A 72,089-nucleotide genomic window follows, 5' to 3' on the forward strand; every position below is an offset into this window, starting at 1 on the left:
ATGAACCATTTACAAGTTGTTATGAGAATAGAATTCTATTTTAATTCACAGTTTAATTCAAGCACAAATTAAACTGGAATTTCTTATTGTCGTTTCTCAATAAACGGGTAGTGTGGAAATGAATGGAAGCAAGAACTCTCACTTTTTCAAAGAAAATGAGATTCTTGGTGTTGTGATAGTGCTTGGAAATGGTTGATTTAGAGACTTGGTTGTGGATGTTGTCATCCATGTGATTCTCGATATGGGCCTTAAATGATCTACCTGTTTTGCCTATGTAAGATTTCTCATAGGAGCAAGAGATCTCATAGACATTAGGGCCAAGCATGGGATCAAATTTATCTCTAGAAGACCGAAAGAGTTTTCTGAGGGTGGTTTTGGATTTGAAGGAGGTTTGGATGTTTTTTCTCAAGATCTTGGAGATATGGTTAGTAATGCCTTGGATGTAAGGAAGGGTTATTTTGGCGAAGGGATGAGACGAAGGATTACGTTTGGGTTTAAGATGGAGGGCAGAGTGAAACACTTTTTTAATTCAGAAGGAAGAATAACCAAACCCCAAACCACCCTTAGGCAACTCTTTATGTCTTCCAAAGATGAATTTGGTCCCATGTTTGGCGTTGGTGTCTATGAGATCCTTTGCTATTGTGGGAAGTCTTACATAGGCCAACCATGTAGATCCTTTAAGGCTTGTATCAAGGAGCACATGGTTGACAAGATCCATAACCGAGTCTCCAAATTAGCCATTGTTGAGCATTCTCACAACACCAAACATCTCATTTTCTCTAACTCAAGTGAGAATTATCGCTTGCACTCCTTTCCACACTACCTGTTTAATCAGGGAAGCCATCGAAATTGAAAAGAGTCTTAACAATTTTAACCTTAAAGATGGTTCTAAGATTAGCCAATCTTAACATCCCACTATCCACTATCTTTCTCTCAAGTATTCCTAAGTAATTCATTAACCCCCCGACTAGCACCCCTTTCCCCTCGTTTTTTCTTTTTAGTCATTTGCCTCCATTTTCCTGTTTCTTCCTTTCTCACTTTAAATTGCATTAATAATAATTTTATCTTAGTTAATATTTATTATTATTATTATTATATATTTTTTCATAAAACAATTTAGTTATTAGTAATAATATTAGTATAAAATAATAGTTATTTTTAATCATATTCACCTCTTCTCATTAATATATTTTTTCTTATATTCAATATTTTAAACTATTTTAATATCAACTACTTTTATATGTATAATATATTTTTCATCGTTATATTATAATAATTAATAATTAATAATTATTATTTTGTATATTTCTTTATATCGCTTTTCAACCAATTTGGTATTAATAAGGTATTAATAAGTAATGATAATTATAATTATTAATTATTTTTTAATAATAATAATAATAATAATAATTTTTATTAATAATATAATAATAGTATTTTTTTCCAATTTTCATATTTATTATTATTGTTATTTTAATTTTCTTATTAGTAATTTTAATATTAATAATTTAATAGTTATGATTGTAATTGTTTTAATAGTTTTTTTCTATTAATCAATTAATAATTATTATTTTAGGTATCAATTTTGACTCTTTTCTAACAATATTAATAATGTAATTAGTCTTATTAGTCATTTTAATATTACTAGTTTAATATTTTAATTGTTATAATTATAATTTTTAATATTTTAATTTTAATTATTTGATATTAATCAATAATTATATTATTTTAATATCGTTCCCAATAACATAATAATTTTTTAAAGTTATGTCTGTATATAACAACAAACATAACCTAAAATAAAAAACTAATTAATTTTTTTATATATATATTTAGGCTCTGTGATCCATAATGAATTAAGCGAAGACTTTTAGTAGAAATCACATAAGATAAATTTTTGGTCAACGCGTTTCAAACCAACAAGTGTGGTTCATCATTAGGACCGGATGAAGAGGCAGACCATGGCAAAGGCTTAAATAAAGAACAATGTAGAGACATAATTTCAAGTAATGACTATATTTGAACAATAATATTTAAAATATGATATCAATTAAAAAAAAAGTAGGAAAGTAAAAAATTATAAAAATGAGTCAAGATCCTAATCAAGACCAGATTATTTAATAAATAAAATGAAACAAAAATATACACAAGTCAAAAGAACTATATATATATATTCAAAGAAAAGTAATCAACAAAAAAAAAATGGGTCAACAATAAAATATGGGGTTGAGGCTCATTAAACAAATAACAAAAAATACTAAAAGGAGTTAAGAACGAATAGGATGATAAAATACATAGAAACAAGAAGGATCAAGAAAATAAACTTTAATGAAGAATTAATCAACAACAAATAGTATAAAAATGATGCCAATACCTACATAGATAAACAAACAACCAAAATAAATCCCAAAAATAAGCCTAAAAAACTAGGAGGACACGACAGGGACCCAACTTCTACTAATATTCCAACCATCATCTCTATTCAAATTATTGGGTCTTTTTTCAATTTCTAGGGCCTCCCTCAATTTATGATGATGGAAATGACTAACCCTAGCAATGGCTTCGACCTCCTCAATGCAAATGTGATTCTTAGATTTATCTGCATGCTCTTCCAAAGCAGAGGAGTGGGTCCTGCCATGCTTGATGTCAACGGCAAGCTCACGAATCCTTTGATTAATCGAGTCACTAGTCTCACCAATGTAGGGAGGCCCACAAGAGCATGGGATAACGTAAACACCCTTCATATTCTTTCGGTCCACTAGGTCTTTTACAGATCTAAGGGAACTCTAGATGGTATTTAAAGGCCTAAACGTTGAAGCCACCCTATGCTTCCTTAGGATCCTCACAATCTTGTAGTGGTCCCTTGGATAAAAGGAAGGTGAATACCATAAAATCAATCCTTAGTATCTTTCTTAGCACTAGGACCTTTTTCAGCTCTAAGGAAAGCCTTAGTACATTGGTGTCTACTATACTCATTATTAAAGAAAACACTTAGGAGATGTGATTTCTCTTCATTGAGATGGTTGTCATTAGAAACTCTTAAAGCTCTAGCCGCTAAAGTGTTGATAACACCAAGCTTTTGAGCTGGGAAATGATGAGAATTAGCATGAAGACATTGTTTCGTATGAGTTTTCTTACAAAATACCTGACGAGAAAAAGAGTCATCATGATTCCTTGAGAGGAGGACGTCAAGGAAGGGCAGACTACCATTACATTCAAATTCCATGGTGAACTTTATGGAACTGGGTTGATTGTTAAGATGGAGGAAAAATAGTTCCAACTCTTCTTTACCATGGGACCAGATGACACAAGTGTCATCCATAAACCTCTTCCACATCTTATGTAGAAGACGAGAAGAAGCTAAGGCCTTTGATTCAAAATCCTCTATGAATAGATTAGCTACCATAGGGGAGAGGGTGATCCAGGTGGATACTGGTGGCCACCTGCCAAGTCCACCTGGACCCCCACCATTGTCTTTCTCAGCATTTTCAGTTTCCTTAATTGTAGCACAACTTACTATCTTTAGCAGTTTTTCGGGTCCTGAACTTCCGGAGCCGTTTTGAGGCCCTAAACGACGTTTTTTGGGGAATCCAGGGGCAACATGGGTCCATGTAATGGACTGATGTTGCACGTTCCAACAATGATAGTGCTCGGATAGATCTTTCTAATGAGCTATTGTACGCGTCAAACGGAGATCATATGCCAAAGTTACGACCCCGGGAAGTTGATGTATCAATTTACCCCAAACAGGGCCCACAGTTTGGCGTTTCATCTCCTAGGGTTAGGTTTTGGAATGTTAAGGCTTTTCCATTGTTTCTCAACAATAAATAGGCCTTCGAGCCTCATTGTAACACAGTTCAGAGGCATGTAGCCATCACATCTCTTCTCAGAGATAAGCTACCATCGCCCTAGCTGGTTTATTTCCATTTCTGGTTGTAAGCATATTTCAGTATTTTCCATTAATGAAATGAAGTATTATTTCCGCTGCATATTTGTGTATATGGTTATCTCTGTAATTTGTTGCGTTCCTGTTTAAATCCGGATCAGTGGTATCAGAGCGGTCTGCTTTTTCTCTGTTTTTCTTTGCATGTCCCCAACAAGGTCGGGATATAAGGAGTTAGGGCTTGAATTGGTTGAACCTTTGCAAGACCAGCCTCGCAAATCCCGACGGTCTCCCATGGCGGACGAGAAGAAAGACGAGGGGGCAGGAGATCCCATCAAAATCTTGCTCGAAGAAGCCCTCGAGCGACAACGGAACGCGATGATGGACAACTTTGCCCAGATCCTTCAGCGGCTACCAAGAAGCGACGCATCGGCTTCCAGCAGCTACTCTGGAAATGCCACACCCTTTAAGGTACAAGTTAATTTTGAAATCCCCATATTCGAGGGTCAAATAGACGCAGATGCCGTAGATAAATGGTTAAATCTGCTAGAGGGTTATTTTTCTGTACATGAATTTTCGAGTTGGGAAAAGATTGTTTTTGCTCTTCTCAAAGCAGCCCCCCACGTCAAGGACTGGTGGGAAACCTACTGCGAGCAGAAGGATGAAAGTACTGGCTCACTACTTTCAGCCGCACCCACCTGGGATTCGTTCCGGGATGCCATCAAGGAGCAGTACTACCCTGTCGGAAGCTATGAGGATGAATACATAAAGTGGACCACGGTGCGGCAGGGAAGGGACCAAGACGTGCCGGAGTTCACCAATCTTTTCCATACCCTTGGCACAAAGTTGGGTATCAAGGGTTCGGAGCAACATTTGATACTCAAATACCATGGCTGCCTGCACAAGTACATCCAGGAAGAAATACAATTCCTAAACATCCCCTCGCTCGGCGCAGCATACCGATATGCCGTCAAGGTCGAGCAGAAGTTTAAACAAAAGAAGCGAGACTTTGGATCTGCGAATCCAAAGCAGGGGAAAGGTGCCCCTAAACCACAGAACAAAGGACAAAGCCAAGGCGGGACAGCCCAAGACAACCAGCCGAAGCTGCAAGCAAAGAACAGCGTTGCGAAGCCAAGAAAGGACACTGAAAAATGGTGCGAGTTCCATAAGAGCTCCACTCACAACACAAGTGAGTGTCGGGCCAAGCAGTCACTGGTGGCTGAGCTAAAGGTTTCAGAATCAGATGCATGTTCCGACTCTGAGTCAGAACCCGATAAGGGGTATGAAAAAGGGAAGCAGATCATTGATGCGGATCCCAGCGCCACTGTTGCTACCGCAAAGATCCAAAAAAATGAACTCGAAGATCCAGAGGAGGAGGAGCGTCTCTTCCACTCCCAGATGTGGGTAAAGGGCTCCCCGATACAGTTCATTGTTGATAGTGGGAGTCAAAAGAACCTCATTTCGGCAGAGGTTGTGAAGCGGTTGGGTTTAACGACCACAGCACATCCACAACCATACACCATTGGGTGGCTTCACCAAGGACGAGATCTTCGCGTGAGCCAGTAGTGTCGCCTTCCATACAACATCAAGCCCTTCACGGATGAGGTATTGTGTGACATTGCTCCCCTTGAAGTTTGTGATGTATTACTAGGACAACCATACTTGTGGAAGCGACATGCTGTGTATGAATCAAGGCCCTGTGCTGTTATTATTACATTGGGAAATAAGTTGTTCAGGATACCAGAGGTAGCACCACCTGCCGCCATCTCTTTGATTACTGCAAAACAATGCAGTAAGATCATTTCCAAAACCAGGAAATTTGTTTTCCTGATGATACGCCCTCAAGGAAAGAAGAAGACAGTGGCCGCGGCCTCCAAACGGGGTCCCTCTGTATGACAACTACAGATGGACAAGATTGTGGAGGAGTACGAGGACATCTTCACCTCCCCGGCAGGGGTTCCTCTACACTGTCAAGTCAAGCACTCCATCGATCTGACCCCAGGTGCCCCACTACCCAATGGACCAATTTATCGGCGCTTCGTCCTGGAGAACAATGAAATCAAGAGGCAGATTCAGGAGCTCCTGCAGAAAGGTCACATTCGTCCGAGTTCATCGCCCTATGGGAGCCCGATCGTGTTGGTACAGAAGAAGGATGGGACGTGGAGACTCTGTATTGACTATCGGGCGCTGAACAAGATCACTGTCCGTAATAGTTACCCGATCCCGCGGATTGATGACCTACTAGACCAACTAAAGGGGGCGAAATATTTTAGCAAGATCGATCTGAAGTCAGGATATCACCATGTACCAATCGAACCCTCCGATGTGTGGAAGACTACCTTCAAATCCAAGGAGGGCCTCTTCGAATGGTTGGTCATGCCTTTCGGATTGACGAATGCTCCTGCAACCTTTATGAGGCTAATGGATGACATCTTACGGCCATTCACCAACTCCTTTGTAGTAGTATACTTGGATGACATTCTGATCTTCAGCCAGAGTTGGGAAGAGCACCTCCACCACATCCGACAGGTTCTCCAAACACTGCGGCAACACAAGCTATGTGCCAATTTGGAGAAATGCATTTTTGGCATGACCCAGGTTCAGTATCTGGGATACATCATTGATGAACAGGGGGTGAATGTCGATCCAGCCAAGGTCCAAGTCATTCGGGATTGGCCCTCTCCAACCACTCTAACAGAGCTCCGCAGCTTTCTAGGTCTGGCCAACTTCTACCGCAGGTTTGTGTTGGGGTTTTCTCATATTTCTTGGCCCTTGAGTCAAGTCACCAAGGGAGGGGCGAAAGTAAAATTCTTCTGGTTTGAATCTCAACAGAAGGCATTTAGGGAGTTGAAGGATCGCCTCTGCACGGCACCAGTGCTCGCGTTACCAGATTTACAACAACCATTTGAGGTCGAGACAGATGCCTCTGACTATGTTATTGGGGCAGTTCTTACTCAACATGGACATCCAGTGGCATATCACAGTGAAACACTTTCAGACACAGTCTGGAAGTACCCCACTTATGATAAAGAGATGTATTCCATTGTACAGGCCTGCCGACAATGGAAGCATTACATTTTGGGGAAGGAAACGGTCATCCACACAGACCACCGACCCTTGCAGTTCATACAGACCCAAGGGAAATTGCAGAATGATCGCCATCAGAAGTGGTCTACATACCTGCAACAATTTCACTTGAATATCAAGTATAAAAAGGGCAGCACCAATAATGTTGCAGATTGCCTCAGTCGACCACCGATCATGGCGCTAACCACCGTGCTCAACTCTTGTGGGCACGAGACTTCTGATTGGCCACTTCTCTACAAAAGCGACCCAGAATTTGGCCACACATACCAGACACTCTTGGAGGGTCGGCATGTTGTAGATTTTCACCTCCAGGATGCCCTATTATGCCAGCTCGGTCACCTTTGTGTTCCTTCAAGCGAGCGTGCCAAGATGATTTGGGAAGCACACTACAGTCGGGCTGCTGTGCATTTCAGGGTCGAGAAAACAGTGGTAGTACTGCAAAATTATTTCTATTGGCCGAATCTTCGACAGGATGTTGGGAAGTACATCCGATCATGTACTGTCTGTGCCATTGCCAAACCGACCATTAAGAAGCACGGCCTCTATACCCCGTTGCCTACCCCTAGCCGACCTTGGGAATCCATCTCCATGGATTACATGTCAGGCCTTCCTTCCACTAAGCATGGAAATGACTGTGTTTTTGTGGTCGTCGACAGGTTCTCGAAGATGACAATTGTGGTGGCCTGCAAGAAGAATATCACAGCAGAAGCCATTGCTAAACTCTTCTTTGAACGAGTGTGGGTGCACTTTGGGATCCCACAGTCTATCATCTCAGATCGGGACAGTCGGTTTCTCAGCACATTTTGGTCCAGTCTCTGGTCAATGCTGGACACCAAACTCACGAAGTCCACAACCTTCCATCCTCAAACTGATGGCCAGACAGAGGTTGTCAATAGGATGATTGTGCACATTCTGCGCATGTATAACTCAAAGCATCCACACACATGGGACGAGAGCCTCCCCTATGTTCAACACAGCTACAACTGAGCTCTTCACAGCTCCACTGGCCATAGCCCTTTCCAGGTGGGTTTGGGATTCCAGCCACTATGCCCCATTGATGTGGCCATGCCACTTGCAGCTACTCAAATGAATTCAGCTCATGTCCAGTCCGAAACAGATAAGGCCACCAGCTTCATTAAGCGCATCCAACATATTCGCCAGCAGGTCCATGAAATTCTTGAGAAATCAAATGCCAAGTACAAGTAGCGACATGATCAACATCGGGTGCCACACAAGTTTCAGGTGGGCGACAAAGTCTGGTTGCATTTGCAAAAGGAACGCCTTACTGGAGCCTATCGGAAAATGAGACCACTCTGATATGGTCCTTACACCATTACTAAGGCTATGGGAGACAATGAATTTGAGCTCAGCATTCCCCCATTCCTTGGCCTGCACCCAGTGTTCAATGTGGACCGCCTTCGGCCATACTTTCCACCATTGCTAGACACATCCGACATTGCAGAACAGCTCAAACCCACAGAATTAAATCCATATTGCATGGAACAAGCTGCAACTGATCTGATCATGGACACACAGATCAAGAACACTCGCCAACAGAATATCCAATTGTATCGAGTTGTCAAAGCAGGCCAACTCCTTCAGCAGGGCAAGTGGCTCACCAGGGAACAAGTTCAGCAGAAGTTTCCTCATCTCATGGAGGAGCTCAACGCAATGGGGACCATTGCTTCCTAAGGGGGGAGGAATAATCCAGGTGGATATTGGTGGCCACCTTCCAAGTCCACCTGGACCCCCACCATTGTCTTTCTCAACATTTTCAGTTTCCTTAATTGTAGCACAACTTACTATTTTTAGCAGTTTTTCGGGTCCTGAACTTCCGGAGCCGTTTTGAGGCTCTAAACGACTTTTTTTGGGGAATCCGGGGGCAACATGGGTCCATGGAATGGACCGATGTTGCCCGTTCCAACAATGATAGTGCTCGGATAGATATTTCTAATGAGCTATTGTACGCGTCAAACGGAGATCATATGCCAAAGTTACGACCCCGGGAAGTTGATGTATCAATTTACCCCAAACGGGGCCCACAGTTTGGCGTTTCATCTCCTAGGGTTAGGTTTTGGAATGTTAAGGGTTTTCCATTGTTTCTCAACAATAAATAGGCCTTCGAGCCTCATTGTAACACAGTTCAGAGGCATGTAGCTATCACATCTCTTCTCAGAGATAAGCTACCATCGCCCTAGCTGGTTTATTTCCATTTCTAGTTGTAAGCATATTTTAGTATTTCCCATTAATGAAATGAAGTATTATTTCCGTTGCATCTTTGTGTATATGGTTATCTCTGTAATTTGTTGCGTTCCTGTTTAAATCCGGATCAGAGGGGGGAACCCATGGCGACACTGCAAGTTTGTTCATAGAATTCCCCATCGAATGAAAAGAATGTAGAAGTAAGACAAATACCAATTAAATAAGTTGTATCGGGGTCTGTGATGCGCCTGATGACTTTGATGGCCTCGTTGATAGGGATATTAGTGTAGAGGGAGACCACCTCAAAGCTCACAAGCTTGTCATCTGGATCAAGCTTGAAACTCTTTAACTCATTAACAAATGATGCAGAGTCCTTGACAAAGGATTCTGTATGGCCAACAAGGGGCTTAAGCTTCTGGGCTAAATATTTAGCAAGAAAATAAGTTATCCCTCCTATCGTGTTGACAATGGGTCCCAGAGGAGCCTCTTCCTTATGAATCTTTGGCAGACCATAGATTCTGGAGATAAGAGGGCAACTTTCAATAATCTTATGACTGAATGAGTTGACCAAGCTACTAGCCTTTATAGTAAGAGCCACACTTTTCAAAATCTTCTTTAGGGGATCCTTGTTGAGTTTCCTGTAGCTCCCACTATTATGGAGGTGGTCCAACAACTTTTTGCGGCAATCATCTTTATCAAGAATAACCACCTTTGATTGCTACTGAAACACTTTGCTTAAAATAAATTATTATGTGGTTGGGTATAAATATATTAGATTTGTTTTTGTTAATTATTATACCTGTGGACATGGTATTAGTTTTGATTTTGACTTCATATTAATTTGTCTTTGACCAAAATTTTCTGCCACTTAATTCAATTTTTATTTTATTTATTTTATTATATAAATTTATTTATTTGTAAGGGGATTGGTTGAGCCCTTATAAATTATAGTTTTTCTTCCATATTTTCAATTTAAGAAATTTTAAAGAGGAAAAAAGTACTTAAAAAAAAATCCAATTTTTTTTAGTTTTGTTACTTTTTAATTTGACTTATATATTTTTTTTGTATTTTTCTATGGTTTTTTTCTCTATTTTCAATTCCAATTCCATTTATAGTAGTTTTTTTTGTTTCTTGTTCATTTTTAATTTGACTTTGTTTCTATAGTTTTCTTTCCCTAGAAGCAACAACTATTTTTCTTTCCTGTTTTGTATTCCACTGGAAACACTACCATGCATCCTCCCCTTCTTTGTGGCAACATTCACTAGTGTTTCATTTTCCATTTTTTGTTTAGATTCCATTTCCTTCTATGCTTTGTTGTTGTTTACGATAAGAATAAAACGCAGTCAGAAAATCCATGCACAGCCGAGAGGGATTGACAAATTGAAGAAGATGACTAAATAATGTTAATTCATTCACATGCCATCACATAGGACATTGTAGATTTATGTAATACACAATGGACGCATTAATGAATGGAATATTTGTTGGATTCACCACTTTCTTGCCCAAAATTGGCAATCAGTGTAATAATAAATCCAAGGGAGCCTGCAATTTCTCATTCTTTAAAGCTAAAGAACAATCTATAAGAAAACGAAGCAAGATTTTTTCCACAACGAGGCAAGATTTACATGTGGTTTCTTCAAATGTAGCTCCACCCACCTTTCGTGGCTCTTCTTCTAGTGAAGAATTTAACAAAGGGCATGAAGCAGAGGAGGGGAGTGGGGAAATTAACACGGAGAGATAATTGGTATTCAATTTATTTAATTGAAGACCTAAACCCTAAGATTCCCATGCCTTTCCAACTCTTATGTCATGAGATTGTTCTCCGGTAAGATTCCGAAGGAAATTGGAAATCCTTCAAGGAATATTGCCCCCACAGACTTTCATCTCTTGGTAAATTGTTATTATTTTTGATATACATAAAGATTAGTTTTTATGGACTTGGAGTAATTTAGAGGATAATTATTATTATTTATAGTAAGAAGGGAGATTTAACGAGAACTAATGGCTTCAATATTTCTCTTATCATGGCTGATAGTTCAAGGCATAGGGATCCTGTGCTTGAATCCCACAGGCCGCATCCGAAGGACCTAAATCTCGACCTGTGAGGTCACCTCAAGCTTGTGCAGTGAGCTTCCTGAAAATTGTCTCTGAGAGTTTGTTGTTCGTGTAGCTCAATAAGAATGGTTGGGAACAAGCCTCCAAGTTCAAGCCCCCATTGTACTTTAGAAGTATTTTTGAAGAGGAATCATTTAAATTGTGTATATGCCTTTATTTATATTAATGTCTAGGTTTCCTTTTTAATATCATTATTTGTTTATGTAGTTGAGCATATTGGTATTTGATTTTCTAATCCATTCCACTCAATAAAAGTTTTTATTGTTGATCATATTGATATTTTTTCTACTCCATTTTACCCATTTAAAATTTAATGTTTTATATAATGTTTTTCGCTTAATATTATAGTATAGGATCAGTATGTATTGCAGAAATTAAGATTTTCTTTATAGTTAAAGTTAGAATATTAGAATTGGATAATGGAAATTATAAGTTGAGAGATAACGACCATGAAAATGGCATTAATATGATTGAAAATCGATTACATTTACAGATGGGGGCAACCAAGTTCTAGGGTTCAACAAAGAAGGAAATAGTGGTCAACAGGTAACCATGGAAGCGCAGGGAGGAGGGAGCTCCACTCCCTCCTACAATAATGTGGTTTCAAATAGAGGAAAAGTAAGGAATAGGAACAAGCCTACACACTCCTTGGAGGACAAGACAAAAATTCCTGAAACCCAGAAGGCGAAAGGCAAAAAAACCCATGTAGAGCAAGGGACCCACGAGAAAGACCGACAGGAGGATAAAGCAGAAGACAGAGGTCAAGGCACAGAGAACAGAACCAAGATGGGACCCTACAAACCCAAGACCACCACTAAACCGTGGGTAATACTGAATGATCCTGCTCTACAAGTGCACAGGGATCATATGACAAACTATGCTATAATATGCAAGTTTATGGGAATCTTGCCAACAAAGAAAGCGCTATACACTTGGATAAAATATAACTGGAAACCAAAAGGGGAGTTAAATATACATCTGGGATCCAAAGGTTTCTTTAAAGTGGTGTTCATGAACAAGGAGGACAGAGATAGGATTTTTGAAGGAGGACCATACTTCTATGCGGCTACTGGTCTCTATATGTGCCAATGGACGATGAACTTTGTGCCGGAGCGAGAAACTTTCACATCGGTACCGGTATGGATTAGACTCTACTCCTTACCCTTAGATTATTGGATGATAGAGTCTTTAAAAGCTATAGGCAATAAATTAGGTCATTTCTTAAAGATCTCAAAAGCAACACTACGTGGAAAGTATACCTCCTAAGCCCGTATATGTGTGGAGATGGACCTATCAGGAGCTCTTCCAGATGAGGTCATTCTAGAAGTCTATGATGATGAATGGGTCCAGGCAGTTTACTATGAGAACATCTCGTTCAGATGTCGCAAATGTCATGAGCATGGACACCTATTCAAATATTGCCCTCTTAACTAAATGGAGGAACACCTAAACACCAGTAAAGGGAAAAACCACACCGGTTTTACCAAAGTGGGAGGAAAAGGGAAAGGGGGGGAAGGAAGACACAAAAGAACCCTAATGATAAAAAAAACAATAAGTCACAATAGTTTTGAGATCTTAGAAGAAAGAGAAGAAGATGAGGGAAATCAAATGCAAACAGAGAATCAGGAGGAAAGAGGGAAAGGAAAAGAGACAATTATGGAGTTCACATAAGAACAAAATGAACACACAACAGACCCCTTGAGTACCATGGAAACAGAAAAAGATCACGAAATGACTCAAAGTGAAAGTGGTACAAAGGATCAGGACTTACAAGAGATCCTGGAAAGGGATAATCTGGAGCTCGAAAAGTTTCTAGAACAAGGAGGAAGCCTTGGTATTAACTCCATACCTCAAGAGGAAGTTGACAAGGTTCAACAGATATTCCTTAGTAAGTCACACCAAATAGCGGCAGGAGTTGAAAGAGGACATGATAATCAGGGAAACAAAGGAGTTTCCTCAACATGATTAATAATAGGAAAATTTGCAACAAACCCAGGTAGGAAGAGAGGAAGAAAGAGACAGAAAGAATTGATGTCAGAATTTGGCAAACTCATGATTGACTCAGGAAGGATGAAATATCTGTCTAGATACTCCTTCAAAACCCCACCTCAATGAAGATCACAACCTGGAACATTAGAGGACTTGGGAGCAGAAGGAAATAGAGGAATCTAAGCAATAGGATCAAAGAGGGGAAACCTCACATAGTGTTCATACATGAAACGAAATGCTTTGTGGAGAAGATCAGAGAAAAACACAACAAATGGTTAAATAGATATGATTATCTTGAGGTCAAGGCAAATAAATCGGCTGGTGGCATTCTCACTCTGTGGGATCCTCAGAAATTTGGTTTACAAGATGCGGAGGCGTCCAGACACCACCTTTCTTTGATCATCCAACCTGTGGGTGACAGGCAGTGTTATATGATAACCAATGTCTATGGTCCTCAACTAGTGGAGGACAAACTTCGGCTCCTTACTACACTGGAGGATATGAAAAAGAGATACCTAGCTATACCCTGGATTCTAGGGGGAGATTTTAACATGATAAAATCTCTCACGGAGAAAAAAGGGGGATCTAGAACACTTGGTAGAGACTCAGAAGCCTTCCAAAAATTCCTCACCAATATGAAACTGGTGGATATGGACATAAACAATGGAATTCTCACATGGAATAACAAAAGGGGGGGCTCTAACCAAGTAGCCTCAAAATTAGATAGATTTATTATCTCACAGGAACTTCTTCTCATGGGAAGAATCCTAGCAGTGTTCATACTACCTTTTGGTGGTTCTGACCATTGGCCTATCCAATTGGAAGCTTCACTAATTGGTAAACCTAGGAACAACCCCTTCAGGTTTGAGAATGTATGGCTCACACACCCAGATTTCCTCAAAAACATTGAAAAATGGTGGAAAGAAGAGATACACTTTCAAGGCAGAAAGATGTTCCTTCTTCATTGCAGGCTTAAACACATCAAAGGCAGACTCAAAGAGTGGAATAAAAATGTATTTGGCAACATCTTCAAAGCTAAAGGAGAAGTGGAAAACAAGCTAAAGGAAATCAACCAAATTCTTATCACAGAAGGCTACACAAAGGAAAGGAAAGAGCTTGCAGATTCACTCCAGCATGAATGGGAGAATAGATGTCTACAAGAGGAAATATTCTGGAGACAGAAATCCATGGTCCAATGGATTAAGGAAGGGGAAAGAAACACCAAATTCTTTCACAAATCCACTATAGATCATAGAAACTACAATAGAATTGTGAAACTCACAGACCAACATGGAGTTGAAAGAAACACACATGAGGAGATGGAAGAGGTTCTAGTCTAGAATTTTCAGAGAATTGTTGAGGAGACCACTGTTGATAGATCACAGTTTATGAAATGATTTACGTAGTACATTCCTAAATTGGTCTCCATTGAAGACAATTACAATCTCAACAGACCAATAACAGAGGAAGAGCTTGAGGAGGTCATCACAGAGATGCACAATGGGAAAGCGCCAGGCCTTGATGGCTTCAATGTAGACTTTTTCAAAACATGCTGGAGAATTGTAAAGCATAATATTCTGGAGGTGGTGGAAGACTCGTGAAGATCCAAAATAGTCTTGAGGGTGCTTAATGAATCTTTCATAGCCTTAATCCCCAAACAGGAAAAGGCCACTTCTCTAGACAAATTCAGACCTATAGCCTTATGCAATGTGGTGTACAAAATAATATCTAAAGTAATTGCCAACCATCTCAAACCACTTCTCCCTACCCTGGTGTCAGAGGAGCAAATGGATTATGTGGAAGGAAGACAGATTCTTTACAACATAATTCAACCTCATTATAGGTTTTGACCCTGTACAGAAATTACCTGCATACGAATTCTTAAACAAAGAAAATAAACAATGCGAGAGCATAACCCATAAAACACATATGCACAGAGATTTTTCCCTAGATCCCAAAACCGGGACTACCAGCTTGATTTTTAATTATGTTCCTTTCAATGTTACAATACATATTTATAAATGCCGAAGCATTCAATACCATGGACCGAAAACCATCGCGTCCAAAAAACATGTGCGAAAATCATGCACAGAAACATAGGTGGGTCCGCCCAACCTAACATATGGTCCAAAACCAAAATTTTCCGGGGCGTTGCCCCAGACCCCATAAAGTGGGGTTACAGGTGCCCTTCAAACCCCCTATTAACTACATGGAAAGAATATAACACAACCCAACACTCATGAAGTGGTTCATTCTCTCATTACTAATAAGTAGGTAGGGATGATAATTCAACTGTACATAGCAAAAACCTATGGCAAACTTAGCTGGACTTACATAAGAGCAATGCTAAAAGCTTATGGCTTTGACTACAACTGGATTGGATGGGTCATGGCTCTAGTTACCACTGCCAGTTGTTCTATTCTTCTCAATGGCTCTCCCTCTAGAACCTTCAAGCCTACAAGAGGTCTCAGGCAAGGTGATCCTCTTTCCCCATTCCTTTTCATTCCCATGATGGAAGGATTGGGAAAAGCTTCAAGAGCTGCTAAGGTGGAAGAAAGAATTCAAGGTTTGAGACTCACTCGAGGTGGAGACATGGTGACACATCAACAATTTGTGGATGATACTATGCTTCAAGGCACACCCACAATCAAAGAAGCCAAAGCTTTCAAGAAAATTTTGCATGAGTTTGCGATGGCAATGGGCACTGAGGTAAGTCTTACTAAATCAAAAATCTTCTTTTTCAATACTGATATTTATATTCAAAGAAATATTTCCATAATTTTGGGCTTTCAAAGAGATTCATTTCCCTCGAAGTATCTGGGAGTTCCCCTCACTGATAAACCGTTGCACAAGGACATCTAGGAGCTTGTTCTAAATAAATTGAAAGAAAAAGTTAGTAACTGGACAAACACAGCCATAAATCCAGCAGGAAGGCTGACTCTCACTAAGGCTATCCTCCAAACCATCCCTATTTATATGTTATCAGTCATTCCGACAACCTCTGGAGTCAGTACTCAAATAAGAAACATTCAAAGAGACTTTCTCTGGGTGAAAGGAGAAGAAAAGAAGAAATGGGCCCTGGTGGCGTGGGAAAGGGTATGCAAACCTAAATCCCATGGGGGCCTTGGTCTACATGACCTAGATATTCTAAACGGAGTTCTGGGAGCTAAAGTTTGGAGGAGATGGCTAAAGGAAATACAATCCCCCTAGGCGAAACTTTGGGAACAAAAGTATGCAATGAATTGGCAGGATATGAACCTCATAAGAATGACAGGACAAGTAAAAGGTTGGCAAGTTTGGAACAGGGCCTAGGAGAATGGGGCCCTAGTCCAGAAACATAGTTTTTGGGAGATCAGAAGCAGAAATTTGGCCTAGTTCTGGGAGGACAATTGGCAGCAGGAGGGTAATCTCAGTAGTGAGAATCTAGCTAGTATCCAAACAGATACCATCAGCAAAGGATTAAGGAGGGTAAGGGACTTCTGGGATCAATCAAGGAACAATGGAAAATGGAGAATTTGGAAACTTCCAGTTTACAATGAGATGAGCAAGCTCAATACTCAAGCTATTGCCCTGAAAGGTCTGCTGGAAAAAAAGGAAAATCTTATTCTCAACCTCGGATGATCAATTAAGATGGGGAAAGAACAAGGCAGGTCTCTTCACCCTTAGAGAGGCCAAAAGAATTGCCACAGGGTTTAACCTTCCAAGCACTAACAAAACATGGAAAGAACTCTAGGATAACCCTCATTGGATGAAGATTAAACTGTCCAAGTGGTTGGTTCATCAAGGCAAGATTTTGACATGGGACAATCTAAGAAAAGCAGGCTTTGTTGGCCCCTCAGGATGCCACCTGTGTGGATGACAGGAAGAAACCACAAATCATCTCCTCAACAGATGCTCCTTCACTTCCACACTATGGAACTGAGTTGGAGTTATCTTTGAGCAGGCAAACAGACATGAAGATGAAATCATAGCGATGCTGAAAAACTGGAGGAAATTTTTTTCAGATAATTATACAATAAACTCAGCCTGGGAGTTGACTCCAGGGTTTTTAACCTGGAATGTTTGGAAGGAGTGCAACAATATGATTTTCAAAGGCAAAATGGGCCCAATGAGTAGCATCCTAAAACTAATCCTTAAGCAACTCAAGGAGACTATCCATATCCTGGGGGGTGTTTCTATAAGAAAACCCATTGGACACAGAGAGGCCAGAATCCTGGAAAAGTTGGAGCTTTAGGTTCATCTCCCTCATTGTCCTCTACTATTCAATAATAATACCTTAGAAGGTAAGGCTTTTTGGCAACCCCCTTCTCAAGGTTTTCTAAAATTTAACATAGACAGAGCCTCAAAAGAAAATCCTGGAGAAGTAGGTTATGGAGGGGTAATGAGAGACAAGGAGGGAAACATACAGGTCATTTTCTATAGTTATCTAGGGAAGGAAACCAACAATATGGCTAAGCTCATGGAGATGGAGCTATGCTTGGAAATATTGTTGAGGCACAACATACAAAATGTCATCATTGAGGCCGACTCAGAATTAGTAATTAATTTGGTCAAGCGGATAAATGCAGGAGCAACACCAGAAAGAATCTCAGGTCATTGGCGACTTCTACAAGTCTACCAAAGAATTCAATCACACCTAAGAATTCTAAGAACTCTTAGGTTTGTCCATGTTCACAGGGAAGCCAACAAAGTGGCAGATTAGCTTGCCAATGAGGGGGTTAGAAGCAAGCTCACCGACATGTGTAGTTGGTGGGAGGAGGTAACGGATGACAGAATGAGAGATGAATGCTCAGCGTGGGCCCTCAGCGATAGACAACATTATCAGAATAGACAACGAGACAGTGTTTCACTCCATGTCAATGAAGCATAAGTATTTCTCTGAGGATGAGATAGAGACAGTCAGCGGGCCAGGGGATTTCTTCTCAAAAGGAAAAAGATATGAGGAAGAAGGATGATAGATGTCATCTCAAATCCTAGGACATTCCATGCACGAGGTGACCTTTCCGGGCATGTCATCCAAGCGCAATACTTTGGAGGACAGTGGATTTGGAAACCAGAATCAAAAACTACTCGAGGGAAGCCACTTGCATCAGGCACCCTTTGCTCTGGAAGCGGTTTTCCCAGATGGTAAGCGATGCCACTTAGTAGGCGACGCGTGGTGGGGGAAGAGGAAAGATTACGACCCTCATCACATGGTTTTCCTCGGGCTTATAGGAGGCGCGATTTTGATTGTGGCCGTCAGATTAGGAAGGGGAAATCAATGGCCAAGGTTTGTCGTGCAGGTATTTGGGTTTGGATGGTCAAAACAACTATGGTTTACCACCTTCAACAGGCGCCCTCAAACCAAAAGATGGTTTTCTTGGCAAGCCAACAATGCCATTCAATGAGAAACACGTGGCGGGGGACGGGAAAGGTAAACCACCCTCATCAAGCGGTATTTATCATGCTTTTAAGGCCGTGTGATATGATTGCTAGCCATCAGATCAAAAGGAGAAGATTGATAGCCAGTGATGGTCAAAAAGTTTAAATGTTTTCCGTGGGCTTTGGCTCCGTGCGATTTGGTTTTAGATCGACGGATTAAAAGGAAACAAATCATTGGCGACTACCTTGTAAGCAGACTTTGGGGTCCACGTGAATGCTTAAGGTTCTAAGGTTTTAGTTTGCCCATGGGAAGATTTTTTCAGGCTCATTGTGTTTTTTCCCTCATCCTTTGAGAGGGTTTGCGCCTCTGCGCGCTTGTTGTAACCTTTGTAATATATTTTCTTTTCAAAGTCAATAGAAGGATTGTCTGTTGCTTAAGCAAAAAAATAATAATTTGAGAGATAACAACAAAAATTTTGTTCCATATTGCCTCTCTTCACTGCCATAGACACAATTATATTCATCTCTATATCAATCATGTATAATGCCCATGAACATTGTAGGAGAAAAATATTCATGCAAAACAAGTTTCTTGGAATTCACATCTCATTGATTTGAAACTATTTTTATCCATATATATTTGAATGAAACACGACCAAAAAAACTAAAGTTATAGAGCTTCATTACAACCAATGAGGTAGGGTGCTCACCAAAAAAAACTATTCTAGCTGATCCAGGTGGATCTTGGTGGCCACCTGCCAAGTCCACCTGGACCCCCACCATTGTTTCTCTCAGCATTTTCAGTTTCCTTAATTATAGCACAACTTACTATTTTTAGTAGTTTTTCGGGTCTTGAACTTCCGGAGCCGTTTTGAGGCCCTAAACGACGTTTTTTGGGAAATCTACCTGCAATGATTTTTTGATGAAAATCGTCTTTTCCGTTGTATTCCTCGGAGAGATCTTTCCAACGGGCTATCATGCACGTCAAACAGAGATAATGCGACCCATTCGCGACCCCAGGAAGTTGGCTGTACAACTCACCCCAAAACGGGGCCCACAATTTGGCGTTTCATCTTCTAGGGTTAGGTTTTGGAATGTGAAGGGTTTTCCATTGTTTCTCAATAATAAATAGGCCTTCGAGCCTCGTTGTAAACACAGTTGGGAACAGTTCAGAGGCATGTAGCCGACACATCTCTTCTCAGAGATAAGCTACCATCGCCCTAGATGGGTTATTTCTATTTCTATTTGTAAGCATATATCACTATTTTCCATTAATGAAATGAAGTATTATTTCCGCTACATATTTGTCTTTATGGTTAGCTCTATATTTTATTGCGCTCCTATTTAAATCCGGATCAGTGGTATTAGAGCGGTCTGCTTTTTCTCTGTTTTTCTTTGCATGTCCCCAACAAGGTCGGGATATAAGGAGTTAGGGCTTGAACTGGTCGAACCTTTGTGAGACCAGCCTCGCAAATCTCGACGGCCTCCTATGGCGGATGAGAAGAAAGACGAGGGGGCAGGAGATCCTATCAAAATCTTGCTCGAAGAAGCCCTCGAGCGACAACGGAACGCGATGATGGACAGTTTTTCCCAAATCCTTCAGCGGCTACCCAGAAGCGACGCATTGGCTTCCAGCAGCTACTCTGGAAATGCCACGCCCTTTAAGGTACAAGTTAATTTTGAAATCCCCATATTTGAGGGTCAGATAGACACAGATGTTGTAGATAAATGGTTAAATCTGCTGGAGGGTTATTTTTCGATTCATGAATTTTCAAGTCGGGAAAAGATTGTTTTCGCTCTTCTCAAAGCAGCCCCCCACGTCAAGGACTGGTGGGAGACCTACTGCGAGCGGAAGGATGAAAATAATGGCTCACTATTTTCAGCTACACCCACCTGGAATTCATTCCGGGATGCCATCAAGGAGCAGTACTACCATGTTGGAAGCTATGAGGATGAATACATAAAATGGACCACGTTGCGGCAGGGAAGGGACCAAGATGTGTCGGAGTTCACCAATCTTTTCCATACCTTTCACACAAAGTTGGGTATCAAGGATACAGAGCAGCATTTGATACTCAAATACTGTGGCTGCCTACACAAGTACATCCAGGAAGAAATACAATTCCTGAACATCTCCTCGCTTGGCACAGCGTACCGATATGCCGTCAAGGTCGAGTAGAAGTTTAAACAAAAGAAGCGAGACTTTGGATCTGTGAATCTGAAGCAAGGGAAAGGTGCCCCTAAAACACCGAACAAAGGAAAAAGCTAAGGCGGGGTAGCCCAAGACAACCCGCCAAAGCTGCAGGAAAAGAACAGTGCCACGAAGACGAAAAAGGATACGGGAAAATGGTGTGAGTTCCATAAGAGCTCCACTCACAACACCAGTGAGTGTCGAGCCAAGCAGTCACTGGTGGCTGACTAAAGGTTCCAGAATCAGATGCATGTTCCGACTCTGAGTCAGAACCCGACAAGGGGGATGACAAAGGGAAGCAAATCATTGACGCGAATCCCAACGCCACTGTTGCTACCGCAAAGATCCAGAAAAATGAACCCGAAGATCCAGAAGAGGAGGAGAGTCTCTTCCACTCCCAGATGTGGGTAAAGGGCTCCCCGCTATAGTTCATTGTCGATAGCGAGAGCCGAAAGAACCTCATTTCGGCATAGGTCGTGAAGCGGTTGGGCTTGCCGACCACAACACTCCACAACCATACACCATCGGGTGGCTTCACCAAGGACGGGATCTTCCCGTGAGCCAGCAGTGTCGCCTTCCGTACAACATCAAGCCCTTCACGGATGAGGTATTGTGTGACATTGCTCCCCTTGAAGTTTGTGATGTATTATTAGGACAACCATACTTGTGGAAGCGACATGCTGTGTATGAATCAAGGCCCCGTGCTGTTATTGTTACATTGGGAAATAAGTTGTACATGATACCAGAGGTAGCACCGCCTACCGCCATCTCTTTGATTACTGCAAAACAATGCAGTAAGCTCATTTCCAAGACTGGGAAATTTTTTTTCCTGATGATATGCCCACAAGGAAAGAAGAAGACGGTAGCCATGGCCTCCAGATAAGACCCCTCCGCACGACAACTATAGATGGATAAGGTCGTGTAGGAGTACGAGGACATCTTCACCTCCCCCACATGGGTTCCTCTGCACTATCAAGTCAAGCACTCCATCGATCTGACCCCAGGTGCGCCGCTACCCAATGGACCAATTTATCGGTGCTCCATTCTGGAGAACGATGAAATCAAGAGGCAGATTTAGGAGCTATTGCAGAAAGGTCACATCCGTCCGAGTTCCTCACCTTGTGGGAGCCCAATCGTGTTGGTAGAGAAGAAGGATGGGACTTGGAGACTCTGTATTGACTATCGGGCACTGAACAAGATCATTGTCCGTAATAGGTACCCGATCCTGCGGATTGATGACCTCTTGGACCAACTAAAGGGGGCAAAATATTTCAGCAAAGATCGATCTGAAGTCAGATATCACCAGGTACCAATCGAACCCTCTGATGTGTGGAAGACTGCCTTCAAAGCCAAGGAGGGCCTCTTCGAATGGTTGGTTATGCCTTTCGGATTGACGAATGCTCCTGCAACCTTCATGAGGCTAATGGATGACATCTTGCGGCCATTCACCAACTCATTTGTAGTGGTATACTTGGATGACATTCTGATCTTCAGCCAGAGTTGGGAAGAGAACCTCCACCACATCCGACAGGTTTTTCAAACACTGCGGCAACACAAGCTATGTGCCAATTTGGAGAAATGCACTTTTGGCATGACCCAGGTTTAGTATCTGGGATACATTATTGATGAATAGGGGGTGCATGTAGATCCGGCCAAGATCTAAGTCATTCGGGATTGGCCATCTCTAACCACTCTGACTGAGCTCCGCATCTTTCTAGGGCTTGCCAACTTCTACCGCAGGTTCGTGTTGGGGTTTTCTCATATCACTTGGCCCTTGAGTCAAGTCACCAAGGGAGGAGCGAAAGCGAAATTCTTCTGGTCTGCATCTCAACAGAAGGCATTCAGAGAGTTGAAAGATCGCCTCTGCACGGCACCGGTGCTCGCGTTACCAGATTTACAACAACCATTTGAGGTGGAGACAGATGCCTCTGACTATGCTATTGGGGCAATCCTTACTCAACACGGGCATCCAGTGGCATATCACAGTGAAACACTTTCAGACACAGTCCGGAAGTATCCCACTTATGATAAAGAGATGTATTCCATTGTGCAGGCCTACCGACAATGGAAGCATTACATTTTGGGGAAGGAAACGGTCATCCACACAGACCACCGACCCTTGCAGTTCATACAGACCCAAGGGAAATTGCAGAATGATCGCCATCAGAAGTGGTCTACATATCTGCAACAGTTCCATTTGAATATCAAGTATAAGAAGGGCAGCACCAATAATGTTGCAGATTGCCTTAGTCGACCACCAATCATGGCGTTAACCACCGTGCTCAACTCTTGTGGGCACGAGACTTCTGATTGGCCACTTCTCTACAAAAGCGACCCAGAATTTGGCCACACATACCAGACACTCTTGGGGGGTCAGCATGTTCCAGATTTTCATCTCCAAGATGCCTTGTTATGCCACCGGGGTCACCTTTGTGTTCCTTCAAGTGAGCGTGCCAAGATGATTTGGGAAGCACACTACAGTCGTGCTACTGGGCATTTCGGGGTTGAGAAAACTGTGGCAGTACTGCAAAAGTGTTTCTATTGGCCAAATCTTCGACAGGATGTTGGGAAATACATCAGATCATGTACTGCCTGTGCCATTGCCAAACCAACCTTCAAGAAGCAAGGCCTCTATACCCCGCTGCCTACTCCTAGTCAACCTTGGGAATCCATCTCCATGGATTACATGTCAGGCCTTCCTTCCACTAAGCATGGAAATGATTGTGTTTTTGTGGTCGTCGACAGGTTCTCGAAGATGGCCATTATGGCGGCCTGCAAGAAGAATATCACAGCAGAAGCCACTGCTAAACTCTTCTTTGAACGAGTTTGGGTGCACTTTGGGATCCCACAGTCTATCATCTCAGATCGGGACAGTCGGTTCCTAAGTACATTTTGGTCTAGTCTCTGGTCAATGTTGGAAACCAAACTCACTAAGTCCACAGCCTTCCATCCTCAAACTGATGGCCAGACAGAGGTTGTCAATCGAATGATTGTACACATTCTGCGCATGTACAACTCAAAGCATCCATGCACATGGGACAAGAGCCTCCCCTATGTTCAGCACAGCTACAACCGAGCTCTTCATAGCTCGACGGGCCACAACCCTTTTCAGGTGGGCCTGGGATTCCAACCACTATGCCCCATTGATGTGGCCATGCCACTTGCAGCTACTCACACAGATTCAGCTCATGTCCAATCCGAAACAGATAAGGCAACCAGCTTCATTGAGCACATCCAACATATTCACCAACAGGTCCATGATATTCTGGAAAAATCAAATGCCAAGTACAAGAAGCGACATGATCAACATCGAGTGCCACACAAGTTTCAAGTGGGCGACAAAGTCTGGTTGCATTTGCAAAAGGAACACCTTACTGGAGCCTATCGGAAACTGAGACCACTCTGATATGGTCCTTACACCATTATTAAGGCTGTGTGAGACAATGCATTTGAGCTCAGCATTCCCCCATTCCTTGGCCTACACCCAATGTCCAATGTGGACTGCCTTCGGCCATACTTTCCACCATTTCTAGACACATCCGACATTGCAGAACAGCTCACACCCATAGAATTAAATGCGGATTGCATGGAACAAGCTGCAACTGATCGAATCATGGACACACAGGTCAAGAACACTTGCCAACAGAATATCCAACTGTATCGAGTCGTCAAAGCAGGCCAACTCCTTCAGCAGGGCAAGTGGCTCACCAGGGACCAAGTTTAGCAAAAATTTCCTCATCTCATGGAGGAACTCAACGCAATGGGGACCATTGCTTCCTAAGGGGGGAGGAATGATCCAAGTGGATCTTGGTGGCCACCTGCCAAGTCCACCTGGACCCCCACCATTGTTTCTCTCAGCATTTTCAGTTTCCTTAATTATAGCACAACTTACTATTTTTAGTAGTTTTTCGGGTCCTGAACTTCCGGAGCCGTTTTGAGGCCCTAAACGACGTTTTCTGGGAAATCTACTGCCAACAATTTTTCTGATAAAAATCGTCTTTTCTGTCGTAGTCCTCGAAGAGATCTTTCCAATGGGCTATCATGCGCGTCAAATAGAGATAATATGACCAATTCACGACCCCAGGAAGTTGGTTGTCCAACTCACCCCAAGACGGGGCCCACAATTTGGCGTTTCATCTTCTAGGGTTAGGTTTTGGAATGTGAAGGGTTTTCCATTGTTTCTCAATAATAAATAGGCCTTCGAGTCTCATTGTAAACACAATTGGGAATAGTTCAGAGGCATGTAGCCGACACATCTCTTCTCAGAGATAAGCTACCATCGCCCTAGCTTGGTTATTTCTATTTCTATTTGTAAGCATATATCAATATTTTCCATTAATGAAATGAAGTATTATTTCCACTACATATATGTCTTTATGGTTAGCTCTATATTTTATTGCGTTCCTATTTAAATCCGGATCACTAGCACAACATTTTCACTTTCATGTCTATTTTTCCATCAAGGCTTTAATTGATTAGTAGCTTGTCAGTAGTCCAGACTCCAATTTAACTATATTTAAACTTCGACAAGTACTAGTTACTACTTATCACTTGTTTAAATTGTTTTTTATTTGTGTTTGTTAAATTTTTATATTAGCTTAAAATTAGGTTTTATTTTTATTTTTTATATTAAAATATGTTTGTTTGTTTATTTATTTTTTTAGATGTTTTTAATCATTTTTTTATTTTATTATTTTATTTTAAATTGTCTGCTTTCTTTTTTTCTCTACTTAGGTTTGAATTTTTTCCTTTTATGGGTCATTTTTTGTTATTTTGGAAAAAAACATGTTTTTTTTTTACTTTTTATATTTGATTTTTTTTTGTCCTTTTTTATTTTTATTTATATTATTTTAATTTTTGTGGTTTTAGTTTTAATTTTAATTTTTTTCAATTTTTAATTTATTTATCTATTTTTTTTTTACTTTTTTTTTGGACTGCAGGGCTTGTGTCAATGCTCAACTAGCAATCCAACCCCACTATGTGTCAATCTAATAGTTTATTTTTAAGTTTTCATTTTAATGGCTCAAAACCGCCTCCACTGTGTGTCAATTACATGGTTCATTTTTAAGTTTTTATTGCAATGGGTCAAGTCTGCCTCCAATGCATGTCAATTTGATAGTTGATTTTAAGTATTTGTTGTAATGTGTCAAGTTGTCTTAGGCTAAGATTTTAAAAGAGTTATCCTTTTAACATTGAAAAGAAAAAAATTACTCTTGATATAATGGCACTTTGTTTTAGGAATTCATTTTAAAGGTTTTTTTAGTCATAATATTTAGTCTTGAAATGTGTTGAAATTTAAGGTTTTTTATAATCATTGTGACATTCCCCAATTAACGTTTCTCTCTTGTAAATAATTGCAATTTTTTTAAATGGCTGAGAGAGGGACATCGATTCCATTGCTTAAGGAAGGAGGTTGCTTGAGGGAATGGTTGTTTTTAAAATATCAATCCTAGTTGACTAAAAATAATTAAATGTGTTGATTGTGTATCGAATTCCACTGAAAGAGGAATGTTTCTAGGTCACTGGTTGTTGTGAAAATCGTGGAAGCAAAGGAAGTTAGTCTATTTTGGAAGGGGGAAGAGAGACATTCATTAATGAACCTTTACATACATATGTGGGTTCTCTCGCACACATGCATAGAAGGAGGCAAAGAGACAGAGACACTATGTTTAGAATTGTTGTGTAAAGACATAGAGTTGAAAGGGAGATCAAACAATCGTTAACAATAAATCAAATCCTAGAAAGATGGCACCAGCTAAGGAATATTCTTAGTAAGGCTTATCATGTGACTATTTCAGAGAGCATGGGTTGACTACAATGTTGAAGAACCCACTGGAAGCTTGTTGATTGATGAACCTGATAGATTTAGGAAGAATCACTCAAGTGTTTGTGAGGGATGAAAAACAACCAAGAGTTGCCTTGGGGCTGGAAATTTGGTGGTTAACTCATTGAGGAAGCACCTAGGTAAATTATTTATTTACCCATTAACAACTTACCACTAAAGAACCTTCCTCATAGTGGACTATCTTCTCTTGAAAGTGAGCTAAAGTTCTTTGAAGTGTGATGTGTTGGCATGGATATGAATATGCCTAAACAGTGTGATTGAAAAGCATGTGTAGCTGGTGAATGAAGGAACTGTGGCCTAGTGGCATCTTGCTTCAATTGTTTTGTTGGTTCAAATCCTCAAAAGCACACCACCTCAAGCATTGGAATCCAGCTCGAGGGTGTCAGTTGCAAGTGAGGCTTGGTTGCAATTCTCTATGTTTGGGGGGAGAGTTGTAGTCCCAATATCAGTTTCCAAACCTTATAATTCATAACATAAGTGAATGTTTTATCTCTTGAATTGAAGAAGGTTCCTTAGCTAGAAACTGAGATGGTGCCATCTTTCCAGGAATTCACTATGTTGGCTTCAGTCCTGTAGTGATGTTCATTTGATGTTCAATTATTCATTTAATCCTAAAATTTGGATTAGCCTAGATGTGATGACTATGGGCTTGTATTAGTGCCAATCATGAGCCAAATGTATGTTTATTCCTCTGATTTGAACTAGAAGGGAGGCTTCTTGTTTATCTCCGGAATGTTCATATCCTTGTAGCCCTCTTGAACATTGCATGATTTTTGGTTTCCTTTATAAGATTATTTATGATTATTTCTCCCTCAAAAGATACTTGTAGATATATGAAATGAGATTGACTTATTCCCTATAATTTGTTTATATTTAATGGAATGTAGACCTATGAGAGCCTAAATGGAAAAGTCTTTGGACTTCATTTTACCTTTCAGCGATTGAGAACCTGGGAATAGCATCCCTGCTGCAAGCTCAAGAGGGAAAGCACCATTGTGTGCCTCATATGACCTTAATAGTGATGGTCGAGCTTTGGCGTAAGTGCAAGTGATCACAAAACCACCATAGTTTAGCCATAGTGGGATTCCTTCATGAAAGGTCCATATCATGAGCACGTGAAAACCTCAAGCTTATAAATCCTTGGTGTTTTTAACTCTAACATCTATGTTCTTCCATGTGGAACAAATTATTGGCAATTTAGTTCTCGGTGAGGATTTGTGTTGGAGGAAACTCTCGAGCAGAAAGGACCCTAGTAGAGGAGGATTCTCAGCAAGGAAGTAAACCCCGAGATTATGTGGGACCCTACACCATGAATGGGTCGACATCTCATGGGTGGTTCCCATTAGGCTTCCCATATTCTACCTCCATGTAGTCCTAGGCCTCGTCAGCCCAAACTGCTCTTCATGCATGCCTCTTATTTCTCATGGGGATCTCCCTTATGGGATGATGTATGCGATGTGATTAGTTATGCGGGCCTATCCCCACTCGATGGTTAATCACTTACCTTGTTGTACTCAAATGGGTCATCTTGCCACATCCTCTCAGTGCCGAGTCACCCTGGTTTGCCTCATTACTGCACTCTTTTGGATATTTTAGGAGACAGACTTCGAGGAATGAGAAATTTTTCGTCCCCATCACATAACGATTTTCTAATAATCATTCATGCATGTCACCCCTGTGCTTTTGTAAATATTAACATGTTCGTTAGCCACCACGTCTTCTCATTCCTTGTCAGCCTGATGGGTTTGGTAAAGGAGCTTGAAGGTAACATTTGGGATTGAAGTCTCGGGGTAAGGTGGCAAGTGTGGCTTGCACCTACATGTATTAAGTAAATGCATTTAAACGTAAATGTATATAATCAAAGTCATCCATTAGGCTTTATGAGTCAGTGACATGGGTCTACCTATGACCTAAAGTATGAACGAGTTGGTAGCTGACAGGTGGCTTATGACATCTATGAAGACTCCATGTGGGGATCGCACGGGTCCCACGTGGAATCCCAATGTTGTGGCATTATTTAATTGGTCATATCTTCAAACAATCATATTTTATGCTCCAGGATGTGGATTGGGAAAAAATTTATATCGTTAAATTTGTGTCGATGAGATGAATTAAATGGAATCATCCATTCGAAGTTTTGAGGACTCTGCATTGACTACAAAAAATTTAACAAAGTGACCATAAAGAATAGGTATCCATTGCCCTGTATTGATGATTTATTTTACCAATTCAGGGGAGCAACAATATTCTCCAAGATTGATTTGAGGTCTAGACCAGGTACAAGCATTATGATTTTTTGGTGGTGCCCTTTAGGTTTAGTAACAACCCTACCACTTTCATGTGTTTAATGAGTAGTGTGATGCATCCTTACTTGGAAAATCTTGTGATCATCTTTATTGATGACATATTGGTATAATCAAGGACTGAAGAAGAACATGAAAAACACCTAGATATAGTGCTACAGTTGCTAAGGGAACACAAGATTTATTCAAAAATCAGCAAGTGTGATGTCTTGCAATCATAGACACACTATTTGGGACACATTGTCTCTAAGGAGAGGATCTTAGTCAATCTAGAAAAGATCATGGCCATAATGGAGTTGTCAACACTAAAGAATGTGAATGAGATTAGATAATTCATGGGGTTGGTAGACTATTACCATAGGTTCATCATAAACTTCTCCAAGATAGGCGATCCTATCACATCCTTATAGATAAGAGGAAAGAAATTTGAGTGGCCAGTTGAATGTGTAGTAAGTTTTTAGCAATTTAAATAGTTGCTCACTAATGCACTAGTGTTGAGATTTGTAGATCCAGATAAGGATTTCATGGTATTAACAAAGGCATTCAAGGGGGGGCTCGGTGGAGTCTTGATTCAAGAGGGACAGGTAGTTTTCTATGAGTCACGAAAGTTAAATGAACATGAGGTAAACTATGTGACGCATGAACTGGAGTTAGGTACCATTATCCATGCACTAAAGATGTGGAGGAATTACCTCTTTGATAGAAGATTCATGCTCATGATAGACCATAGAGGATTCAAGTATTTATTTGAGAAACCTAAGTTGAATGCAAGACAAGCTTGGTGGTTGGCCACACTTAGTGAGTTTGACTTTGAGATTAGGTACATCAAGGGAAAGGAAAATAGGGTTGTCGATGCATTTAGTAGAAGGATTTAATTAAATCACATGGAAACGTTAAGATCTTATGGATTAGACCTAGGAGAATGAGTCAAAATTACAGGACCACATGATGAGAGATATCAACAAATAAAATAAAGGCTACAATGAGCTAGCGAGGTTGGAGAGGATGAGGAGTATTATCTCACATATTATGGGGTAGTTAGATTCAAGAATAGAATCTATGTGTTGAACAATGCTGATTTGAAGAAGATCATAAAGAGATAATTTCAGACTAAGCCATATTTTGGCCACCAGGGATACAAAAAGACTCTCACTGCCATCAAGAAATTCTATTGATAGACTAATTTGAAAAAGAAGTAGCAAACTTTATTGCAAATCGTATCCAATGTCAAAATGTGAAGCATCAAACAAAATCTAAATGTGGCACAAGTGTTGGGTTGTGTTATATTCTTTCCACAACTAGCCCCAGTAGTTAAGCTGGGGCGGTTAGAGGGCGGTCGGTGTCACCCCTTCATTGCATCGGGTGTAGTGGGGGGTTGGAGTCCCCCTTTGTTGTGTCTAGTGCAGCGGGGGGGTTTTGAAGGGGGCGGTAGCCCCCCTCTACGTCGTCTGGGGTAGCACCCCGGGAAATTTTTTTGGACCCTATATTAGGTGGGCAGACCTGTCTATGGTTTTGTGCATGGATTTTGCACATGGTTTTGGGCATGATGGTTTTCAGTCTATGGTATTTTGTAGATCCGTTCAAGGGAACTATGGTTATGTTCTAATCCAGGGTTAATGGATTGGGGTTTATGGATGCTTTGACATGTATATATATATATATATATATATATATATATATATATATATATATATATATATATATATATATATATATATATATATATATATATATATATATAGTAACATTGAAAGGAACATAATAAAAAATCAATCTGGTAATCACGGTTGTGGGATTCAGGGGAAAATCTCTGTGTATATTTTTTTTATGTGTTATTCTCTCGCCATTGTTTATTTTCTGTTTTTAGAATTCATATGCAGGTAATTTTTGTACGGGGTTAAAACCTACAACAAGATAGGCAGAAAAGTTATGCAGATCAACGTAGGTTGCATAAGGGATTCCGAGTTGGGGAACATGATTATTTGTGGATGAAATGCAAGAAGAGTTCCTTGAATATTGGGTCATGTGCGAAGTTGACACCATGGTTTTGTGGGAATTTTGAGTTACTTGAGAGGATTGGGTCGGTGGCCTATAGATTAGCCTTGCCTCCATTGATAAAATTCCATGATGTTTTCTATGTTTCATTACTTAAAAGCTATGTACATGACATTAATCATGTTATTGATTGGACTATGTTACAGGTGGAATCAGAGAGAGAGTTCCAGCCAAAACCTCTATGCATCATGGATCAAAGACAACTCATGCTCTGGAATCAAGTAATAGAGCAAGTCAAAGTGCAGTGTATGAACTTTGGGTCCGAGGAAGCCATGTGGGAAATGGCTGCCCTGATGATGACAACATATCCTTTCCTATTTGCTAAGGAAAATAAATTGTAAATACATTGTAAATTTTACATAGAGTTGTGTGTATAAAGATCCATGTTAGTTATGTTCGTTTTGTTTATGGTTATTGAACATCAGGGATCGTGTTCCGCCTAAAGGGGGAGGGGAATGTGACATCCCTTGGTTAACATTTCTCTCTTGTAAATAATTGTAATTATTTCAAATGGATGAGACAGGGACATAGATCCCATTGCTTGAGGAAGGAGGTTTTTTTTCAAAGTTTGACAACGGTGAGGCTACATCATGGTCATGTCCAAGAATAACTCCCGAATAGGGTAGGGAATTGAACTAGTGTCTTAACATCTAGGAGTTCCTTAATAGTGCACCCAATCACTGTATATCCAAGACCCCATGGACACTTGAGGAAGGAGGGTGCGTGAGGGAATGGTTGTTTTTAAAATATTAGCCTTGGTTAGATGAAAAGAATTAAATGTGTTGACTGTGCATTGAATTCAATTAAAAGAGGAAGGGTTGGTCCAAGTTTCCTTTAGTTCAAAGAACAAGTAAAGAAAGGACAAAAAATTAAGAACAACATGGGATGCACTACCAAGTTGTGGGTTGTTGTGCAAATCGTGGAAGCAAAGGCAATTAGTCTATTTTGGAGGGGGGAATTGGGACATTCATTAACCAATATTTTCATATATACACAAGCTCTCTTTCACACACACATGAAAGGAGGAAGAGAGACAAAGAAGTTTTGTTTAGAATTGTTGTGTAAAGATACAAACTTGAAAGGGAGATCAAGTGATCTTTAACAGTAAAATTGAATCCTTGAAAGATGGTACCAGTGAGGAACATTCTGAGTAAGGAATTCTAAGTGACTATTTTCAAAGAGTGTGCCTTGCTAGTAAGGTTGAAGAATCAAATGTGAACTTGTGGATTGATGAACTTAGTAGATTTTGGAATAAACACTCTGGTGTTTTGTGATAGATAAAGAACAACCAAGAGCTGCCTTGGGGTTGAAGCTTTGGTGGTTAAGTCACTAAAGAACTACCCGGGGAAGTGATTTATTTACCCATTAACAACTTACCACTAAAGAAACTTCCTCATAGTGGACTCTCTTCTCTTAAAAGTGAGCTAAATTTATTTGTAGTGTGATGTGTTGGCATGGATGTGAATATGCCTGAAAAGTGTGATTGGTGGATGAAGGTAGTGTGTCCTGGCGGAATCTTGTTTCAGCTATTTTATTGGTTCAAATCCTAAAAAGTGCCCCACCTCAAGCTTTAGAATCTGGCTTGAGGATGACAATTGCAAGTGAGGCACGACTGTAGCTGTCTATGATTGGGGGGAGAGTTGAAGTCCTGATATCAGCTGTCAGAACTTCCAATTCATAAGAAGACTGAATGTTTTAGCACTTGCAATTTGAAATATGTTCATTGTGTTAGCTTCAGGCCTATATTGATTTTCATTTGATGTTCAACTCTTCATTTATGCCTAAAATTTGGATTATTCAAGATGTGAAGACTATAGGCCTATATTATTGCTAATATTGAGCCAAATGTATGGTTTATGCCTGTGATTTGGACTCGAAAGGGGATTCTTGTTTATATATGGAATGTTAATCTCCTTGTATCCCTCTTGGGCACTATATTATTTTTGGTTTCCTTTATAAGATTATTTATGCTTATTGATCCCTCAAGAAAGACATGTAGATCTCTGAAATGAGATCGACTTGTTCCTTGTAAGTTGTTGAGATTTAAGGGATTGTAGACCTATGAAAGCCTAAATGGACAAGTCCTTGGATTGCATTTTACCATTCAGTTATTAAAATCCCAGGAATAACAACCTTGTTTCAAGCTTAAGAGGGATAACACCATTGCGTGCCTCATATGACCTTAATGGAAATGGTCGTGCTTTGGCATAAGTTCAAGCGATCATAGAACCATCGCAACCAAGCCATAGTGGGGTTCCTTCACAAAATGTGCATATCATTAGCAGTAAGAAAAGCTAGTCTTTTAAATCCTTAGTGTTTTTAACTCTCGCATATATGTTCTTCCTTGTTGATCGAATTCTAAGATATTTAGTTCTCTACAAGGATTTCTCTCGAAGGAAACTCTCGGGTAGAAAGGACCTTAGCAGAAGAGGATTCTTGGAAAGGAAGTAAACCCCAAGATGACACGAGACCATACACCATGAATGGTTAGGAAGCTCATGGGTGGTTCACACTGGGCCATCATATTTTGCCTCCATGTAATCCTGGGCCTCATCAGCTCAGACTGCTCTTAGTGTGTATCTCTTATTTCTCTCGAGGATCTCCATTTCAAGATGATGTATGTGATGTGATCGGTTATACGGGCCCATCCCCACTCGACAGTTAATCATTTACCTTCCTCAATTCGAATGGGCCCTCCTGCCACATACTTCAAGCGCTGACTCACCCTGACTCCCCTCATTGCTGCACTCTTTTGGATATTTCGGGAGATGGACTTCAGGGAAAAAAAGTTTCCATCTTTTCCACATAACAATTTGCTGAAAATCATTCACGCACGTCACCTCGAAACCTGTTTAAAGCTCGACACATTTTTCAACCACCATGTCCTCCTAATCCTTGTTAGCCCAGTGGGTTTGGGAAAGGAGTACGAAGGTAACATCCAGGATTGAAGTCCCATGGGTAAGGTAGAAAGGGTGGCTCGCACTTGCGCATATTAAGCAAATACATTTAAAAATAAATGTATATAATCAAAGTCCTCCATTAGGCTTTATGAGACAGAGACATGGCTCTACCCGTGACCTAAAGTATGAATGAGTTGGCAACCCACATGTGGCTTATGGTAACCACAAAGGCTCCATGTGCGTTCCACGTGGCAAACCCAATGTTGTGGCATTATTTAATTGGTTGTATCTTCAAACAATCATATATGTTGATCCAAGAGCCAGAATATGACAAAGTTTATATTGTCAAATTTCTCTCGATGAGACGAATGTAATGGATTCATCCATTTGAAGTTTTTAGGAAATTGAAAAATTTTCAAAACGTTTAGACCTCATTTCCATAATGCTACTTGGATCTTGGTTTAACATAGTGACGACCTCCTTTTAACTTGTCTTTTGGTGGGAATTAGGAGGGGGTGTGTTACAATCATGATATTTTGTTTTAATTCCATGGGTTAAAAATGTTGAAATTTAAATACAAAGAATGCAAGAGAGAGGGTTTATGTGTAGGTATGATTAGGGTTTGAAGCAGATGGTTTTCATAGGGGGAGGGAGAGGGGTTCCCTCCTATTAGAATGTGGTAACGGAAAAAGGTAAGGGTTTTAAGGCATGTTTTGGGTTTACAATAGATGGTGTCTCAGGAAACAACCAAGGAGCGGCTAGAGTAGGTAACATGGGTTGGAATGGTCATAGAAGAGATGAGGATAGAAGTACAACAAGGAATCAGGTAGACCAACAGTAGAAAAAAAAGTCAAAAGTGACCACTGGGCCATGTAAGCCCAAAAAAATAGTGATCCCAATGACATTAATAATCGATACCAAGAAATGGGCCTTTAGAGATCGCATGTGATCATATGCGATCATATGCAAATTTATGGGGCTCTAGCCCATAGAAAAAACATTATGTGACTGGATAAAACACTACTAGAAACCAAGATGGTAGATTGAGCTACATATGGGGTCAAAGGGTTTTTAAAATGTGGTATTTGCGAATATGGAGGATAAAGTTTGAATCTTTAATGACAATTCCTACTTCTTTGCATCAGTTGGATTGTACATGTGGCTGTGGGTGGAAAACTTCACCCCTGAAAAGGAGATCTTCACAAAAGTATTAGTTTGGGTCATAGGCAACACTATAGGGAAGATACACATCATATGCAAAAATATGTGTGGAAATGGATGCTTCTAGGACCCTGCCTGAAGTGGTCAAACTGGAATTCAGGGATGAAATATGGTTGCAATCCATTGATTATGAGAAATTCCCATTTAGGTGAAGATGTTTTCATGAACATGGCCACCTTATTCGAGAGTGCCATCTGAATAAATCGGAATATTAGGGGGAAGAACCGAAATGCAAGGATGTGGATGGTTTTGAGAGACCCAACATAAGGGGATGGGAAAATCGAAGGAAAAAATAGAGAAATCAAGGAGGTAGAAAATCACAGAGGAATAGTTTTGAAATACTACCAGAAGAAAACTCAGAGAATCATGAGACAAAATAAGAAAAAAAGGAGGAGCAAAGGAGGAAATGTTGCAGAAGAGAGAAGATATTGGGAAAAACTTGGACATACTAGATCTGACAAAATACTTTGAAGGAGAAACCGAGATGACCCCAAGAAAATTGGGTACAAAGGTCCCAGATCTGTAGGAAATAATAGAAAGAGAAGGAATTGACCTTCAAAATATGGTGGAACAAGAAATAGAATAAGGACTGGAAACCATCACAATAGACCAAATGGATAGAATTTAGTATATGTACCTGATGATAGAAGAAGATAAATTAAGAGGCCAAAAAATTTCACATACAAATATAGTAGAGATAGGAGTTAAGGCATCAAGGTCTCAAATAGTATTAACACCATGACACATCCACCAGAAAAGAGGAAGAGTAATTCCAACAATGTAGCCCTCAAGGAGCTAGGAGCCATGCTGATTAACTCAGGTAAGATGAGAGTGTTAAGCTTGCAACCCAATAATCATAGTTAATCATGAAATTTTTAACATGGAATGAAAGAGGCATAAATAGCCTCAAGAAATATAGATTTCTTAAAAATAATATTAAAATGGAACAACCAGACCTTAATTTCTTGCAAGAAATAAAGTGTTATGCTAAAAATATCATGGAGGTAAGTAGGAAATTAGGTAGGAATTTTAAGGTTATGGAGGTCACAACGAAAGGTTCTGTTGGGTAATTGGCGACCTGGTGGAACCCCCAAAACCTTAATATAATTGATGCAGAAGTGATGAGATCCTATTTATCAGTGGAGGTGCAAGTTATAGGGGTTTTAGGGTCGTGTGTGTTTATGAATGTTTATGGGCCTCATAGGATAGAGGAGAAGCTTACATATGAAATAGTTTAGAAACAAAAAAGTCCACCCCCTTTGGATTCTGGGGGGGGGATTTCAACATGATAACATCCTTATCAAAGAAAAATGGATGCCTGGAGTAATGGAAACTACTAATGGCTACTTGAGTAATAAGCACAGAGGGAAGCATCAAGTAGCGTCAAGGCTCAACAAATTTTTAATTTCGAAGGATTTTCTAATGAGAGGGATGGATATGGAAGCAAATATCCTCCCCTGTGGAGGATAAAATCATTGGCCAATGATATTAATGATTGCGATGTTAGGCACGCCTAAAAATAGATTGTTTAGAATTTAGGCATTATGGCTAGACCACCTCGCCTTCATGGAAAATATCAAACAGTGGTGGGGAGATCTGATCCCAATTAGAGGATCCAAGATGTACATATTGTAGGCAAGGTTAAGATATATAAAATCAAAACTAAAGTAGTGGAATAAGATGGAATTTAGTATTATCTTCCAAGCAAAAATGGACCTAGAACAAAAGATGGAATCATTACAAAGGATGATGATAACATAAGGGTATTCAGAGGAAAGGAGAAGAGAGGAGATTGAGATGCCTAATCTGTGGGAGGAAAAATGTAGACAGGAGGAAATTATATGGAGATAGAAATCACGAGTGTTATGGCTTAGGGAGGGTGAGAAGAACACTAAGTTCTTTCATTGATCAATAATTGAACATAGAAATTCCAATCGAATCCTCAAGATTAAGGATGAAAGGGGGCACACCTATGAAGCACAACAAGATATTGAACAAGTCTTGGTTCAAAATTTCCAAAAAATTGCAGAGGATCCCCATGTGGATAGGATACAGGATATCCAAAATATAGTAAATCACATCCCTAAGTTGATTATGGAAGAGCATAATAAGAATTTAAATAATCTTGCATCCATGGCAGAGGTGTCCCAGGTAGTAAATGAGATACCAAATGGTAAAGTCCCTGGTCCAAATGGATTTACTATTGACTTATTAAAATCATGTTGGGTAATAGTTAAAAATGACATATATTAGGTGGTTGTGCATTCTCAAAATTCAGCAACCATCCTGAAAGATCTAAATTCGACTTTTATCACCCTTATACCAAAGGAAGATAGGGCAAACACTCTAGAGAAATTTAGGCCAATGACCCTATGTAATGTGGTATACAATATCATATCCAAAGTAGCAACTAATAGGATGAAAATGGTTCTCCCATTTATGATCTCAGAAGAATAATCTAGGTTTGTGGAGGGAAGGAAAATCCTAGACAATGTGATTCATGTGCATGAGATTGCCCACTCTTTGAAGAGCTAGAAAAAGGTAGGGATGATTATACAACTAGATTTTTTGAAGGCTTACGATAAGATCACTTGGGAGTATATGGAAATAGTGCTAGGGGTGTTTGGCTTTAACGATCACTGGATTAGTTGGATTATGGCTCTGGTTTCATCACACAATTTCTCAATTCTGTTAAATGGAGCTCTGGTGAAACCTTTCTTCCCATATAAAGGAATCCGACAAGGAGACCCTATTTCACCTTTCCTCTTTGTTATAATGATGGAAGGCATGGGGAAAGTGATATCTCCGCTGACATAGAAGGTGATATAAGGGGACTTGAACTACATGAAGGTCAAGCTACAACACATCAACAATTTTTTGATGATACCATGATGCATGATATTCCCACTGTAAAGGAGGCTCACTCTTTTAAGCTCATCTTGGACACTTTCACGTCATCCTCAGGTATGGAGATAAATCATTCTAAGTCCATGGTTTTTTCTTTAACACTCACATTTTTATCTAGAGAAATTTAACTCATATATTAGGTTTCCAAAGAAAATATCTCCTGTCCAAATACCTTGGGTTCCCTCTAGCAGTTCAATCTTGGAAGAAATATAATCAGGAAAAGATTATCTCAATCCTTTAGGACACAGTAAAAATATGGATTGTTAGGGCCTTCAACCTAGTTGGTCGTCTTTTACTAACCAAGGCGGTGCTACAAGCTATTATGGGTTACATGCTATCTATCCTCCCAGGCCCTAAGGGGGTGTTGCAAAAAATCAAGGATATCTAGACTAACTTCCTATGGTGTGCGGTAGAGGACAAAATAAAATGGGTGCTAGTGGCCTAGAATACAGTTTGTAATTAGAAATATGCAAGTGGTCTCAGTCTTTAGGATTCGAATATAACTAATAAATAAAATAGAGAAAAATTATGGTGGAGGTGGTTAAAAAGGGGGGTCAAAACCATGGTCAAGGCTTTAGAAATAAAAGTATGCACCTAATTTCCATACAAAAGGCCTAGTTTATTTATTAGACTCTATTTAGGGGTCAACAATTTGGAATTTATCATGGAATAATAGAGATATAATACAACATAATTGCTTCTAGGAAATTAGAAATGGAAGAGAAGCCATGTTCTAGGATGATGTATGGCAACGTCAATCTAAGTTAAATAGGGAGGAATGGTGTCCCATCCAATAAATTATGGGAAATCAAGGTTACATAAAAGCCCACCAATTCTAGGAACAAGGACTGGAAAATAACAAATGGAGATGATGGAACCTTTGTACTTTTCAGCAACTAACCCAGAACATCTAGGTTGTTCAGTGTCTATCAGAGGAACTGAGCAAGCGAAGAATTTTGTTTAATGAGGAAAAAGACTAGCTAAGATGGGGGGGGGGGAATTAAGGAAGGGAGTTCGATCTTAAGGAAGCCAAAGTATATCTCAGTGATGGATACACTGGTATAAATGACCCATCATGGAGAAAATTATGGATGTTTGTGGTGAGCTCCAGTATTGTAGCAATAATGCTACAACTCCTGGGGCTTCCTGTCTCTCATTTTATCAACCCGGTAGTTCGTACAAACTTGGAAGCGACGGTGCTATATGCACAAGTACTAGCTCTTGTCGCAGCTGTCACTTGGTCAGCTGGCACAAGTCCGCTAGGGCTCAAGCCAACTTCTATAGGCTCTCAGAAGAAGCTTGCTAATTGATGGACGAAAGCTAATCTCAAAGGAAAGCTACTCTACTTGACAAAAATGAACTAAAAGCAAATCAAAGCATGTAAACCTAGGAAACCCTAATTTAACTAGTCTGACCTCTACAATGCATGGAATGTAAATGCAACTTCTACCAATGCTGTCACTGCCTCTGATAAATGAAAATGCATCGTTCTAAACTACTTGCATCATGAAAGTTATGTTTTTGTATTTTCTTTTAAGTGTGTGGGATGATGGTGATCTTGAGCTAACTAGGGTTTGGTTGTGCAGATGGGATGGAGAAGGAAGGAAAGCGTGGGATAGGTTGGGGAGGCTAGGAGAGGTCCCTAGGGATCCTTAGCACCCATCCACAGAGGTTCCTCGCATTCAGATGCTCAGCAACCGAGAGAGTGGCCTCCTACAGGATGGCTGTGGAGAATCCTACAGGATACTCTGTTTTCTACAAGATGTCTATAAATGGCTACAGGATGACCTACCGTGAGTGTTTGGAGTGATGGAGGGATGATGCAATGGTAGAGGGAGATGTGTAAGGTAGGGATGAGGCTAGTGATGGCTTTAGAAGTGGAAGATTAGGATGGGAAGTGAGTGTAGGGAGGAGGATGGAAGGTGAAGGGCTATGTCAACGAAAGGCTAGAGAATGGAAATACGTGAGGAATGAAAGACTTTGTGAGGTAACAGAGCGGAGCAGGGGTCAAAGAGATGTCTGCATGCGTGATCAAGATGGAGGACAAAGTGATGGAACGAGAGAGAGTAGTGTAAGTGAAACAAATGCTTATGACTGTCACTTAACCAAAAATGCATCAACCTAAACTACTTGTGCTTGTAAATTCAATGAGCAGCAATCTAAACGTGAAAGAGAACGTGCATGAAGCTGTGGTAAGGAAGTGTGGTGCAGGTGTGAATCATGTAGAAGCATCTAACTTAACATGACTGTGTTGGCAGCAATCATGGAATAAAGAAATGTGTATTTTTGGTGGTTAATCATGGACTTCACTCCAATCCCAGATGAGACGGCAGTGAGCCTTAACAACCTTTTTGTTGGAGCTCCAAAATTACAATAGCAATACGAGAAGTTCAACAACCTATCTAAGGCTAAAGCCTTCATACTTATACAAAAACGATGATCCCACAAGTGTCCTACATTTTAGGAGCTCGGTTGTCCAACTAGAGTTTAACTGTTGATCCTGTAGGATGGTCATAATTGATGTTCCTGTAGAGCAGTTTATAACTACTGTTCCTGTAGAACAGCTGGCCGTTTTTTAAGCTCAGAGGGGAGATGGATTAGAGCTCGGAGTTCTTGATGGGAATCACGAGGGATGTCCCTAGAACCGTGGACATCCTCTCCCAAAACCCGTAGTGCCACCTCGTTGTCTCCTTAACTCCTTTTTCGTTGTCTTTTGCTCCCTTTTAATGCCAAAACCTGGAATCAAAATGCATCAGTCACGTAGAGAGAGTGCCTACCCTTCTTCCTACAAACAACATGAATAAACTAAGAAATGCATGCATAAGCAATAAAAAATGAATGGTTTGAGAAAGTAGAATAGGCCAAAATGAGCCCAAATTGTACCAAAATTGGGGCTCATCATCACCCCCCAGCTGAACCATTTGCTCATCCTTGAGCAACTTAGTCAAGATCCTCATCCTTCATGGCTTGCACTGCTCCCCTTACATCCCAAGCTTCTGTGGTGATGTCTTCTTGGTCGGTATCCCTGCTGTGTTTTCTACTTTTTCCCATTGTGCCTGGTCATCTTTTTCTGTATTTCCTTCGACCAATCCTAGCAGCAATGGAGGGCTGAGTTTAAGGCCAATCCAGCTGGCCTGAAGTCTTTGCATGGATCTCTTGTAGAGGTCTACTCTTGCCGATGCTTCCCTCATTCTGGTCAGGGTATGGTACTCCCGGATCTTCAAACTATGTGCCAAGGCATGCCACCTACGTGCACAAGCCTGGGCAGCAGTTTCCCCCAATAATCTGTCCATGTCCTCAAAGTGGGTTATTTCTTGAGCTTGCCGGTCCATAAATTTCAAGGAAGCTATAGGATCATTGGATAACTACTGGCGGGCTGAGATGAGGGCAACCGGATCCTCTGGTTCTGCCCGAATGTATAGTGGCTCCCTCACTTCTCGGCTCATGACCGATTTTTCTTCAGTGGCCCTCTGATCCTCATGATTCAGCCACGAAGCAAACGCCATCAACTGTAGATCGCCCAAGGCGATATTGGGATCCCAAGAGACTTCGTTGGGAAAAACCAGATTGTGGATGTAGAATTCTACTAGCTTGGCTTTGTCCTCTGCTGAGCTAGTATTGCATATTTTAGCGAATTGCTGTGGGTTATGGATCTGCTCAATACCTCTTTGTGCTAGTGTGTTTATCTGGAACTGTAGCCACTGATCCTTCAAGTATAACCCATAAGACTTTTCAGGATGTCTGCACTGCAGGGCCTCCATGGCCCAACTGGCCATGCAAGCCAATTGTGTTTTCTTTTGTGGCAGTTGTTCCTTTAAGGCCTGCACTTCAATTCTTATATGCTGTTCTTCTTCCTGTAGAAGTGTCTTTGGCTCTTCAAGATTGGTGGTCAGCTCCTTCTTGCCTTCTTGTTCATTTGTGATGCCCTTGGAGGACGTTTCTGCCCCTGCCTTGAGTTCTTGTAGCTGCAACCTTAACTTCTGGTTTTCTTCCTGTAGAAGTGATAGTATAGGCACGGTAATCCAATATCTTTTATGACCAGACTGTGAATAATGACCTTGCCACCTTTGAAAACCAATTGCGGAAGGAGTTTCAGGGTTACCTCTTTTCCGCCACCTTTTTTTACGTGAAGACTTCACCTTCCTGTAGATACTGCTTCCCTGTAGATACTGCTTCCTGTAGGATTGCGTTCCTGTAGAAACTGTTCCTGTAGGAGCAGTGCGCAGACTTCGGGGGGAGCTATAGTTGGACAGCGGTCGAGAGGTGCCTTACCAGCGTTCAGGTAGCCGAGAGCTTGGCGTATCAACATGCAAAGGTAATCAGAGGAGCTACTCGAGTCTTGAAGTGAGGTTGATGGATATACACGCTTAATCGAGCCGATTAGATTTTGAATCGGCGCAGCTCGTGGCGCGGGGGGTGAGTTGTCCCCGCCGGACCATTGGGTGACGTCACCCATCATCCGCCTGCACATTCGCTTGCTGCCGCATTCATTCCCACAGATCTGCCGCCGCCCTTTTCGGTTAAACTCGTTTCACGGTTGACGGGACTGATCTTCACGTGCGTGCTGCGTGTGTCCTTTGTTGTGGCTGCCACCTCATCACCCTACTATCCCTTTACTAGCCGATGTGGCCAGTCAACTGGCCTTACGGCCGCTCAACCATTCACCTTTATGCCATGCAAAACAAATCAAAGTAATATCCATGCGATTTGATGGAGAGAAGGATTAGAACACTTACCTGCGCACGTCTGCATATGATTTTCAGGTTTTTTTGGACGACGGATCTACCTGCTGCAGGTGGCTTACACAGTCTGGAGGCTCGTGGTCACAGGATGCTGGCGCTGTGGTGGACGTTCTGGTTGCATGCGCCCGGGTTTTGCTTGCAGATGGCTGGGCGATGAATGGCATCCACTCCTGCAGGTTTGACTGCTACAGGATTCCCGCGGGAGCCTTGCAACAGTCTCACCTCCTTGGGTGCATGCTGCATGCTGGCGGTTCTGGCTTCTCGATCACGATCCCAGCGCTTCTGATGCATAACGTGGATGTGGTATGGCTCTCAGTGCTTGGTTTTTCTTTGACAGATGTTTTTTCACGAGAACTCATTGCTTTGTTGTGCTGCTGCAGGGATCTTGGTTGCATGGCGACGAGGATGGTGGAGCAAGATAATAGCAATGTTCAGGGGTGCCATCAGTGGCATGCATGCATTCAATCCATTCCTCAGTCGCTAGATCTTCATTTAAAACACATTTCGGCTGTCGCAACCTTCTACAGGAAGTTTCCTGTAGAACACAGAGCTTCCTGTAGAAATTTTGCACTTTCCTGTAGAAGATCCGCGTCTTCCTGTAGGAAGACTGTCTGTTCCTGTAGAAAACTGTATCTTCCTGTAGAAGATCCAAATCATGATGAAAATTGCACATACCTTGAAAAACATTGTTATTCTTGGAGGAGGTGTTGATGACATCCTTTGATAGCATGATGAAGGCCTCTGGCTTGGAGTGGAGAGGCTTCTTCTCCTCCATAGAACATCTGCATGCAAAACTTTTATTGTGCTTATTGTTTTTTTTTTTTTTTTTTTTTTTTTTTTTGAAAAGATAGCAGGGGCGCCCCAAAGAGGTTTTCACCCTTGCGACCTGCCCTGAGCGCCTCAGAGAGGTTTTCACTCAAGGATCTTTTTTTTTTTTTTTAACTTTCTCTTTTTTTTTTAAAGACAATAGGAGCGCCTCAATGAGGTTTTCACCCCTACTGCCTGCCTTGGGTGCCTCAGAGAGGTTTTCACCCAAGGATCTTTATTATTTTTTCTCTTTTTTTTATCTTCTCTTTTTTTTTTTTTTTTTTCTTTTTTCTTTTTTTCTTCAGGGTATGCCCAAAATGGAGGCAGAACCCTTCTCTATGACCAAAACAGATTTCTCCATAGTGCTGATAAACTCTTGTCTTGAGGGAGGCTTCCTGTAGATCTTCAATCGGTGCCCATTGACAAGCATGGGAATGGCTTCCTCATCAATGGTTCGAATGAGGACAGATCCATTGTCATGGCATTGCTCCACTACATATGGTCCTATCCATCTGGTTCTCAACTTCCCCTTGAAATCTTTGAATCTGGAGTCATACAACAAAGCCCAATCTCCCGGCTGAAATTGCTTGTCATGGAGATGTTGGTCATGCCACACCTTCCTCTGAAGTTGAACCACTTCTGAGTGAAGGAGGGCCTGCATGCGGTGCTCATCCAGTCCATTCAGCTGCAACAACCTTTCTTGCTGTGCATGGCTGAGATCTAAGTCCAGTTGAGCTGCCATCCTCAAAGTGTTATACTCAAACTCAATGGACAGCAAAGCTTTCTTCCCATAGACCAGCTCATAAGGTGTGAAGCCGGTGGTGGTCTTCCAAGTGGTGTTGTAAGCCCAGGTGGCTTCAACCAGGCGATCTGCCCAGTCCTTTCTGCTGCTGCTCACCACTTTGGTCAAGATCCCCTCTAATGCTCTATTGGTGACCTCCACCTGCCCATTTGCTTGAGGATGATAGGGAGTGGAGGTTCTATGCTTGATCTTGTGATGAGCTAGGAGATCTTCAACCAAGTGGGAGGTGAACTGGCTCCCTTGATCGGTGACCAGCTCTCTTGGATAGCCAAACTTATAGAAGATGTTCTCTCTCAAGAACTCGGCCACTTTTTCTTCTGTTGCTGCTTTGATGGATTTGGTCTCTGCCCACTTCGTCAGGTAGTTAGTGCACACAATGATGTAGGATCTTTGCCTCGAAGAGGGATTGATTGGACCCACAAAGTCCATGCCCCACTTCTCAAATGGCTCAAGAGTCACTTGAGGTTGGAGAGGCATCTCATCCCTTTGGGTCGGTTTCCCCATTCTTTGGCATTGGTCGCACTGGCTGACATATCTTCTGACATCTTGATGCAGTGTGGGCCAATAGTAGCCTGCCTGCAGAATCTTGAAGGCAGTTCTCTTTGCTGCAAAGTGTCCTCCACAAGGCCCATCGTGACAGGTGAGGAGGATGTCAAAGACTTCCTCTTCCCTTACACAACGCCTTAAGATCTGATCGGGGCCAAGCTTGAACAGATTGCCCCCAATCCATGTAAATGAGGCACTCTTTCTGATGATTTTGCTCTTCTCTTTTGAAGAGAGGTGCGAAGGGAACTGAGCTGAAACAAGGTAGTTTGCTATATCAGCAAACCATGGAGAGAGTACTGATATAGCAAACAGATGCTCATCAGGCATCTGGTCATCCACCGTCCCATCTTCATCTGCAGACAAATCCAATCTAGACAAGAAGTCAGCAACAACATTTTCTCTCCCTGGTTTATCAACAATGGTTAGATCAAACTGCTGCAATAAAGTAACCATCTAATAATACGAGCATTCACATCTGGTTTATTCATCAAGTATCTAATAGCAGCATGGTCAGTATGTACAAAAGTCTGGTAACCGATAATATAATGTCGGAACTTGTTCAGTGCATGGACCACAGCTAAGAATTCCTTCTCGGTTACAGTGTAGTTCAGCTCGGCTTTGGACAAGTTTTTGCTAACGAAGTAAATGGCATATGGAAGTTTTTCCTCAACTTGTCCTAAGGCTGCATCTATGGCTTTGTTTGAGGCATCAGTGTGGATGTGGAAAGGTAGGGCCCAGTTTGGACCTCTCAAGATTGGTGCTGACACCAACTTGTCCTTTATCTCATTCAAACTCTTCTGACAATCGTCAGTCCACTTAAACTCCACATCTTTTGCCAACAGACCAAACAATGGTGAGGCTAACTTGCTGAAGTCCTTAATGAATCTCCGGTAGTATCCTGCTAATCCCAAGAAACTCCGGACATCCCTTACTTTTTGAGGAGGTGGAACCCTCTTGATGAGAGCAATTTTGTTGGGATCCACCTGCAATCCTTGGGAAGAAATAGTATGGCCTAGCACGGTCCCCTCAGTCATTAGGAATTCACATTTTTTAGGACTAAGGGACAAGTTCATCTCAGTGCACTTGGTTAGGACCTTTCCCAAGTTGGACAATGCTTCTTGGAAGTTGGCCCCATAAGGGGTAAAGTCATCCATGTATATTTCCACTACATCATGGACCAACTCCGAGAAGATGCTCAAGACAGCTCTCTGAAAAGTAGCAGGAGCATTGCATAGCCCAAAGGGAAGGACTCTGTAGGCAAAGGTACCCCAAGGACAGGTGAAGGTGGTCTTATCTTGGTCTTCCGGGCTGATTTGGATTTGATTGTACCCGCTAAACCCATCCAGGAAAGAGAAGAACTTCTTTCCTGCCAGTCCATCCAACACTTGATCTATGAAGGGTAGGGGGAAATGGTATTTCTTGGTAGCTTTGTTCAGCTCACAGTAATCTACACAGATCCTCCACTTCCCATTCTTCTTGGGAACCAACACTAGAGGGGACACCCATTCACTATCTGAGATGGGGTAGATGAATCCAGCGTCCAACAGTTTTTGCAACTCTTCCTTGACAATGTCCTTAAGGGCTGGATTCATTCTCCTCTGGGGTTGCCTAACTGGTTTACAATCCTCTTTGATGTATATATGATGGGTACAGACCGAGGGATGGACTCCTTTCATCTCCTTATAGCTCCAAGCAAAGGCATCTAAGTGGCTGGCCAATAGGCTACACAACTCCTTCTCCTGGGAAGGAGATAGGGAGGAGCTGATCTTTAATGCTCTCTCAGGGCCAAACTCCACACTTTTGACTCTGGGAGTGACAGGGTCGGTTGTACAAAGGTCCACTGAGGTGCTAGCTTGGGCATCCTCCACCAACTTCTCTAAAGATAGTGCACTGGAAGGTGGATTCTGGATCAGGGTCTCAATCAGATCATCCTCGGTAGGAGGGTCTCTTCTATTGGCTTCTATGGTACACAGAGGTGCTGAATACACCTCGTCTTCTTCTCCTTCTTCCAACCAGAGTGGTAAATCATGCTCTAAAGAAGGTTGGGCAGGAGGGTATAGGACTAGCTGCTTGGATATGGGACCATTCTTGATGGTCATGTTTCCTGCCCGACAACTTATGTAAGCATCTGTAGTAGCTAACCAAGGCCTTCCCAAGATGAGAGGATATCCAGTAAGCTTGGCCTTTGGTTGCAGAACCAGGAAGTCTGCAGGGTATTCCCAAGAATCAATAGAGACCAAGACATCCTCCACAATCCCTTCGGGAGTCACGGTGGAGCGATCTGCTAATTGCAGTACTGTCGAGGTCTTCCTCAAGGAACCCTGAAGATTGAGTTTAAGCATGGTATCTCTGGTCATCACATTCATGGCTGCCCCCAGATCAATCAAGGTGTGGGGGATAATGGTGCCATTGATGTGAACATCTACTACAGGGCTTCCAGGATCTAGGTACTTTGGGCAGATGACTTGTCCTAGCATAAGGTCAGACAGTTGTCCTATGACGTTGATAGTTGAGGCATCTTTCTTCCGTCTGCCTGGGTGTTTGAAACACTTCTCCTTAACCAGCTTGTTATATATAGGCACATCCTTGATGGCTTGGAGGAGTGGGATTTTTACACACAACTGCTTGAGCTCACCCAAAAGCTCATCTTCTTCTGGGTTAGGTTGTGTGGTGGCTGTTAGTCTCTCAGGAAAGGGTGGAATAGGCTTTGGTTCACTCTCCTGATGGTGTTCCTCATCCTCTGGGGGAGGAGGTTGGCGATCTGGAAGAGTCTTTCCAGATCTAAGATTGATCTCCTGGATCTCCACAGCATAGGTAGGGCATGAGGTCTCCCCAGTATATACCTGCTGAGCCTGTCTATTGTTGGGGTTCGGGTTCGGTTGAGCAGGCATCTGAGGTTGCCTAGGAGGAGCAGGAGGTAAAGGCTGAGGTTGAACTGGTGGTGGAGGCAAAATGGCAGGAGGAGTGTTGTATTGGGGCCTCCACCCCGACTGAGGAGCACTCCATTGAGGCTGCGACTGGGTATGTGAGTGATATGGATGAGAGGGAGGTTGAGTAGGATACTGAGGTGGATAAGACCATGGAGGAGGCATGGACCAAGAAGGATGAGCAGGGGGACCCCAGGAAGGCATAGGAGTCGATTGGTTGGGGTTGTAATAAGCTTGAGATGCCCCTTGCACCCCCTGTTGATAAGGTCTAGATCCTTGAGGCCTCCGTTGGTTGATGAAGTAGAGAGGTTCAGTGGGGGCTTCAGTCCCTTGGTACATGGCTTTAAATCCAGGTAAGGTTGGACACTGATTTGTTGGGTGGTCCTCCTCACAAACGAAACACACTTCAACCGAATGCAATGGACATTCGTTCTTAGGGTGTCTTCTGGTGCACCTAGGACAGAAGATAGCCAAGGCTCTCTCAGCTTCTTCTTTCTTCTGCTGGATCCTGAATGTGTCCAGCTGCATGGCAATGGTCTGTCTCACCTCACTCTTAAGATCTTCTAATTGGTTTGTAAACTCATGTTTGGAGAAAGGGACACCAGTGGAGAGGAGATTTCCTCTACCTCTTTTCCTAGCTGCCCTAGAATGATTTCGGAACACAGTCTTGATGTCCTCATAAGGCAGTTGGTAAATGTCCCCCCCAGCTAACATGTGAAGGGTGTCTAAGAGATCTTCAGGGACTCCTCGGAGTAGAACCAACTTGAGGGATTCAGGGTCAAGTGTGCACCTGGCCCGTTTATAGCTAAGTTGGAACCTCTCCTCATAATCCTCTAAAGACTCATCATTCCCCATGGTCATTCGAAAGATCTCTCCCTTAGTTTCCTTGGACCTATAATAATCCCTATACTTGGTATTGAAGGCTTGCTGCATCTGAGCCCAAGTAGCTATGCTATTCCCAGGTAATCCCATGAACCAGCGTAGGGTTGCATCCTTAAGGGTGGAAGGGAAAAGCTTCAGCTTTTGCTCATCTTCAGTATAGTCATAGGTTCTACAAAGGACAACAAACTCAAACAAGAAGGTATCAGGATCCTCAGTGGTCAGTCCATGGAAGTGAGGCAAAGCAGAGGGGCTAATGTTTTTCATTTTCATCTCTCCATTGGTCTCTCGGATGGGGAAAGCTCCTTCTATTCTCTCCTCTTCTCTCCTATTATCAGCCATGGCTACAGATGGAGTGGTCTCTAACTCTTCTTCTTCTATAGGGTCTTGGTATATCTTCGGATGTTCACCTATAGGTTCCTCTAGGTCACGATCACCAAAGAAGAGTGAAGGGTGACTCAGTGATGTGGTGGGGGTGTTTGGTAGGAATTTGCCTGATCTATCACGGTTCCTACGAGGCATGAAATGGAAAGGACTTTTCTTTCTTTTGTTTTGAGTGCTTTTGCTTTTTTTCTTTGGTACCTGCAAAACTGAAACAAAGTGATCTACAACTAACTATATTGCTCAAATGAAATTGCAAAATTGGAAAGCTAATCTAGGAAAGCAAGAAATATTAATCTAGGAAAGCAGGAAATGCTAATCTAGGAAAGCAAGAAATATTAATCTAGGAAAGCAGGAAATGCTAATCTAGGAAAGCAAGCTAGGAAAGCAGGAAAAATCTATTAATCTAGGAAAGCAGGAAATGCTAATCTAGGAAAGCAAGAAATGCTAAGCTACTTTTGCAAAAAGGGAAATGAAGTAAACTACTGAGCAGAAGTAAGAGTATGGAAGTAGAAGAAAAGCAACAATTACTAATACTCTGACGCTTCCCCGGCAACGGCGCCAAAAAGATGGTGAGCTCCAGTATTGTAGCAATAATGCTACAACTCCTGGGGCTTCCTGTCTCTCATTTTATCAACCCGGTAGTTCGTACAAACTTGGAAGCGACGGTGCTATATGCACAAGTACTAGCTCTTGTAGCAGCTGTCACTTGGTCAGCTGGCACAAGTCCGCTAGGGCTCAAGCCAACTTCTATAGGCTCTCAGAAGAAGCTTGCTAATTGATGGACGAAAGCTAATCTCAAAGGAAAGCTACTCTACTTGACAAAATTGAACTAAAAGCAAATCAAAGCATGTAAACCTAGGAAACCCTAATTTAACTAGTCTGACCTCTACAATGCATGGAATGTAAATGCAACTTCTACCAATGCTGTCACTGCCTCTGATAAATGAAAATGCATCGTTCTAAACTACTTGCATCATGAAAGTTATGTTTCTGTATTTTCTTTTAAGTGTGTGGGATGATGGTGATCTTGAGCTAACAAGGGTTTGGTTGTGCAGATGGGATGGAGAAGGAAGGAAAGCGTGGGATAGGTTGGGGAGGCTAGGAGAGGTCCCTAGGGATCCTTAGCACCCATCCACAAAGGTTCCTCGCATTCAGATGCTCAGCAACCGAGAGAGTGGCCTCCTACAGGATGGCTGTGGAGAATCCTACAGGATACTCTGTTTTCTACAGGATGTCTATAAATGGCTACAGGATGACCTACCGTGAGTGTTTGGAGTGATGGAGGGATGATGCAATGGTAGAGGGAGATGTGTAAGGTAGGGATGAGGCTAGTGATGGCTTTAGAAGTGGAAGATTAGGATGGGAAGTGAGTGTAGGGAGGAGGATGGAAGGTGAAGGGCTATGTCAACGAAAGGCTAGAGAATGGAAATACGTGAGGAATGAAAGACTTTGTGAGGTAACAGAGCGGAGCAGGGGTCAAAGAGATGTCTGCATGCGTGATCAAGATGGAGGACAAAGTGGTGGAACGAGAGAGAGAAGTGTAAGTGAAACAAATGCTTATGACTGTCACTTAACCAAAAATGCATCAACCTAAACTACTTGTGCTTGTAAATTCAATGAGCAGCAATCTAAACGTGAAAGAGAACGTGCATGAAGCTGTGGTAAGGAAGTGTGGTGCAGGTGTGAATCATGTAGAAGCATCTAACTTAACGTGACTGTGTTGGCAGCAATCATGGAATAAAGAAATGTGTATTTTTGGTCGTTAATCATGGACTTCACTCCAATCCCAGATGAGACGGCAGTGAGCCTTAACAACCTTTTTGTTGGAGCTCCAATCGATTATATCTATCCTATGCTACACTAAGAAAATGGAAACAAATTCACTATAAGCAATCTCCTATCTAACTCATGAAAAAGACCAACTCAACAACCTGTAATTCGAATTGCATGTGTAAATGGAAAGCTCACAGTGCTGAAATGAAATGGAAACAACACTACAGCAGAGGGGATCTATGGCTCTCAGGTTGGGCCCTAACCTGAGAGCTATAGTCTCCTTAAGAAAAACTCAGAACTAGATCACAAACTGCCTTCTTTATTCATAACTGATATCATGCCAAATTGGCTTACAAAAAGGAACGAAAACTGAACTGTGCTCCAAAATTACAATAGCAATACGAGAAGTTCAACAACCTATCTAAGGCTAAAGCCTTCATACTTATACAAAAACGATGATCCCACAAGTGTCCTACATTTTAGGAGCTCGGCTGTCCAACTAGAGTTTAACTGCTGATCTTGTAGGATGGTCATAATTGCTGTTCCTGTAGAGCAGTTTATAACTGCTGTTCCTGTAGAACAGCTGGCCGTTTTTTAAGCTCGGAGGGGAGATGGATTAGAGCTCGGAGTTCTTGATGGGAATCACGAGGGATATCCCTAGAACCGTGGACATCCTCTCCCAAAACCCGTAGTGCCACCTCGTTGTCTCCTTAACTCCTTTTTCGTTGTCTTTTGCTCCCTTTTAATGCAAAAACCTGGAATCAAAATGCATCAGTCACGTAGAGAGAGTGCCTACCCTTCTTCCTAAAAACAACATGAATAAACTAAGAAATGCATGCATAAGCAATAAAAAATGAATGGTTTGAGCAAGTAGAATAGGCCAAAATGAGCCCAAATTGTACCAAAATTGGGGTTCATCAGTTTGCACATTGGAAAAATATCAATTTTTTCTTGTGGTTGATTTTACATTAGAAGGTTCTAACTTGGGACAATATACTTAAGACTGGATTTATAGGAGCTTCATGGTGTTTCCTATGTGAAACTGTAGAAGAGAATCTTAACCATCTATTAGATACCTATAGCTATACAGAGGTAATATGGGACTGGATGAATCTGCTTTTATGCAAACAGACCAGAACATGGAGAATATATAGGAAACAATAAGGGAATGGAGATTGCATTATACAAAAAAATGAGGTGGTGAACCTCACCTGGAATTTGTTGATAGGTTTCATCCTTTGGGAAGTGTGTAAGGAGTTCAATCGACTAATATTTCGTGATAAGAAGCTCCCTGCTGACAACCTGGTGGAAGAAATAATGCATCAACTAAAGTAAATAGTAATTAGTAGAGGAACTCAGCCTTGAAAGGAACAACCATCCCCCTAGGAAGCAAGAATTTTGAAGTACCTTAATAAAAAATACTTGAGTGTGCAGTGGCACTAGCCAAGAGAATGCCATATCTAGCTGAGATCTGCAGTCTGGTTGGCTCCCCCTCGAGGTTTCCTTAAGTTGAACTTTGATAGGGCGTCGAAAGGGAACCCTATCAAAGTAGGGGTTGGAGGAGTTATACAACATAATTATACTTGGAGGAGTTATATTTCATAAAATTGGCCCATGCTTCAAACAATGTAGCAAGATTGCAGGCCCTAGAGCACAGGATGCAATTGTTGGTTCGGGAAGGAATGGTAAATGTTGCGGTTGGAGGAGACTCATCGTTAGCCATCAAAGAAACACACAAACTTCAATATGGTGCACATATTAGAAAAGTAACATGAAATTGATGCATGACCCAATTAATTCAATATATACAGAAACATTTGGAGGTGTTGAAAACCGTGGACTTCACCTTAGCCTGAAGATCAATGAATGTGTTGGTGGACAAGTTTGAAAATGAAGGGGTAGGGATCATCCATACATTAATTGATGTAGAGTGGGAGGAGATATCAGATGGTCAGATAAAGGATGAATGTTGTAAGTTACTAGAGTGAGATAATTCCACGTCACTAAGGCGGGAAGATAGAGAGGAGGTGCACCCAAATAAGGACAATGACCCACCTAGCCATGCAAATAATAAATCTTCATAATGAAAATAAAAGTCGGGTGTAATCGGGAAGCGGGGAGGGAAAAACTTTTGCAGCGCAAGGACAAAATGACGGTTGATGATGGGGAGGAAGGGATTCCCATAATAATTGTTCGTCATGTAGATCGGCTCATAAATAAAAGAGATTGGTCAGAGGAGTGGGTAGGTACGAAATCAAAAGGGGTGGTGTACAAGAGCAAGTTAATGTTGATTATTACTCTGTATAGACCGTTAGGAGGGGTGAATAATAGGGAGAGTGGCCACAGGCACACACGACTGACCAACAACATCACTGACAAGTCATAGATACCAAAAATGGAGAGGAAACGTACTCAAAATTTGGTAAGGAAAAGCAAGTCATTGATAGCACCTATAAATCGTGGTTTGGGGATAGGAATTTTCGACCTAAGGAAAAATGTAGAAAGGTGTTAGGAATGTGAGCTTGAGATAGTATTTATATTAAGGGAAATTAATTGTTCAAGGAGTGCAATGGGCAAGGTTTGAAGTGTGAGGGGTAGGCCGAGGGGTAGACCTTGAGTTGATGCACAAGGAAGTGGTTCCAGCAAGCAGTCACACACGAAGGAGGTGGTGAGGTTTGTTTTTGATAATTACCATGTGATAATGTTATAGAAAGGAAAGGAGATAGTTTAATTTTGGGAGAATGAGGTTCAAAGGAAGCGAAGGGTTATCCTGAATAATATAATCTAGGAGGAAGTGGAATAGATTATTGATACCAGGAAATACAGAACGCAAACAATTATGTATCATAAAACTTTAGATACTATGTGGAATGTCAAGACTCTAGTGGGGAAGTTGCAAATGGAGGTAGTAGAGGAGAGGGCTAGAAGGCAGCTATAGATAGAGATTTATTTAAAGGATATAAACCAACACATGAGTGGAATATAGTAATTTTTTAAGGGTTTGATGAATATATAAAAATTGAATTTTAGTAGAATTTGGGATATGAATACTATGTTTTCAATCTGTCTTAAGTATATTCACAATGTGGTTATCGCATTGGGGGAAGCAAAAGGGGCTTCAACTTGTTTGAGGAATTATAAAGTTCATGAGGCCAACACCATAGGATTCCATCCACTGGCTGCTCCAGAGGCTCTAACGGCTCCTATGGCTGATCTTGACGCGGGTCCAAAGATGGCCTCAACCCCAGTCAAATGAGGTATGAGCATGGGAAACCTTCTTTAAGTTGATCATGGTGGCAACACTTTTTATGGTTAATATTTTTTTTTGCTTTTATAGGCAGTATAATAGTTTTTTTTTTTAAGTCTAGGTCTATAGAACAAAGTTGGAAATATACTCAAATAAGCAGACCTACCAATAGTAGTAGTATGAAAAGTCAATTTTTTGAACTGTGTAAGTGATATCAAAGACAAAAAAATTTGATGGTATGCTAGGATAAGAGTGTGATCAAGACAATCTTTTTTTGCAGCCGGTTTGGTTTCCAATTTGGCAAACTAGCTACCATTTTTGTACTCTACATTATTTAGTAATTTAATGAATCTTTGCTAACTTACAAAAAGAAAAATGTTGAAATTTTAGTGTTTTCTGAGATCGTAATAATTTGTATTTAACACCATCATTGGAAAATGTCAAAATTTTAAGTTTTTTTGGAGTCATGATATTTATCTTTAATGCCATGGTTGAAAATTGTTGAAATTTTTAGGATTTTTAGAGTCATATTACTTTATTTTTAACACTACCATTGAAAACTATTGGAAATTTAAGGCTCTTCGAAGTCATGATATTTTATTTTTAATGCAATTGCTAAAAAATGTTGGAAATTTAACTTTAGAACAAAAACGTTGATTCAACATCAACACTATATTTTGGGGCATTTTTTCATGTTTATTGCATAAAAATTTTAGTTTTTAACACCATTGTTAATTTTTGTGGAAGTTTAACACACAAAAAAAGTGCAACCCAGAATGATTAGGTTGTTCAACGTCTATCAAAGGAACTAAGCAAATAAAGAATTTTGTTTAATGAGGAACAATACCAGCTAAGATGGGGGAAAAAGAAGGAAGGGAGTTCAATCTTAAGGAAGCCAAAGTATATCTCAGTGATGGATACACAAGTATAAACAACCCATCATGGAGAAAATTATGGATGTTTGCACATTAGCAAAAAATCAAAATTTTCTTGTGGTAGATTTCATACCAGATGGTTCTAACTTGGGACAATATACTCAAGAGAGGATTTATAGGAGGTTCATGGTATTGCCTCTATGAAAATGTGGAAGAGAATCTTAACCATCCATTGAATACTTATAGCCATACATAACTATTATGGGATTGTATGACTTTGATCTTTAGGAAAGCATACCAGTATAGGGAGAATATATATGAAACAATAAGGAAAGGGAGACTGTAGTATACAAAAAATGAGGTGGTGAACCTCACCTAGAATTTTGTACTGGGTTTCAACCTTTAGGCAGTGTGGAAGGAGTGAAATCGACTAATATTTCCTTATAAGAAGCTCCTTGTTGACAAACCAATGGAAGAAATAAGGCATCGGCTAAAAGAAATAGTAATTAGCAGAGGACCTCAACCTTCAAAGGAACAACAATCCCCCTAGGAAGAAATAATTTTGAAGTACCTGAATCAAGAATACATGAGTGTGCAGGGGCACCGACCAAGATAACACCATATCCAGCTGGGATCCGCGTTCTGGTTGGCCCCCCCTCAAGGTTTCCTTAAGTTGAACTTTAACGGGCCGTCGAAAGGGAACCCTATAAAAGTAGGGGTTGGAGGAGTTATACAGGAATGGACGGGAAAAATATGCAGAATATATTTCATAATCTTGGGTCATTCTTCAAACAATGTAGCATAATTCTAGGCCCTAGAGCACAGGTTGGAATTACTGGTTCGAGAAGGAATGGTAAATGCCACAGACGAAGGAGACTCATCGTTATCCATCCAAGCGACACACATGCTCCAATATGGCGCACATATTAGCAAAGCAACACGAAATTTCCACCTAGCCCAATTAATTCAATGCATGCATATGTCGGCATTATGACACAAGTGTTGTCCTTAATGGCAATGCACTCACAGGTCAGTTCAAGTTTGATAAAAGGAAACTCACTGTGTAACAGGTCAATTAAGAGGTAACAGGGCATTGGTACAAAAGAACAAGAAGTTGGAACAAAGGTCTATTGATCAAAATCAAGAAGTTGAAGGAAAAGGATGTTTTAAGATAGTTTAAAATGTATACACAGGTTCGCCTTGTCAAAGCAGCATATACATGGAGGTTCACAGAAAAAAAGAAGCGTATACATATGCATACACTTTCACAAGTGGAAAAGCGTGTATAGGTTTGAAAATCAATGAAATACAAGACTAAAGAATACCAAAGGTCAATACCATGGTATTAGCCCATAAGTTTGAGGGGAGTAATGACTCTTTGATCATGTCCAAGAATACCACAGGCTCTAAGTGTTTTTTTGGTCCGAGGTATTGAGGAAGGCCTAAACCTATATAAGGAGGAGAAGAGCAAAGGGCTAGAAGTGTAAGTGAAAGGGTTTCTTAGGAATACTTATATCTAAAGTATATTTTATGTTACAGGGGTTATGATTATGATATAATCTGAAATATTTTTTGCACCTTCGATACAATGTTGGATCAGGATCATGAGACCTGAAATGACTTATCATTGTATGATCTGATATTGGTTGGGCTAGATCTGATTGATTACACATGTTTTATTATTTAAATGTCATGATCTGGGTATGTCTGAAGTCTGGAATAGCATCGAATTTGTAAGATAATATTTGCAGATCTATACGTTGGTTCGCCTTGGTAAAGGCGCGTATACACACAGGTTCAACTCTTACAAGTAGCGTATGACAAAGAAAAGCCTGTTGTTTAGAAATCACTGATCTATTTGATCAGTGTTGTTGTTTTATTATTGTCTGTCAATGAATTCTTCTTAGATTTGAAAGTAAAACTAAATGCATAAGGTGTTTGTGTCTGATTGATTGATTGATTAAGTGAGAAGAGTTATCTTTGTTGTTGCCTATCTAGATCTCTGCAATTGATAGTAGATGTTCAGAATATTATAGGTTGGTACATATTTGATTCAGAAGTTTTTATGATTCAGTAGTTTTGGAGGTATACGCATGTTTTGTTGCAGGAAGTAGCGTATACACGCAGGTTGGGTTCATTAAAGTAGCATATACATTCTAATGTATGATTCTTGAGGTTGCAACTAGTTCTGGATGACGATGTAGGTTTCTAGGTTCAACACAGTGTTCTGGTGAGAGTGATCTGACTATTCAGATTAACTGATTGTTGATTGATGTAGTTTGAGTTTCTAAGTTTCTAATGGATCCAATGTGAAAAATTGATGAAATGAGACCTTCATATTGTATTGTTGTGTACCAGAAGCATCCAGTATGAAAATTAATGAAACGTGATCCTGAGAGGAAGAGAGAAGGTTGTAGCCTTCTGTATGTCGGCACCTACGTACTAGTAAACATATCGGCTAGTACAAGAGCTAGGGGGTTGTAGCTCCCTTCCAGTATAAGCTGGAAAATGGGAGAAGGTTGTAGCCTTCTACAGGTGGGTGCTTGTGTACTGGTATGAGTCTGCAACAAATTTTCTTTATATTAAAAAGAAGATAGAGACGCCTACAGCAAGTGGTTTTTCTCCCGCATTAGGTTTCCACCTTAAATCTTGGTGTTCATGTGTGTTGATTATTTGTGATGGTTTATTATGCTATTACTGCATATAGTTACTATATATTAAGATATGAATGCACTGATTAAAGATCAACACATGATAAATCAACTAAATCATAAGTTCTCTGGGTATACATTGGTTTCTTTAATCACAATAGCGTACACACGCAAGTTCACTTCACTGAAGTAGCGTATATAAATCTGATTGGGAATTGAAAATTATTGAATTGTAAATATTGATTCACCCCCCTCTCTCAGTATTATTTCCAACAATTGGTATCAGAGTAGGTCCTTCAGAAGAAGCTTGATCGCTTGAAGGGAGATCTTTCAAGATGAACAATCACGAAGGCATGGGATCTATCAGACCACCAATCTTCAATGGGAACAACTTGGTATATTGGAAAATAAGAACCAGAGCCTATCTTCAATCGCTTGGAGCCGATGTTTGGGAAATTGTGGAAGGAGGATATCAATTTCCAACAGCAATACCTACAGATACAACAGGTAAGAAGTTATATGAAACCAATGCCAAAGAAGTCAATACTTTATTGGGAAGTCTGTCAAAATTAGAATTTGTCAAAGTCATGTAGTTCAAGACAACCAAAGAGATATGGGACAAAATCATTCAGAGCTACGAAGGAGACTCCCAGGTAAAACGTGTTAAGCTAAAAACTCTCAGAATTCAGTATGAAACTCTTAAGAAGAATATTGATGAAAGTATTTCTAGTTACTTCTTACGTGTAGATGAGATTATTAATTGTATGAAGAATCTGGGTGAAGAGATAAAGGAGGCTACTTTAGTAGAGAAATGTTTGAGATCTTTGTCTTCTAAATTTGAGTCAAAAGTATCTGTCATAGAAGAAAATCAGGATCTCCAATCTATTATTATGGTTCAACTTCATGGAATTCTAACTACTTTTGAAATGAGGAAAGGAGGTTCATCAAATATGAGAGAAGCTGCTTTCAAAGCTTCAAAAAATGGAAAATAAAAGGAAGAACACAATGAATCAGGATATGTTTAAGAAGAAGAAGATGAGGTAAAATTTGTCAAGAAGCTTCAATGGGGTTCCAGAATATTCAGAGGTAAGCTATCATTCAACTACTTTGATTGTGGTAGAATCGACCATTATGCTGCCAAATGTCCTCGTAAATATAAATATGAAAAAGGAAAGCAATATGCAAAGGAAATAGCAAACAGGTTGTCAATAGAAGAAGTTTCTATACCCATGAGGATAGTGATGGATTATCTAATAGTGACAAAGATGAAATTGAACAAGATTATAAACTACTCATGGCCTATGACAATGATGATTTTTTGGATGCCTTAAAAGAGGAAGACGTTCTTGAAGAAATCACAAAACTCAAAACATGTTTAGAAGAAAATAATATGATCATAGACACGTTGACACATCAACTCACTGAAACAGAAAAACATAATGAAAAACTAGAATGTGAAGTTGTGGGTTTAAGAAAAGAACTTGAGAAGACAAAATCTCTTAATCTTATATTTGCTAAAGGATCATAAAATTTAAATGAAATCATCAAAGTTCAATGTTCCCCTCTTGTAAAGACAGGCCTTGGATATACTGAAGAATCATTGCAATCACAAAAGCCGCCAGCCTCCACCAGAAGCTATCTTGATGCAGCAAAGACCAGTGAACATTATGTCAATCATTAGTAAAAGCCTAAAAGTACTCATCAGGTAAATCATGCTCAATTTGTTGAAAATGCAACAAGATTATGGAGCTTAGTGGAAAGGAGTCGCCTTCACTAAGTGGGTTTTGGCGCAAAGTCTATTTTTAGACTATGTCTATTTTTAGACATATGGATCATGGTCTATGAGTTGCAGGATGTTGTTTATGGATGATTGGTCATGTTGGGAAAAATAGATGGAGTTCTATTTTTGGTTCACAGCAGAGTGATCAGAGTCTATTTTTAGACTGCCAGGCTAAAAATAGAAATAGTCAAATATTATTAGCCCTTAGTAATATTTGGACTATAAACATTATCTTATTCTCTTGGAGCACTTCAGTTCGAGCTACAGATGTGGCACATGCAACTGAAAAAAGGAATCACATGGCTTCTTATGTGTTAGTTGAGCTATTGCATGGAGGACCTCAGTTAGAACTCATGCATGTGAGTTTTGTGGAGTTGGATGTGGAGTTGATGAAGTTGTGTTCAGTTTGACTTAGTTGAACTAGTTGTATTTAGTCCAACTAAAGAATACAGTAGTGATGAGTTGTGTGAATTGATTGTTAATTAATTCACTAATTATTAAATCATAAAGAAACTAAATAATACATCAGTTAACTCAGTGCATTGACAGTTCAACAGAGACAGGTGTTAGAGGTAAGTGAAAGGGTGAGTTGTGACTATCAGTTGTGCATGAGATTTGCACATGCATGGATTTGAGTTATGCCAATGAGGACTGCGTAGTGTGGGCCAATATCAAGGCAATTGTAGCTTGTGCTCACGTGATTCTCTTGTAGGATTGTGCAGTAGAGGCAGGCAAAGCAGCGGAGAAGATTTGAACCTGTGACTTGTTCGGATCTGAGCTAGTTTTGTGTGTAACATGTGGAGATAGTACTGAGTACTTGTGAGGAGTATTGGACTATGTATTGTTACATGTTATCTATCATTATAATATGCAGATAGCGTGGGGTTTTCAACTGTACGCTTTCCCTGGGTACATACGGTGTTAATGTGTGCATGCGAATGATGTTTCATTGTTTTTAATGCTGCTAAATTGATGATCAACGTAGAGGAGATTATGTATTGTGCATGTATTCTACAATAGTATATAATCAGGATAATCTCTGTGAATAAGTGATTAATTATTCAAAATTTCTACATGGTATCATAGCTGTTGATCATCATATCTATTATTCAGAAAGTGTTTACATTTTATTTCTTCAGGCAGAGTCTGTAATCGGGCCAGGTAGCCTCTGTATTCATCCTTCCTTTGGAAGGTGAGATATCCGGTAAAATCCCATACAGTAAATCTCTGTACGAGAAATAATTTGTTCTCACGAATTCTAGATTAGAAGCAGTTGAGTTTTGGAGCTAGGGGAATTCGAATTTGCAGCAGTGTTTTCTTGGTGTCAACATTGCAATGTCTTTCAACAGATTGCGATTGGAGTATGCTCTTGAGGGCAGATCGAACTATATTGCATGGAAGGACAGGATGGAGGCAATGTTAGATGATAGTGGGTTGAAGGAGTTCATAGAGGCTGAGGTCCCAAATCCTACTGATACTGCGCAAGTTGATGCTTGGCAAAAGAAGACAACAAAGTGTCGAAGGATTCTGTTGGAGGGCATGAAGTATCACATTGTGTCCAGCCTGCATGGAAAGGCTTCTCCATACTTGATGTGGAAAGCGTTGACAGATCTATTCCAAAGAAAGACTAACTAGAGGAAGTTGGCACTCAAGGATAAACTCAGAAACATTAAGTGTGAGATTGGAGACAGTATGCCCAGGTATCTCACGAAGTTCACCCAATGCCGGGATGAGCTTGGAAGTGTGGGGGTGACTGTTGATGATCAGGACTTGGTGAGCTTGGCTCTCCTTGGTCTTCCGAAGAGTTGGCATTCCTATCAGGACTATGTCAATGGTCAGGAGAAACTGCCAGGATGGGAGAGACTTTGGTCAGATCTTGTGCAGGAGGAGATCAGACGAAGCACCAGCGACAGTTCTTCATGCATGCATGATGAGGAGAACTTTGCCTTAGCGAGTAAGGCAAAGAAGGGGAAGGAGAAGGGTTCTCTTTCCAAATCCAGTTCTTCCAATGATGGGAAGAAGGTTGAGAAGTTGAAGGTGAGATGCTTTTGTTGTCATGAGTTGGGCCATTATGCTACTAATTGCCCAAAGAAGAAGTCCAAGAAGGGATCCAAGGAAGGATCTGAAGGTGAGGCACTTTCTTCACAATTTGAGTTGGATTTCACACTCTTCGCATGCATGGTTTCATCCATGGTGGGAAGTGGTTGGTTTCTTGACAGTGGAGCTTCTTTCCACATGACCGGTGACAAAAGTTTGTTCAGTACTTTGGAGGAGAAAGATCTCCGGATACTCATAGCGATGGGTAATGATGAGAAGTATAGTGTCTCGTGTAGGCACAATTATTTTTCAGAGGGAGCATGGAACTCGCCTTACCTTGACCGATGTCAAGTATGTACCAGGACTGAAGAGAAGCTTGGTGTCGATTGTGATGCTGGAAGACAGAGACTGTGATGTAGTCTTCAGTAAGGGAAAGGTTTTCCTTAGACACATCATCATTAGAAAGGTGAAGCAGATTGGTTCATGGGTCAAGAACCTGTATGCTCTTGAGGTTCAAGATGCATGCAAAGCCTTGAGTAGCAAGGCAACTGATGGAGACTTGGTGGTTGAGAGGGAGCGTATATTACCTCTCAACATGCAGAGCCAGAAGAAGTCTCAGACGATTGTGGAAGAGCCACGATTGGTGCAGCAGCTTCAGGAGGTTGTGGAGCAGCCACAACAAGGGAAGCTGAGAGGAGATCAAGTAGAGACATCTACTCATGCAGAGACCTCCAGTAGGGGTAAACTTTGAGCCAGGTGGGTTGAGGGATCACATGCAGCCATACCTCCGGGTAGGAGGTGGGGTGATGTGGATTGATCGTCCCAAGGAGGAGGGGCAGGATCCTTGAGGTACCCAACCTCTTGGATGAGACCTTGCTACGGGAGCCCCGATGTGGAGTAGCAGGAACTGGTTGATTGGGTAGAGACAGATGCGGATGGAGCGGCAGAGAGAGTGACAGTGTAGGGAATCCCAAGACAACGCGTAGCTAGCAGGTTGCAGCAATGCGAGAGGCACGAGTGTTTTGCATAGTGCTAGGTGGCACAAAGAAGTGTGCAATGGTGCAAGATGCATGGAGATGTTGCAGTAGCACAAATTTCAGAGAGGGAGCACTTGTCAGCAACAGGTAGAGCTTCAACATCAAAGTATGTTCCTAGCCCAACAGAGTGGTCAGTTGGGAGTAAGTGGACCGGGCAAATGTGTTGCATGTAGAACATTCCAGAGTTGCAGGATAGGGGTTGCAAATAATCCATATCTTTTTGAGAGGGAGTGTTGAAAATGCAACAAGATGATGGAGCTTAGTGGAAAGGAGTCGCCTTCACTAAGTGGGCCCGCAGGCTATTTTTGGCGCAAAGTCTATTTTTAGACATATGGATCATGGTCTATGAGTTGCAGGATGTTGTTTATGGATGATTGGTCATGTTGGGAAAAATAGATGGACTTCTATTTTTGGTTCACAGCGGAGTGATCAGAGTTTATTTTTATACTGCTAAGCTAAAAATAGAAACAATCAAATATTATTAGCCCTTAGTAATATTTGGACTATAAACATTATCTTATTCTCTTGGAGCACTTCAGTTTGAGCTACAGATGTGGCACATGCAGTTGAAAAAAGGAAACACGTGGTTTCTTATGTGTTAGTTGAGCTATTGCATGGAGGACCTCAGTTAGAACTCATGCATGTGAGTTTTGTGGAGTTGGATGTGGAGTTGATGAAGTTGTGTTCAGTTTGACTTAGTTGAACTAGTTGTATTTAGTCTAACTAAAGAATACAGTAGTGATGAGTTTTGTGAATTGATTGTTAATTAATTCACTAATTATTAACTCAAAAAGAAACTAAAGAATACATCAGTTAACTCAGTGCATGGACAGTTCAACAGAGACAGGTGTTAGAGGTAAGTGAAAGGGTGAGTTGTGACTATCAGTTGTGCATGAGATTTGCACATGCATGGATTTGAGTTATGCCAATGAGGAATGCGCAGTGTGGGCCAATATCAAGTCAATTGTAGCTTGTTCTCACGTGATTCTCTTGCAGGATTGTGCAGTAGAGGTAGGCAAAGCAGTGGAGAAGATTTGAACCTGTGACTTGTTCGGATCTGAGCTAGTTTTGTGTGTAACAGGTGGAGATAGTACTGAGTACTAGTGAGGAGTATTATACTATGTATTGTTACATATTCTCTATCATTATAATATAAAGATAGTGTGGGGTTTTCAGCTGTATTATTTCCTCGGGTACATACTGTGTTAATGTGCACATGTGATTGATGTTTCATTGTTTTAATGTTGCTAAATTGATGATCAACATAGAGGAGATTATGTATTGTGCATGTATTCCACAATAGTGTATAATCAGGATAATCTCTGTGAATAAGTGATTAATTATTCAAAATTTCTACACAATTTACTCCAAGGATGAACATCAATAGAATCATCAATGAACATGTAAACAATTCCAAAAGATTCTATGGTCACAGAAACTTCTTAAATTGACAATGTTTTTCATGCCATAACTTTGGGCATAAGGTTGTTCAATGTGTTGCTTAAAAAACTATCATGACTAGAGAAACACGAAATCAAAGGAGTGTAACAGGAATCAAGAAAAGTTCCTATAATAACTTTTCTCCTCTTCAAGATGAAATTGAATGTTCATTTTGTAATAACTTTGGTCATGAAGAATCTGAATGCAGGAGCAAATTTCGGCCAACACTTCAAAAGCAGCAAACATCATCAAATCATAAGGTATGGAGAAAGAAGGAATTTCAATCAGAAAGATGTGGCATAACTCTGCTTGCAGAAGGACAAGAGAAGCAGTGGTACATTGACAACGGATGCTCCAAACACATGACAGGTGATAAAGAGAAACTTCATTCATATAATGCCTTAGAAAAGGAAAAGAATGTATCCTTTGGAAATGACACACCAGCCACCATTAAAGGTAAAGGTTCTATTTATTTGAAAGAAAAGGTTAAAGTTGGAAATGTCATGTATGTTGATGGTTTAAAACATAACTTGTTGAGTATCAGTGAAATGTGTGATCAAGGAAATGAAGTTGTGTTTCAATCAAACGGATGTGTGGTTCGTGAGCTTGATATAGGAAAGATTGTAATCAAAGGTACAAGAACTCCAAATAGTTTATACGTACTCAAAGGAGGATAAAATCAATGTTATCTAAAAAAAACAGATGAAAACTAGTTATGGCACAGAAGATTGGGACATCTAAGCTTTCCTCAAATAAGAAAAGCATGCAAGCTCAAGGTAGTCCATGATCTTCCAAATATCATCATCCCAGAAAATACCATATGCAAACCATGTCAAGTTGGTAAGAAAACCAGAGTTCATTTCAGTGAAAAAGAAGGATCAGCAAGTAAGCCTATTGAACTCATCCATACTGATTTGTGTGGACCAACAAGGAAAAATTCACCTCGTGGAGAAGAATACTTTATTTTATTCATTGATGATTTTTCTAGAATGTGTTGTATAGGTCTACTAAAGCATAAAGATGAAGCATTTGAAAATTTTAAAGCCTTCAAATCTCTAGTTGAAAATGAATCAGATCGAAAAATCAAATGTCTCAGATCTAATCGAGGGGGAGAATTCATATCAGATGAAGTATTTGATTTTTTTGAACAACGTGGAATAAAAAGGCAGTTCTCTGTTGCCAAAACTCCTCAACAAAATGGCATAGTAGAAAGAATGAAAAGAAAAATTCAACAAATGGCTCGAGCTATGCTTGATGAATTTGGAACTCTTGCCACCTTCTGGGGTGAATTTGCATTCACTATTGTGACTATTCTCAACAAAGCTAATGTTCAAGTAAATAGTGATCAAACTCCATATGAACTTTGGTATGGTAAGCCTCCTACTGTAAAACACTTTAGAGTTTTTGGAAGCAAATGTTTCATTAAAAAGATTGATGATAAACTTGGTAAGTTTGAACCAAGAGCAGAAGAAGGAATTCTTCTTGGTTATTCATTCAGAAGTAAAGGATACAAATGTTATAATAAAAGAATTCATAAAATTGTTGAATGCATTGATTTAGTAATTGATGAAGCATGCAGAAATTTGGAATGAGTAAGACGATGAATGCTTTCCTGTATCAAATCAAAATGATGTAGAGGAAGAAGCCAATGAAGCATCATAAGAAGATACAATAGATAGGGAAAAGACTCCATCTAGGTATGTTCAAAAGAATCATCCAGAATCTCAAATTCTAGGAGAAAAAGGGTCTGGAGTACAGACAAGAAGAACTCTTATAGGAACCTCAAGTTATCTAGCATTACTATCCTCCATAGAACCACAAAATGTAAATGAAGCTAGCAAAGATGAATGTTGGGTTAAGGCCATGGATGAAGAACTTGACCAAATTAAAAAGAATGATACTTGGGAATTATTTCATAGACCTCATGATAAAAATGTTATAGGAACAAAATGGATATTTAAGAATAAGTTGAATGAAAATGGAGAGGTTATTAGAAACAAAGCAAGACTTGTCTATAAAGGGTATGCTGAACAAGAAGGTTTAGACTTTGAAGAAACGTTTGCACCTATTTCCAGATTTGAAGCTATAAGAATTTTTCTTGCTCTTTCAAGTTTTCGAAAATTCAAAGTATATCAAATGGATGTAAAATTAGCTTTTCTTAATGGGGATTTAGGAGAAGAATTTTATATTGAGTAACCAGAAGGATTCATTCTAGGAAATGACACAAAAATTGTATGCAAGGTCAATAAGGCTCTATATGGTCTGAAACAAGATCCAAGGGCCTGGTATTATCATCTTGACAAATATCTACAACAACAAGGTTTCACAAAAGGATCTGTAGACAACAACTTGTACACAAATATTTAAAATGACAAACTACTAATTATTGGTGTTTATGTTGATGATATCATCTTTGGGAGCAATAAAGAATCTATGAGTTAGAACTTTGCTTCAGTTATGCAGCAAGAATTTGAAATGTCCTTACCTGGTGAACTTACTTATTTTCTTGGTCTACAAGTACAACAATCAAAAGATGGTATTTTTCTTTCACAAAATAAATATCTCAAGCATATTTTGAAGAAGTTCAGAATGGAAGATTCTAAATCAGTATGTACTCCAATGGTAATAGGATGCAGTCTCAGTTCTAACGACGAATCACCTACAATGAATCAACCAGCATATAGATCTATTATTGGAAGTATGCTCTATCTAACATGTAACAAACCTGATTCATGCATGTAGTAGGAATTGTTGGAAGGTTCCAAGAAAATCCAAAGGAATGACATCTTCAGGCAGTAAAGAGAATATTCAAATATCTTCAGGTAACTCAAGACTTTGGTCTATGGTATCCTAAAGATGCAGATCTTACTCTTCATGCATATACAAATGCAGATTCGGCAGGAAATGTTGATGATCGAAAAAGGACTAGTGGAGGTGGATTCTACATGGGACCACAATTAGTGTCTTAGTTCAGCAAGAAACAAAGTTCGATTGCCTTATCTACAACTGAAGCAGAATATGTGGTTGTTGCATCTTGTTGCACACAACTACTTTGGATGATGCAAACATTGCAAGATATTCAAATCACATGTACTCCACCCATCTCTATTCTATGTGATAATACAAGTGCCATCAGCATTTCGAAAAACCCATTCATGCACCCAAAGACCAAGCACATACCCATTAAATACCATTTTCTACGAGAACAAGTGCTTGAACAAAAGGTTAAATTGGAGTATGTTCCCTCCAAAGAACAGGTTGTCGATATATTCACCAAGTCGCTTCCCAAAGAAACATTTGAATATCTCAGACAAAAGTTGGGAGTAGCTTCTGCATCATCCCGTTGTTAAATCCAATTTTTCAGCAAAAGGTTTCTATACGCAGGTTTCATGAAGGATAGTCGCGTATATACACGAGTTTCTATGGCTACAAGAGGGTATATGTTTTTTTCTGATAGAAAAATAGTGGGTCTAATATGGGTGCTCAGTCTGATATTGATGATTATAGTCTGCTGATATGCTTTGTTCATTGATTTTTATCTGATTGATGAGTATGCATTGATGAATGATTTGTTGATAATGCACAGGTAGCACAGGTTCAGGGGGAGCATTAACCTTATCAAACGTTCTGCATTGTTGGCGTTATGATTGTTGATTATAGCTACGGTTTTAAATATTCATATCAATTGTTGCATAGGTCATGTAGAGATATAGGGTGTAATATGTCTCCTTCTTTCATAGCCTATCTTTTGAATGAGTCCTATTAGACATATGATGTAGTTTGTATCCCCACTTTGTATGGGAAGGATGATGTAATAATTGCTATATTTCAGTCATGTATAAACAATTGGTGTATCCCCACTTGGTTGGGTGGATAAGTAAAATTTGGTGTATCCCCATTTGGTTGGGTGATTGATGTATGTATGAGTCTTTGGTCTTAGTGAGGTCATACTCTCTCAGTTGAATAATAGAGTCATGTTATTCTTTTGAATCATATATCTGAAGACTCTGCATGTACTTAGAGGGGGCATGGACAACATAGTGTATTTCAAAGGGGGAGAATATTTTGGTCCGCCCTTTTCCCTTGATGTCAAAGGAGGACAGTATTTTGGTGTTGCTTGATATCTCTAATAGTTTCTACAGCTTGCAGTAATCAACACCAATATGGTTGCCATCAAGTCCAAAGGGGGGTATTGTTGGCATTATGATACAGGTGTTGTCCTTGATGGCAATTCACTCACAGGTCAATTCAAATTTGATAAAAGGCAACTCACTGTGTAACAGGTCAATTCAGAGGTAACATGGCATTGGTACATAAGAACAGGAAGTTGGAACAACGGTCTACTGATAAGAATCAAGAAGTTGAAGGAAAAGGGATGTTTTCAGATAGTTTAAGATGTATATACAAGTTCACCTTATCAAAGCAGCATATACATGCAGGTTCATAGAACAAAAGAAGCGTATACTATGCACGCACTTCAACAAGAGGAAAAGCGTGTATATGTTGGAAAATCAAGGAAATACAAGACTAAAGAATACCAAGGGTCAATACCATGGTATTAGCCCAAAAGTTTGAGCGGAGTAACAATTGTTTGATCCCATCCAAGAATACCACAGGCTCTAAGTGTTGTTTTGGTCCGAGGTATTGAGGAAGGCCTAAACCTATATAAGGAGGAGAAGATTAAAGGGCTAGAAGTGTAACTGAAAGGATTTCTTAGGAATACTTCTATATGAAGTATATTTTATGTTGTAGGGGTTATGATTATGATATAATCTAAAATATTTTGTGCACCTTGTTTACAATGTTGGATTAGGATCATGAGACCTGAAATGACTTATCATTGTATGATCTGATATTTGTTGGGCTAGATCTAATTGCTTACACATGTTTCATTCTTTAAATGTCATGATCTGGGTATGTCTGAAGTTCGGAATAGTAGCGAAGTTGTAAGATAATATTTGCAGATCTATACGATGATTCGCCTTGGTAAAGGCACGTATACATGCAAGTTTGACTCTTACAAGTAGCGTATGACAAAGAAAAGCCTTTTGTTCAGAAATGAATGATCTATCTGATCAATGTTGTTGTTTTACTATTGTTTTTCAATAAAGTCATGTTAGATCTGAAAGTAAAGCTAAATGCATAAGGAGTTTGTGTCTGATTGATTGATTGATTAAGTGAGAAGGGTTATCTTTGCTGCTGACTGTCTAGATCTTTGCAATTGATAGTAGATGTTCAGAATATTACAGGTTGGTAGAGATTTGATTCAGAAGTTTTTATGATTCAGCAGTTTTGGAGGTATACACATGTTTTGTTGCAGGAAGTAGCATATACATGCAGGTTGGGTTCATTAAAGTAGCGTATACATTCTGATGTATGATTCTTGAGGTTGTAACTGGTTTTGAATGATGCTGTAGGTTTTTGCGTTTAGCACAATGTTTTGGTGATAGTAATATGATTGTTCAAATTAATTGATTGTTGGTCGATGCAGTTTGAGTTTCTTAGTTTCCGATGGGTCCAATGTGAAAATTTGATGAAACGAGGCCTTCATATTGTATTATTATGTACCAGGAGAATCCAGTATGAAAATTAATGAAACGTGATCCTGGGAGGAGGAGAGAAGGTTATAGCCTTCTGCAGGTTGGCGCATAGTATTGGGTTGTGTTATATTCTTTCCACGTAGTTAATAGGGGGTTTGAAGGGCACCCGTAACCCCAAAATTTTGGTTTTGGACCATATGTTAGGTTGGGCGGACCCACCTATGGTTTTGTGCATGATTTTCACACATGTTTTTTGGACGCGATGGTTTTCGGTCCATGGTATTGGACGCGATGGTTTTCGGTCCATGGTATTGGATGCTTTGGCATGTATAAATATGTATTGTAACATTGAAAGGAACATAATGAAAAATCAAGCTGGTAGTCCCGGTTTTGGGATCCAGGGAAAAATCTCTGTGCATATGTGTTTTATGGGTTATGCTCTCTCATTGTTTATTTTCTTTGTCTAAGAATTTGTATGCAGGTAATTTTTGTACAGGGTTAAAACCTACATTTGGTATCATAGCTGTTTTGGCTTCAAGGGGACACCTTTGTTGCTGAGGGGTTTCGCTCGGGCATGTGGTAGACCCTGTTCAGTGGGAGATCTGCGAGATCGATTCTGGTGGTGAAAGAAGATGGCGAGCAGTGGAAAGATAGAGATTGAGAAGTTCAATGGTCAGAATTTTGAGTTGTGGAAACTCAAGATGGAGGATCTGTTGGTGGATAAAGATCAGTGGATCATGGTAGATCCGGGTACTAAACCATCGGGAGTGACCGATGAAGAATGGAAGAAGTTGGATCAGAAGGAAAAGAGCACAATACGATTGTGTGTCTCAGATTCAGTGTTGTCGAATGTATCAGGGGAAGCTACGCCAAAGGCTTTGTGGGTCAAGTTAGGGACTTTGTACCAATATAAGTCTCTGGTGAATAAACTATTCCTGCGGAAAAAGCTATATAACCTGAGGATGAAAGATGGAGACTCGGTGACAGAGCATCTGAATGCGTTTAATCTGTGGTAAGTCAGTTATTATCTGTTGATATTAAAATTTCAGATGAAGATAAGTGCATCAGTCTGTTGTGTTCTCTACCAGATTCGTGGGATAGTCTAGTTATTGCAATAGGTAGCAATGCAACTGCTTTGCAGTTTGATGAAATAGTCTCAACCTTGCTGACGGAGGAGATGAGACGGAAAAATATGGACAACCAGAATGGTGATGCCTTGTCTGTACGAGGATGGTCCCAGAACAGAAACAAAAATAAGTCATCGAGTGGGAGATCTAAATCTAGAGGGAGATCTAAATCTCCAGGAAAACCTACAAAGGTGGTGTGCTAGAAATGCAGAAAGGAAGGGCACTTTAGAAGGGATTGTAAATCTAAAGCTCCTGATAAAGGAAAGGGATCTGATGATGCTCCTTCTGCAGAGGCAAAAACCACCTCAGATGAAGGTGGGGATGTGTACTTGGCTTCTTCAAGTACACATGTAGATCATGAGGCATGGTTGATTGACTCAGGTGCATCCTTTCATTTCACTCCCCATAGAGAGTGGTTCTGCGAGTATGAGAAATACGATGGTGGTGATGTCTTCTTAGGAGATGATAGGAAGGCTAGAATCATTGGTCGGGGAAAAGTAAAGTTGAAGTTGCAAGGTGGAAGGGTTAGAACACTTCCGGGTGTTCTACATATTCCTGCATTGGCCAGAAATCTGATTTCTGTAAGCAAGTTGGATGATGCAGGTGTAAAGACGGTGTTCGAGAAAGATACCTGCAAGATGGTTTGAGGAGCACTGATATTGATGCGGGGAGTTCGGATTGGAACTTTGTACAAGCTGCAAGGTAGCACTGTTGTTGATGGGTGCAATAGTTCTATGGTTCCTGAAAATGGAGTAGAAAATCTAGTGGTCTCTGGAGAGAAGACCATGTTGTGGCATCAAAGGCTTGGACATATTGGAGAGAAGGGCCTTTGAATACTTCATGGTAAAGGTATGGTAGAAGGTATGAATGATAGCTCTCTGGATTTTGATTTCTATGAAAATTGTGTGTATGGGAAGCAAAATCGGGTGAGTTTCCCCTCTGGTGGTAAGAGGACGAAACAGATATTAGAGCTTGTGCACAGTGATGTGTTTGGACCTGTGAAGATTCCATCACTGGGTAAGTCTGTGTACTATGTATCATTTATAGATGACTTCTCAAGGAATACATGGATATATTTCCTTAAGAAGAAATCTGAAGTCTTTGACAGGTTTAAAGAATTTAAGGCTCTGGTGGAAAATCAGACAAAGAAGAAGATAAAGGTGTTGAGGACAGATAATGGTGGAGAATTTTGCAACAAGGAATTTGAAGAATTCTATAAGAAGTGCGGTATAGCACGGCAGAAGACTACTCCATATACACCTCAGTAAAATGGAGTCGCGGAAAGAATGAACAAGACGTTGATGGAAAGGGCAAGAAGCATGCTCAGTGGTGCCGGGTTAGGACAGGAATTCTGGGCAGAGGCGGTGGATATTGCATGTTACCTGATCAACAGATCACCTTCATCAGCGTTGGAGGATAAGACTCCACAAGAA

Source organism: Pinus tabuliformis, chromosome 4_2, assembly GCF_031772625.1.
Source record: "Pinus tabuliformis cultivar Carrire ecotype Pingquan chromosome 4_2, CPIR1, whole genome shotgun sequence".
In the NCBI taxonomy this organism is placed as follows: domain Eukaryota; kingdom Viridiplantae; phylum Streptophyta; class Pinopsida; order Pinales; family Pinaceae; genus Pinus; species Pinus tabuliformis.